At 41.0% G+C, this 72,089-nt stretch overlaps 2 protein-coding genes across 3 annotated transcripts in view; one reads left to right on the plus strand and one right to left on the minus strand.

Annotated features, from left to right (window-relative positions):
• The first annotated feature begins 1,865 nt into the window (after positions 1–1,865).
• Positions 1,866–46,613, plus strand: lama4 (laminin, alpha 4). 2 transcript variants are annotated; one of them, XM_083906141.1, is made up of 40 exons: positions 1,866–2,095; positions 8,818–8,919; positions 9,661–9,788; positions 9,881–9,961; positions 11,146–11,360; positions 16,662–16,762; positions 17,581–17,761; positions 18,207–18,290; positions 18,398–18,549; positions 18,650–18,760; positions 21,015–21,126; positions 23,488–23,652; positions 24,639–24,832; positions 26,509–26,625; positions 26,839–26,987; positions 28,847–28,988; positions 29,078–29,171; positions 29,267–29,383; positions 32,015–32,200; positions 32,327–32,466; positions 33,147–33,311; positions 34,983–35,128; positions 35,312–35,474; positions 35,585–35,718; positions 35,985–36,156; positions 36,259–36,390; positions 36,478–36,620; positions 37,432–37,561; positions 38,173–38,310; positions 38,631–38,764; positions 39,368–39,532; positions 40,171–40,303; positions 40,389–40,582; positions 41,461–41,650; positions 41,757–41,912; positions 42,660–42,819; positions 43,074–43,201; positions 43,305–43,398; positions 44,719–44,835; positions 44,968–46,613. In XM_083906141.1, the coding sequence occupies exons 1-40, from the start codon at positions 1,988–1,990 to the stop codon at positions 45,111–45,113; spliced, it is 5,619 nt and encodes a 1,872-aa protein (XP_083762267.1). In that variant the 5' UTR covers positions 1,866–1,987; the 3' UTR covers positions 45,114–46,613. The 2 variants fall into 2 exon arrangements, with proteins under 2 accessions (XP_083762267.1, XP_083762268.1); XM_083906142.1 differs by lacking the exons at positions 42,660–42,819; positions 43,074–43,201; positions 43,305–43,398; positions 44,719–44,835; positions 44,968–46,613 and having other exon boundaries at positions 41,728–41,820.
• Positions 46,614–69,142: 22,529 nt separating this feature from the next.
• Positions 69,143–72,089, minus strand: part of ccn6 (cellular communication network factor 6) — a gene marked incomplete at both ends in the record, with an annotated part of 10,785 nt that continues 7,838 nt past the window's right edge. The window contains 3 exons of the mRNA XM_083905519.1: positions 69,143–69,424; positions 70,321–70,514; positions 70,923–71,162. Of these exons, the coding sequence (XP_083761645.1) occupies positions 69,143–69,424; positions 70,321–70,514; positions 70,923–71,162 (716 nt within the window). The remainder of the gene's footprint in view (positions 69,425–70,320; positions 70,515–70,922; positions 71,163–72,089) is intronic.

Consider the following 72,089-nt stretch of genomic DNA (forward strand, 5'->3'; position numbering starts at 1 on the left):
GCGAAGTGTTCTATTCTTGTCTGCACAGTTCAGCACAGAGTTCTACACACACTTACAGCCTCAGAGGATTTACGTGTCCAGTGGATACCTTTTATATATGACAGCAATGTGCCGGCTAGAGTCTACAAATAATCGCTTTTCCAAATGCTAACTGCTGTTAGCTGTCAGAGCCTCAGTGACACTGACGTAGTTTCCTGTGTCTCATTTGTATTTAAAGAGACAGGCACTCAAAACTGACTGTTCTGAACAGGGCTGTTTTGCCAGGGTGGTTGAACCACATGTTCATTAGGACACCAGGGAACTAGTTTAATGTGTGTAAATCATAATGTGAGTAAAAATAATAAAACGTGAGTATCATATGTCTACTTTAAAGGTGTTCATTTGTGATTTGTAACTTCAGTGTGTGAAATTCTTGATTAAAATGAAAATTAGTGCTGGGCACTAGGTTAACAGCTGTTAATGCATGTCACGTTTCCATGACGACAGACGTTAGCTGCATTAGCTCCTTTAGCACCGTTAGCGCGCCTACAGTTGAACTGGAGCAGTCTGTTTATTAAACGAAAAGAGCAGCGCTACAAATAACCAGTGTACCTGTGTACTGCGTATGTGTGCCTCTGTTTTTAAAGTATAGCGTTACTTTAGAGACTAATTTTAACAATCCGGAGTCAACATAGACATGACATCACGCACGTCTTTTTCCGGTCAGTCATCATAGAAACGCGTCATGCGTTAACGTTGGCGCTGTTAACCACCACTATTACATTAACGCGCCCAGCACTAATTAAAATGTATCTAAGTGACAAACTTACCAAATCATAGCCCCTTTTCCACTAAGTGGTACAGTTCAGTTTAGTACAGTACAGTACCACTTTGCGACAGCCTTTTATTGGATTAATAGACACACTGAAGTCCACTGATTTGTCAAAAGGATAATCGCCACTTAGGAAAAAATATAAAATGTGTACATTTTAAATGCATTGCAACACAGTGTATGTCCTCCATTGTTGCCCTTAGTTTATTGTGTTGCATTGCTCATTTAATTAATTTATTAATTAATTATAAATCCACAGTAGTTACAGAACTGGTGCAGTTATGAACATCTGGCCTACACACCCCATTGAAAAAACTCAATATGGAACATGGTTTACTGAATTGCATTGTACCATTTGGTTGAAATGCACCTTATGAGTAGGCTCATTGATCCAAACTTCACCAAAAAAATGTATCTTTCACATTAAGGAACTACTGTTTTAAAACTCTGACAATACTGAAGTGTGACACTTGGGCTTTCTTTTGAGAGTCTCCCTAAATAGTCATAAATTTAGCAGCTTTTGATGGAGTGACCTTGGAAAAACAACAAAGCCCACATCTGAGGCTAGGAAGTGGAGCTGGGGCTAGAGCTGGGTCAGGATATCAGAGCAGCTGTTTCTTCTCTGCCTGCTGAGCACAGAGTGAGCCCACCAAGGCCTTACATAGGGGGGAGGGTTGTAGTTGCCTGTCGAGCCCAAGGTGAAAGGGTGACACAGACCTGCAAATGGAGACGAGGACCTAACACTCGCTCTGACTCTGCCAGGAGAGAGGGGGGAGGTGGGAGCATGCACAGAAGACCTCTGTTGCTCCTTTGCACTCTCTTGTCATTCTTTCTCGCTTCCCTCTCTTTCACTCTTTCTCTCAGGTTCCAGCCTTCCCATCTGTTAGTGATTTAAGCACTGCAGGCTCAGTGGAGCGAAGGGAGATGAGTCAGAGCAGGGAGTGAGAGAGAGTGTGTGTGAGAGAGAGGGAGGAAGTCCATACAAGTTTGTTTTACTGGACTCAACTCAGTGCTGGGTCTTAGCGCAGTGGAGGTCGGAGCTGCAGACGAAGCCAAACGGGTGCAGCCGAGGAAGAGGAGCTGCCCAGAGGCTTTTCTACAGCCAGGACACACGATCGAGACAGACAGAGATAGTAGACAGGGGGGATCAGTGCTCCACTGGGTCAACAAACAAATATGGCTGCTAAATTTCTGCCCAGCATTTGCCTTCTCTGCATCCTCTCAGTGATTGCCTACCCAACTTCTGCTGCCAGGCTTGGGGAACAGCAACAGACAATATTGAAAGTAAGACCGCTTTGATTTAATCTTCACTTGTGTGGTACACCGTGTTTGCCAGTACAGCCATGTTTAGCTTTTAACCTACAGTACTAAAACAGTTGCTGAGTAACAAGGCAGCTGATCCTGTACATTAATGGTCAGGTATAAAGTGTAATGGATGCTGTTTTTGGAGGGATTCATTTTGGCAGTGTTGAGATCTTATGTCCATGACTTGGTGTGACTTGACACTGTCAGAACGTCATGCTTTGCAACTATATGTGTTTGTGTCATTAGAGGAAAGTTTTCTCCAGTACTGCTGTGCCCCTCCCTGACAGTTCCCTAATGGAAAGCAACTGCCAAAATAGCAACACCCCAGAGAAAGAGAAAGACAAGGACAGAGGACAATATAAGCTAATATAGGCTATGAGTGAATTATTTGCATCCAGGAAGGTGTTACCTTGGGTCACTATTAGCTCAAATGGTTATAGGTTCATAGGCCACACTTTGAGTATTTGAGTCATGAGGTCTTTACTAATATTTTGCGATTTTCAAATCCATTTCAGCTCATAATCATGGCAGGATGTTTTTCAACAAGTCACAAAAATCGCAATTTGCTTTATTTCCAACTAACACACAAGGAATTTTGTTGTTGTTCTGGTTCATATTAAACACTATAACAAGACTAAAGTACACACACAAACCTTCGCTAAAGATGCTCAAAGGCCACAGTCGCAATGTACTCAACAGCACAACCAAAATCAACCAAAGTCCTCCTTCGGTTATGACTCATCCCTAGAAAATCACACACAATTGCTTTATGAGTTATGCTGCTCACAAACACAATGTGTTCAAAAAAATTATCAACCTCGAGTTGAGTTGCCTCACTCACCATTGTGCATACCAAACACACCCTTATGATCTGCAACACGTCCATCCATTTCTCCCTGCTTGTCATTTCATTTCTGGGGGAGAGATGAGATTGGTTCTTGGCATTACTTGGTTGAACTAAAGTGTTTGTTTTTTAGGTCACTGTTGAGTTACTGTTTGTATCATCAAAGACACTGAATGCCCTTCCTGATGCAACACCCATTTATCCAAGCTTAGGACCAGCATTCGGAATATACTGGATGTCAATGGAGAGCCGTGTGGAATGGGTACCTTGCGCAGTACTCCAGACCTTTACCTGTTGTGATTTGAACTGGCAACTTTCTAGTTACATGCTTTCAACGAGGCCATGGCTGCCTCTTTCTAATCAAGCAATGTACAGTCAAAATAATGACAAGGGAAAAACAAGAGTGTGTCTCTGAAACTTGTTTTATCTCTGTGGGGGTCCTATTCTTCAAAAAATAATATCCTCTGGTGTATTGTAGATGTGCTAGCTGCCTCTTGCTTCAAATAAATACAACAAGATGTCAAGCCGCAGAGTTGCAGATTTCCTTCACAGAAATGTTCTTTCAAATGTTGTAACTGTCATTATGTGGATATTGTGGATGCGTTTATGGTTGAATTGCATCTACTGGGCCCATACAACTGCACTGAAGAGCCACAACTCTTGTAAGTGGCTGCATTATGTGGTTTCTCTGAAGTAATCAGAAAAAATAAATCCTGGGAAAGGGGCTGTAGGTCAAAAATGTATACAAAAGCACGCTATACAATCCCCATACTTGGCAATGAAAAGTCTGAGGTATTATTTGTCTGACAAACTATTATTTCTTCATGCCTGATCTTTTTGTCTCCTGAGAGCAAGCCTCACCCCTGCAGTCAGACTGTCTGTGAACTTATTGAGTTAGGATGAGGTTCTCATGACCCAGGATCTGTCTGAGGGTATTTGGAGGAGTTAGCGTGTCTAAATCCAGTGGCTTAGCCCCTCTTCAATGTCAGTGTAAGTACAGAAGTAGAGAAACAATGCAGAAATGACATTCACCCTTCAAGCTTTCAATCGTCTTAATACTTCCACTCTTGGAAAGTTATTTCCAGAGTTTACCAATTACCAATTACACAGGATGTCTTAACAAACAACAGTCTAAGCTGAATGAGGACGGCTGCACAGTTCTGAAGCTACGTGACAACAGAGTTTGCTTGTATTTACACATCGTTCATCTGCACAGACAAATCCTGTTTTTGTGTTTGAAACAAGCTCTGTTGGTTCAGCTCTGCTTGAGACAGCTCGGGGCTAAAGTTCTACAGTATAAGCAAGAAATACTGTCCTCTGATAAATACTGTGAGAGCAGAGCATAGACCAGCTTGCTGATGGAAGCAGCTTCACATGATAACTGTGAGCGACTACATAACTCACTGAATGTCAGCTTTGTTCTCTACTGTCGTGGGTACAGTGCGAGGGCCACAGAAATAGTTCAGGTTGCTGGACATGCACACGGTCGGCTGAAGGCTGCCGATGTTCATTTTCATTTCACAAGTTGAACGTGTGAGGTAAATAGGGAGAATGGAAATAAATGGTTGTGTAAAGCAGCTTTGAGTGTCCACCAAAAACTAGGAAAGCACTTCATAAATACAGACCATTTCATTACTTTTATGTATTAAAAATACATATATATAGACATAACATAGTGAACACATAAGAACTCATGTGGTTCCTTTGCATATCACAAAACAACACCAGAATACTAACGTAATGCAAGGAAAGAAGATATGGAATTTGCTAACAAGGCTAAGTGTTGGCAACATAACAGAAAAGTAATATCATTAAAGTGTATTTTTTTAAAGGGTGGAAGCAAAAATCATCACATCGGTCACAATGCTAACAACTTACTGCTATGTAGTGAATAATATTATTTCAGTAATACAATGTATTACTTGATGTACAGTACATGCAAATTCAGCTGCAATCTCCACCACAGTCCTTTATTCAACAAGATTTACCCTGACTCCCTTGCACAATAATGGAAACTGAAGATAGTGACATTCCTAAATTCTTTACAATCTTTTGCAGAGAGAAAAAAAATGCTTAACTCTCTTTCACATAGTTTTGCACAAAATAGTGAGAAACTCCTACTTGGAAATTACAAATGGGTTTGCTATCAAAAATAGTGAAAATCATTCCGTTGTATTTTGCTTTTAAAGGCGCCATCTGTAACAATGTGGCCAAAAACAGTTACTACACTCAAAACCAAAACAGTGTGGTGAGTCGTACCTGCCTCCCACTCCCCCCCTCCCCTCCAGAGTTGAGGTTGCCAGAGCAGCATGTCGTGGCGAGTGTTTTATCATAAATGAGTCTCTAAGACACACAATTCTGTTCTCTCAGTAAAGATCAAGATGTATTATAATGTATGGTAATGTTAGCTGTTGACTAGGGAATAACGTTATGCATGATATTTGACAGAATTGTCCTTCATTTTTGCCTCCCCTTTTATAACGTTATATAATTTATGGCGATATACATGCAAAGACTTAAATAGGACTCACATTTGGCTAAGTCTCCCTCAGTTCCCTCAGATTTCTAAACTGTTCCCTCAGTTTTGGAAATCCGTTGTGGCAGTGAAGGCAGCAGCTGCTGGAGGAGAGACTCAGCCGGTGATCAGAATCAGGTAATCAGTCGGCGACATAAGCACGTTCGTAACCTGGTTCTGGTTGCTTGCTGTAGGCTGGGTCCAGACACAGTTCGTTTGGGAAGAACGGAGAGACGGTGTTGTTTGTGTAAATAGTTCGTTTATTGTCAGCAATACGGAAAACAAATGAAAACAGCTGTTCGTGCTGTGTCTGCGCTCTGCTATCTCTCACTGCCCGATGCGCGAGGCGGCGTCCTGTACAAACATCACCGCTGTTCTCCCCGCTCTGGGCGAGTGTGCTCTTACCAGTGTTCAGATGACAAAAACCCGCGTGTGGATTGTGTTGGGGCAGCGCGGGGGGCAGCGCGGCGGCTGCAGCGGTGTTACTCCGTCCCAGACAAACAGTCCCAGCATTCCCAGCATCCGTTTTCAAATTCCTCTCCGCTTTCAACACTCTCCACCTTTCAAATGCAGCTCCTATACAAACCCTCGCTCTGCCTCGAACTTTATCTTGAGATTTCTGTGATTCATACCGAGATCTCTTCTGTTTCGTTGCCTCCGCCATTGTAGCTCAGACGTAACTGGCAACCCGGGTTTGCTCGGCACCTCAGGCTCTACTGACTTCAATGATTGGTAGACGGCGGTAGGAGGCACCTCATGCCAAAACATAATTTCAAAACATAAACAAACTTTCCGGTGCTGAAAATATTTTTTTTAACGCAAATTACTAGTTTTGTTAGTGAGATTCAGTTTTTTATGGCCAGTTGCTTTAGATTAATTACAAAATGGACCTTTAAATAAAGACTCATGTGGGTCAACAAATGACAGATTCAAGCCTTAAACTGTATTTTAGTGTAAAATGGATTTTACCCCATAAATTGTCCTTTAAAGAAACACAATTTAACCTAATTGATGACTAATTTTCAAGGCTCCTATAAGCTCGTCTTTTTAGGTCTGAACCTTAACATCTAAATGGTTGATCCTCGGGCTGCTGGGTAGTATACTTGATATGCATTCCTCTCATTTTAAAGGAGTGTAAGCTGCACATTCTTCTTCCTTCTACACCATCTGCTAAATCTCTCTCCAAACCCAAACTGCCTGCCCTCTACGACTATGTGTATACACAGTGCAGCTGTTTGACCTATCACCAACTGTCACACTGCAGAACTACTTTAAGTGGCTTTACAAATGGTAAATAACTCTGAATCACTGTGGTTTTCCCATGATCATGTGCTTTATTACTACTTATGGCTTAAACTAGCATTTGGAGAAAAAAAACTATCTGCATCATTAGCTGGAATTTTAGGATGCGTTGGATGGTAAAAAGACACTGATGGTTAGGTCATGTATGTGAACTGGGGGTCAGAGAAAACCACAGGAAACAGGGTCTGCAGGAAAACTCAAAGCAGCGTACTGTTCACAGGATGTCTCACAACATGCAGCAACAGAAGCAAGCCATTGTGTCACAACCGTCTGTGAATAAATCAAAGGAAATTATGAATTGTGTCTATGTAGGGAATGTTCCATCCTCTGGCTGAAAACACCATTTGTCCATTTTACTGAGTGGAACAAGGAGACCAAAGTATGGATCTCAAACAGAAAGCTTCCATTGTTCAATTATGGTATGCCTCATTGAAAGATGATCCTTCAATCTGTTTGTGTACTTGTATTTGTCACTATTTTGGACCTTTTCTGGCATATTCACTGACCTTGTCAGTACCTGCTGTCCTCATGTGGACAAAAACCTGGTCCGACTGAGGCAAAACAATGTTTATGGTACTGGTTAAGTCTAGGGCTAAGGTTTGAACTGTGGTTAGGTTAGGGATTAACTGTTATGGATATGGTTAGGGATAACTTCTTTGTTTTGGCAGTCCAAATGAATGGAAGTCAACACAACCCAATGTGTACTAAGAAAGATATCTGTGCAAACCTGTGCGTGAGTTTTGGACAGTCCTTTTTTTTTGGTCATTTGTTTGTAGTAGTTGAGTATAATTATCAGGGAATAAAACGTGAAGTGGTAGCTAGAATCTTTTGAATGAGCTCAGCTGAATATCTTTCTATATGAATTGTTGAAATTGACTGATAATGTATGTATTTTAGGAGATTGATGACCAAACAACTCGGTAGGAAAGGAAATGACTCAGCATTCCCAACCCATTCACTTAATTCAAACTGTGTTCCCATCACTTTACTGACAATTCACTCCACTTGTGTGTACCCATCAAGTTTTTTTTTAAAGTGTGTTGGGTGAGTGGGTGGTAGTGGACACGTCTGTAACCTCTGATATTACACTGAGGAACTCTGGTGAACAACAGACAGGATGTAGGTTTTAAAGGGGTAGTCTGTAAATAAGAAGGGAGCTGGCACAATTTGCACATTTCCTCCTTACTGTGTTCAGTTTTTTACTTTGTCTATGCAGTGAAATTATAAAATATACTCAATTGATTATATTTTACATTACATTATGGATAGATCGATATATTGTTCTGTATTTATAACAAGATTTCTCTATCAGTTCCTGACCACACCAAGTACATTACATTTAAGATGTTGACTGACATCTATTATGCTGTCAAACACATAAAACAGTTATTTATTTTCGTAAAATACATTATAATTTACTTAGTTTAGCCTCTATGTACTATAAAAAGAAAACAACCATCATCAACCAACTTAATCTGGTTGTGTAATAATATCTCTTTTCAGCTGAGATTTGCAACTCCGGGGGCTGAAGAATAAGTGGATTCTGAAAAAAAAAAACTGCACATGCTTGACTCAGTTTATATGAGAAGTATTGCAAAAGTAACTTTGAGTAGATTTTGTGATCTCTAACAAGGTTCCCACTATTTTCTTCTATTTTCTTGTGATGAGGAGTTTGTTTTAGGATTATGTCATGTCATAGCTGGTGATGTTGGTCAGTGAGTGAGTCTTTCATCATTATGACACTTTGAGACCTTTTGCACATTAGAACTGTTATCTTCAAATGACATTATTATTATATTGAGTTTATATGGAGACTCGCCAGAGGTTGAACTCTTTGACACTTACACAACAACAATAATAATAATAATAATAATATTGTTATTATTATCATGTATGACCTATGAATGTCGCTAATGCATTACGTTTTTAAAGTTTTTAATTACTAATGGTTTTAACATAATGCAGTTGTTTTTTGTATATCGTTTCCATTGGACTCAGTCAAGTAACTGTATCCTGTATTTGTCTGTGTTTCTGCTGCAGGTGTGCCAAAAGGGACTATTCCTCAGTGAGCAAAATGTGTGCTTACCATGTAACTGTAAAGGCCGCGCTGACTCATGTGAAGACATCACAGGCATATGTATTGTAAGTGTTCCACATCATGCTTTTAATTGATCAACTGCTTCATTTTAGTGGGATAGTGACACTCACTCTCACTGAAAACATGGCTGCAAGCAGGACACAAGAAAAACAGATTTTAGTTTTATGACGAAAGACTGCTTGTTTGGTTTTGTGAACTTAACTTAGGTTAAACCAAATGAAGCACCTTAAACACTAAGTTACACAATAACATATTTGAATTTAAAGGTGCCATATGTAAGAATGTGGCCAAAAACAGTTACTACATTCAAATTTAGTTTTTCTGACATAACTGGCAACCCGTGGTTGCTCGGCAGCTGAGACTCTACTGACTGCAATGATTGGTAGACGGTGGTAGGTGGCGCCACATGCAAATATTTTGTCTGTACTGTTGTTGTTGGTGTTCAGTTTGTTATATGAACATTATTCCTGAGTCTCTGTGACATATTAGGAGGATTTTATGGCCAGTTGCTTTAGATTTATTACATAATGGACCTTTAACAATGAATGCAGTACTGCATCAACAACTCCTTAATGCTGTGATCTAAAATTGTTGATTTTCTTTACGGATTTTTGTGCGAGAAGATACTGTAGACTTAAGAAGCTTTCTTCCTTGTGTCCCTTCTTGCAGCCATGATTTCATGGAAAGCAGGCCCATGCGTCTCAGGCTGGGGGAAACCACACTTCTTAAAACTTTACATTTTGAATCTCTTTAATGTGCCATAATTTTTAATGTTTCCTTTTCAGAACTGCAGAAATCACAGCATGGGTAGTTTTTGTGAAATGTGTGAGGATGGCTACATACTGTCTTCTGGTATGGAAGGAGGCTCCAACTGCCAACCATGTGCCTGCCCCCTCTCTGTCCCCTCCAACAAGTAAGTCAGCCCCTTCTTGTTGGTTGGTTGTTGCTGGTTGTTGGTAAGCAGTGTGTAACGTCTTGCATGTTTTCCCCTGTGCATCTGGCCAGCTTCGCAGTGCGCTGTCACAAAGGAGCTTCCACTCTGCAGTGCAAGTGCCAAGAGGGCTACGCTGGATATTTCTGTGAGAGGTCAGTGCGGACAAGACCTCCAACAACCAAATGTGAAGTAATTTAAAGGCAGTGAAAGCATTATGGATAACATAATGAATGCTTGGTCAAAGTGGACTCCAACTTGCTTTTTGGTTTCAACCAAGTCTACAAACTGCATTTCCATAAGTTGTAATAAGGGGTTTAATTATGATGCATGTTCCTGACTGAAATAAATGACAACACACTTGCATCAATTGCATCTGTAATTTCCAGTCACTGGCAATATCCACAGTACATGACACAATGTTTTCACTGCAGTTAGAATAGACTCTGATCCCAAAATGTCACCATGAAACTACACATATATTTGTGTCAGTCTCAAAGCACAAGTCAGAATCTATTTTATATTTATATTTAATGCAGTCATCATATCTGCTCAGGTCTGTGACCAAATGCAATATTGTCTTAGGATTTTGTCTCAACACTTTGTCTTAGCACACAGTTGAATGGTTCATCAGGAGAGTGGTTTTTTTTCATAGAGTGACATGAAAACCAGAATGTGCTCCTAATTATCTGATTAGGAGGACATTCTGGTCTTCCTAAATTTCAAGCAATGGCTATACCTACTGTATGTCACTATAGGTGATATGTCAAAAACAAATATAATTAGAGAGAATGTATTTCGTATTATCTGTAATTAAGACTGCAGTTTAGTTGTGTGAAATGTGAATTTTGAGAGACTGGGTTGCCAAATGAAATCTATTGCCTACTTATGTCACTATTATCACTTCCGACTACAGATGAGCCAATACGATACTAAAGTATTAAACCCCTATTTGCCAAAATCACTTAATCTGATATTGGAAAAATAAAATAAGTCCAATACAATCTGTAAAGATGTGTATTGTATCCTAAAGGTGAAGTAAATGCTTCACAAAACATGGCAACATGCTGTAACCATAGATGCCTGCCATCATTTTCATGAGACAAGGATGTCTGCCAAACCGAGCATTATGTTATTGAAAAGGCTGGTTGTAGTTAGTAAATACAACAGCATTAAGTACTAAGTTGTTGAAAGGGGGAAAATAATATATCAAACATACTTTGATATCATCAAGCACTCAAGATTGTGATATAGGTAGCGTGCCAGATAAAGAAAAACTTGCATCTGGCCTGCATACTTCCTATGATGTTATCAGTCAACTGTCGATCTCCCCATCCAGGTGTGCTCCAGCTTACTATGGCAACCCCATGGTGATTGGCAATTCCTGTAAGAGGTGTGAATGCAACGGCAACTCTGACCCCAACCTGATCTTCAATGAGTGCCACAATGTGACAGGCCACTGCCAGCACTGCTGGGGAGACACCACTGGTGCCAACTGTGAGAGGTGTGCCCCTGGTTTCTATGGTGACGCTATCAATGCCAAGAACTGCAGAGGTGGGTCAAAGAGCAAGCCCAGAATTTTTTCATTAATATTAATGCGATGTGGTATGATAAGAGTGACCGTGTATGAAACTCTAACAATTAAGACCAGAACAAACACCTTTGTGATCATGTGGCGTGTCACATTATGTAGGCATCAATTTACTTGCATGTCCAGGAAGAAAAAAGCTTTCCTTGGAAGAAACAACATAGGGTTGCTATCAGCTGGACTCTGAACTACTTTCTCCCGAATTACCTGTTAGTTGCTATCTGCTGTGACTTCAGCAGGTCTCTGGAAGTCTACCTTTTGCTGCTGATGGCACCCCTGCTTGTATGGGTTAGGGTTAGGTAAGGACTGTTATCCTGCTGAACCTGCAGCACTCCCTCTGTCCTCCTTGATCAGTATGAAATTGTGTAACTACTACTGTGCTGCAAAACATTTATGCTGATCACTTTTATGGTTGTTTTTGGCTTCACTCACACCTAACTACGACTTGGTGCTGGAGGGGTGGGTGCATGTGTGTTTGCTTTCTCTTTCTTTCCATTTTGCTAAAAGCTAAAACTGTGCACAACTGCACTTTTCCCTGTCACCTGTGGTTGCGGAGTTGGCTAGTCATCCTCTAATGTGTGCTTGATACGATGGTGTGCTTCTTGCGATGGAGTTTCTACAACAGCCCTCCCTGCTGGAGACATCAGCCACTTTATTAGACATACGCGACACATAATTAAGTGGCAGGAGTGGCACTCAATATAGTCTTTTAATGCTGTTCGAAGTGGTTATTTGAGTTGCCATTCTCCTCTGACCTCTGGCATCAACAAGACATTTTTGTTCACAACAAGCAGCTGTACAGAAAAAAGTGGCCTTGAGTGGACAGTATTTATATGGGTAATATTTGTTACCTTTTTCATTTTTATTTTATTTGTGTATCCTTTATTTAGCCAGGAAGGTCTCATTGAGATACAGGATCTCTTCTTCCAGGGAGTCCTGGGGCCCGTTGCACAAAAGTAGGATTCAGATATCCAGGATGTTTTGAAAGGAGCTGATTTACTTGCTTTGATTTATCCTTATTCAATAAAGCAACATCATGTTAGTCTTTGATGTATTTTTATATTTCTATCATGTGTATAAATATAAAATGGTTATTCGTATTTTTTGATTAATTAATTAATTAATTAATTAATTAATTAATTATTGTAATCAATGATTACAAATGTTTAGATAATGACAGTGGGTATAGTTGAATGTGAAAACATAGTGTAGTGGGCAGTGGAATAACTTTTAGTTTCCATTTGTGTTGACTGCTGCTGAGATGAGGGATGAGATTTAATAAATGCTGGAACTTAGCCTGCTCCAGACCAGGCTAACGCCACAGGATAAATCTCCATGGTAACTTATGTCATAACATATCCTGCTTTCCCCTATCCTGCTTTTGAACAACCGGATCACAAATAAATTAAACCTGGATAACCAACATAGCCCGGGTTAATCCCTTATCCTAGTTTTGTGCAACTGGCCTCTGGTCAGGATAGAAGCACAAACACTGAAGACAAAAAAGTTCAGATATAAACCTCACAACAGTATATAAGCAAATATTGGGTATTATGTTTATGTTGATAGCTGTTTTCAGTGGTGTAGCAAAGTAGTCAAATATCACTGTGTTTGATTTATTTAACAGAAATGTCTTCCAAAAAACCAATGATTTATAAAGGAAAATCAGGAAAATTTACAGGGGTGCCCAAACTTGTGCATACCACTGTATATATACCAACAGTTGTGCTCATAAGTTGATAACATGCACACAACTTGACACAAATGGCTTGAATGGCTATTAAAGGTAACCATCTTCAGGAAAGGGATGTAAGAAAATATCAAAGGAATTGAGAATGCCAATCAGGAATGTTCAAATTTGCCAATGACCAACTAAAATTTCAGCCATAACTGCCAGAATGCAAAGAAAAACCCACAAATAACTTCAGGTGAAATACAGGACTACAGGAAAAATGTGGTGTGGCTGTTTCAAGATGCACAATAAGGAGGCACTTGAACAAAGATGGGCTTCATGGCGAGTTTCCAGAAGAAAGTCATTACTGCGTAAATGTCACAAAGTATCCCGCTTACAATACGCCAAACAGCACAGAGACACGCCTCAAACCTTCTGGCACAGAGTCATTTTAGTTATCCTAAAGATGAAGTAAATGCTTCAAAAAACATGGCAACATGCTGTAACCATAGATGCCTGCCATCATTTTTATGAGACAAGAATGTCTGCCAAACCGAGCATTATGTTATTGAAAAGGCTGGTTGTAGTTAGTGAATAAACAACATTACGCACTAAGGGCCTGATTTACTAAAGCTTTGCGCTTGCAAAAACGTGTGCAAACTGGATTGCACACGCAGATTAGCGTTGATGCTGATCTACTAACAAGGCGCAACGAGGAGTGCGTCCCTCAGATGGGCAAAATAGCACTTGCAACCCATTTAGCGTTCTTGCCTTAATGCATATGCAATATTGGGCGTTTACCTGCTCTTTTGCGTGTGATGGGAGGAGAAAATGTAAATTTGTTATTTTAGCACGTGCAAAGTGATTTATCAAACCTGAAACTGATTGCGGTGCTTATTTCTGCGTCTATATTTAGCACGTTTGAAAGGCAGGTCTTAACTGGCACAGCGGTGCGCACACATGGCTGCGGTTATTTATAGCGATAATTGTAAATCAGGAAATTACGCTTTTCCAGAGCATGTTCAACTACGCGTTCACAGATGACGCACATTCATTTCTTATTTGGTATATCTGAAAAAATCTGAAAAAAATAGCAGAATGCCACCTGTGCTTTCTGTTCAGTGGCTTCAAATTTCATTCTGCGCTTCCGTTGAGTCTGCTCTTTCTCCATGTGGACAACTCTTGACTAGCGCAAAATCCTCATTTAAATAGGGCTGTCTTAACCACTTCTGCGCCTGTTAGTCAATTGCGGTCGCAATCTTAGTAGTCCACCCGCAAAACGTAATCCAGTAGCGGGCGCAGTCTTTCTGCTCGCGCAAGCTCTTTATTGGGAATCTTAGTAAATCAGGCCCTAAGTTGTTTAAAGGGGTAAAATAATATATAAAATGGACTTTGGTATCATCAAGTACTCAAGATTGTGATATAGGTAGCGTGCCAGACAAAGAAAAACTTGGATCAGGCCTGCGTACTTCCTATGGTGTTATCTGTCATCTGTCGATCTCATTTGGAGTGATGAAACCAAAATTAACTTTTTGGCCACAACCATGAACACAACACTTGGAGAGGAGTCAACAAGACCTATGATGAAAGGTACACCATTGCTCCTGTGAAACACGATGGTGGATCGCTGATGTTTTGGGGATGTGTGAGCTACAAAGGCACAGGAAATTTGGTCAGAATTGATGGCAAGATGAATGCAGTAAATTATCAAAAAATACTGGAGAAAGATTTGCACTCATCAGCCCGGAAGCTGCGTATGGGACGTACTTGGACATCCCAACATGACAATGATCCAAAACACAAGGATAAGTCGGCCTGTCATTGGCTACAGCAGAACAAAGTGAAGGTTCTGGAGTGACCATTTCAGTCTCCTGACCTCAAAATCATTGATCCACTCTGGGGAGACCTCAAACATGCAGTTCATGCAAGACAGCCCAAGAATTTACAGCAACTGGAGGCTTTTTGCAAGGAAGAATGGGCAGCTTTACCATCTGAGAAGATAAAGAGCCTCATCCACAACTACCACAAAAGACTAGCTGAAGAAAAGCTGTCAATGATTTTAAAGGGGGCAATACACGGTAATAAGAACTGGGCTATCTAAATTTGATTAGGGTCATTTGGGTAGTTTGTGTTGTGATTATGATTCAAAAAGATTAAACACAGTTGTTTGACAATAAATGGCTTCAGCCAACCACTAACCCTGAGTGAAAGAAAAGTTTTTGTTATCATTTATATTCTCTGAAAAATGGTTAAGAAATGGTAAATCCTGTCAAAAAAAAAAGTTCCCACATCTTTCTGTGTGCCCTTATGTTTGGTGTTGCGTTGCTTTGTTGGACACAATTCAAACAGTGTTTGCTTTGACGATTCAATCCACGGAGGACAAATTGTTTGCGGCCAACAAGACAATTTCATCGTGTGGCAGAGTTCTCATTTTAACCGAGATAAAGTGAAGAAACTCATCTTCCACTATCACTTTACCACTGATTGTTTCATAAACTTCAGGTTTCTCACGAATGCCAGTGTCACAGCTGGCTCTAGGCCATGACAAACAAATGGAGACGCAACCTTAAAGGAATAACAAAACATATTTATTTAGATCAATAATGAAGATAAATCAGGAAATAATAACATGAGGTGTGAAAGTCAGTAAAATCAGTCATGTAAGGTGTGCATGCATGGTTAATATGGTGTGTGTGGATGTTGTTTGATGCATAAAAAGAAATCAAAAGAACTGAGGCTTAAGGCTGCCGCGTCACCCGGGAAGACAGGTGTCTGTCTGCAAGGGAAAAAAGAGAGAGAAACACAATGAGTGAGAATCTGCTTATATGGCAAATCCGATCATGGCCAAGGTGTCCCCAGTTACCAGATTGCCAAACTGGCCCAACCCCCTGCCATTCAGCAACCTACTCCAGACTACCCTGTCAGACACCAAAAGGGGTCGCCACACCATTAACACTGGCAGCAGCAGTTGCTACCGTTATAGCCCCGTATCTTCCAAAAACGTATATATATATATATATATATATATATGTATATACATACATAGCAGAGGCGAAGGATAGTGAGAACAGTCACAGTCAACCCACAGACCAGCTCCAAAGACCTACAACATCATCTTGCTGCAGATGGTGTCACTGTGCATCGTTCAACTATTAGTGCACTTTACACAAGGAGATGCTGTATGGAAGAGTAATGCAGAAAAAGCTTTTTCTCTACCCCCGCCACAAACAGAGTCGCTTGAGGTATGCTAAAGCACATTTAGACAAGCCAGCTTCATTTTGGAATAAGGTGCTGTGGACTGATGCAACTAAAATAGAGTTATTTGGGCAAAACAATGGGTGTTATGCTTGGCGGAAAAAGAACACAGCATTCCATTAAAAAAGCACTTGCTACCTACAGTAAAATTTGCTGGCGGTTCCACCATGCTTTTAATGTCTTTTAAAGCAAGACAAGGTCACAATTCAGGACCTAGGACGACCATATGCCTTAGGAGGCGGCCCAGCGAATTTAAAAATAACTATGCTTGTGACATCTACATGTACTTCTTACATCCTCTTACATTCTCGTCTCTGCTTTTGTCTCGTGTCTGTCGCAGAGTGCGCATGCAATAAATGTGGCACCTCATCATGTGACGACCGGACAGGAGTGTGTCACTGCAAACCAGGTGTGACTGGACGTCTCTGTGACCAGTGTGAGGTGAGATCTGTTCAATCTAACTGCAGTGTTGTGACAGAAACAAGATTTCATCCATATCATTCTATGTTAATTGTAAAAATGTGGGAAATACAGACTCACTCCTAAATACATAAAAAGACAAAAACCCTTATTAAAAGTCAGGGTAAAAAAAATTGATAAAAAAGTACTTAGTAGAAAAATCTTATTCCTTTAATTATTTTCTTATTTTAGCAATGTAATAATTTAACCACCTAATAATTTCTCCAGTAGCTCAAGTCATCCTGAGTATGTTAACCATTAGGTAACCTGGTCTGACTGGAAAATCTGAATAGAAAATCTGTGATTTTACACCACAGCACACACTAGCTGTTGATCCACAGCTGCCTCCATAAGTAAATCCAAAATTTGATGCATGGCTGTCAGTGTTTGAAATCATTTGTTCGGATTTACCCGGGTAACAAACTGAGCAAAGGGTTAGTGTGGTCCATGGGGTGAAGTAACAACAGATTTATTTGACGTTAAAAAATCCACACAATGGAAGACAATAGCCACGGCTCCACATAATTTTGGGACAGAAACAGGCACAGATTTCGTCCATTTTGTTTATTTTGTTTAGACTAATTGAAGACTAAACTCGACAATGACAATATGGACACACAACAGATCAGATCTGATCAATATATATAATATATAATGTGAACAGTTGGTCAAGAGACGATCAGATTCTATTTGCTGCAGTCTAAACGAGGCCTTAGTTAGTACCTACAAGCACACTTGTACTATCCCTTTAAATAGGCAGATGCTGGGATCTAACAGAGTTTTTCATTCATGTAATCTAGGAGGGCTACTCTGGTTTCTCTAGCTGCCACGGCTGTCGGAGGTGTGAATGTGGGCCAGCTTCCCTTCGTCCCACCTGTCATCCTCTCACCCACAGCTGCCCATGCCGCACAGGGGCCGGAGGCCGTTACTGCGAGCGCTGCCTCCCAGGTTACTGGGACTACAGCCCATCCGGCTGCCAGAGTAAGACTTCTGTTCATCATACAACATATCTATTACTCTTTTGTTATGAACACCCCCGGAACATTTGTCGAAACATTCAATGCAGATAAAGCTTCCCAGAGAAAAATAAAAAAAAGCTTCACTGAGGGCTCACATTCACAGTTACTACCGCAGTAGTGCACATGACGTCAGAGACGCATCTGCTGACTTTACCATAGAACCTCAAATCCACAGTACATACACAAACAGCTGCTCAAATCATCAGTCCCACACAAGAGAAGCCACAAAACAGATGTGCAGGCCCGAAGCCAAGACACTGTCTGTGGTTCCAACAGTAATATATATATTTGTTGACCCTAAACCTAACTGCACTGACCCTTTTCCAACTGCTCAGAGAATTTGAAGCAGAACTTTTTTTGTCCCACATCGTATGATGAAATTCCTCTGCATCTGTTTTTTTCTATAGAGTGTAACTGTGAGAGTGGCCACTGTGACACGCACACAGGAGAGTGTCTCTTAGAGGCTGCAACAGTCAACTTGTGCAACATCAGTAAGTGGAGATCATGACCAAAGCAGACATATGACAAAACAAAAGACTGTTTCTCTTGTTTGTTTGAAACATGTCTTTACTTGTATTGTATTCATCCATGGCTACAGGTTGTGATCAGTGCATTTGGAGTTTGATTGGGGACTTGAAACAATCCAATAAGACACTAGACCAGCTGAAAGTTGGAGTGCTGAACATCTCCACTGGAGCTGCTGCTAATGACAGGCTCAAGTACTACAACTACACAGCACATCGACTGCAGGTACATGCAGCTTTAAGTATTTGTGCTACTTTGAGCTTTATCTCATTGTGAATACACTCTAATGTGATCTGAGGCATTACTAGATTTGCTTTGTTTCCAGACTCAGTTTCAAGGCTGGAGAAACACGTCATCTGCAATGAAGGCACAGACCGGGGAGCTGGAGGAGGCCACACACACTGTGGTAATCGACATCAAACAGCTGGGAGAATCGGTCAGTAGAGTCCATTCTTTCCATGACACACACACACTGACCGTGTAAAAAGTCCCTGCAATGCTTTAGAAGTTGAGGCCAAAGGATTTCGGTGTAACTGTTCCCACCATTGTTTATTACAGTAAGAGTAAAAACTACTTCACAATAGAGCTGTGAGATATAGAAAAAAATCTAATCGTAACATTTTATCATTTCGAGCACCGAGAGTACATAGAATCCTATTGAAACTGAAGAAATTATTAGGGTTCGATTTTTGGGAATAACTCAAAGTTGGATTTTTCACCACCGGCGTGGCAGGGTCAGGTCTAGGGGGGCGGGAGCTTGTTTTTAATGTTGTCCAAAAGTCTGTGGTAAAAAGCATCAGTCAGGGAGGAGTCGTTCCAGTTGCTTTCCGCTGCTAATGTCCGAAACTCAATCGAGTAGTCCGTTACACCTTCCACTGCCCCGCACAGAAAGCAGCCACTGAAGCACAGAGTGCCGACTGCTTCTCCCACTCGGCTGTGCCCCAATCCAGAGCTTGACCAGTGAGCTGGGTGATCATAAAGGCCACTCTGGACCTCTCAGTGGGATAGGTGAGAGGTTGGAGTTCGAAAGTCAGTGAGCATAATATCAGAAAAGAGTGGCAGGTACCTGGAGCTCCAGATAATCTTTCCGGAGCTCTTAAACGTGGTTCGAAACCAACGCCGGAGGGAACAGACGGTCCCGCAGGTTGGGAAACCGCTGGTGTTTGCCGGGCCTGGACGAGCTCCTAAAGCTGACCGCTCATGGTCTTCCAATTGGCGCTCTGAAGAATGCTGGAGTGCTGCAGCCATTGCTTGGAGTTGTCACTCCTGGTGCTGTATGGCGGCAGCTTGTGCTACAACCTCCTCTCTGTGTCATCTGGGTTCATTGTTGGCCAGATTGTACTGTCAGGCTTACAGAAAATGGCAGAGGACAACCCAAAAGCACGACACACAAGACAGAGCAGCTGAGATGTAACAGGCAGTGTTTATTTCAAAGGCAGAGTTCAAACCAGGAAGTCCACGTGGCAAACAAATCCGACAAGGGGCAGGCAAAACGGGAAGGTCCACAGGTCAGAAGCAGGTTCAGGCAATATTAGAATCAGAGCGAACACAACGCTGGATAACTAGGTTTGACTCTAGACAATCTGGCAGAGAACATGGGGAAATGAGCTGGTATATATGTGAGCAGAGTGATTAGCTGATGAGGAACAGGCGTGTGACAGGGGTGGAGCAGATCAGGTGACTGGGAGTGACAGGAGGAGTGAGTGACAGGGTCTGAAATGACATGAGAGTTAGTGATCAGGATAAAACAGACGAGATGATGAGATGAGATTATGATGAGGTTCAAACTACTATGATGATGTATGATGTTCAAACTACTTTTGCTGGCAGAGCAGCTGAAAGAAATATTCACTGCATGAAAAGTGGGTGTAAATCCCACTTTTCATGCGGGGGGGGGGTTACCTTACATGTCAAACCTTACATGTCAAAGTAAGGTTTGACATGTGAAAACTTTACTTTGTTTAAGGTTTTCACATGTAAATGACCATGCTGTGATCCGTACAAATTCAAATCAGGAGTGTGTGTCTCCACGGAAAAGATACACAAGTCTCAGGGAGCGATTGATTTCTACCACCCTAGCCGGGGTTCACGGGCGGGCGGCACCCTGCACCGCCCTCCCTCCCCCGTTCGTTTGCGACAATTATCGGGCACTGGCGGACTACGCGGTGAACGGCTGATAACTGCAGAGAATCATGGGCGTTTGCGGCAATTATCAGGCGTTCACGGCGCCGATAATCTGAGTTTTCATGCAATGATTAGTACTAAGAATTTTTGGAATTGGTTAGGAGAAAAATTTATCGTTCTCCTCCTCGTTGGAAAGGCATCGCCCGAATCGTCCCTATACACTGTCCACCCATGCTCTCACATAAAATATCTACTGTTTATAATCTATATTACTACTCTTAAAATATTATAGGTAATAGTAGTTATTACCTTTTATTACAAATAATACATGGTTTATTTATTTGGCTTTTTAATTTCAATGAGTGATATAACGTGTGTAAGAGGCAATTCAACTAATTATTATTATTATATCCATGTTCCATACAGAAGAGTAATGAACTCTTTATATATGTTAAGGAATTGACAATATAAATACGTGGATGTGATTTTCTCACACTGTGGCAATAAAATGAGCCACTGGCCAATACTAACTTAGGTAACTGATTAGTTTGTGTGGTGGTTTTCAGGAGATGCTGGTGACAACTTTGGGGGACAGTCTGGACAACGACACGCTGGAGACCTTATCCCTGGCTGAGCAGCTCAGCACAAACCTCACTGATCTTAACATTCGCATCGAAGGTACCAAACGCTTCTTTTGTCACTTACAATGACAACATTGTGGGCACCCCCTGAAATTCTATGATCCCCTATGTAGAGGGGACCCTCCCTTAATGAGGCACAATAGCACTAGGTTGCTGCAAAAAGTTAGTGATGAAGCAGGAACCATAAACTGTACTTTGGCAAATGGGAAAGAGCAAAAGAAAAAACAAGGCATTTAATTTTTTTGCCAAACATATAGAAGCAGAAAAATCAGTTCAGTAAAAATGAAATGCTAACAAAAGCATGTCCATCAGTAAACAATCTTCTGTCTTAACTAGGCTATCACTTTCAGTTTGAGGTTTTGAACATAGATTGTATACAAAACGTGGAGCTCGTTCTCTATTTCCGGCGCCATGTCACACTGATGTCAACTCATGTGTGCCATGTTTTACCTTACATTTTCCCTCTAAATACTTTATTGCAAACTATTGAGAATATTGCTTATTTCCGGTGGCCCTGAGGTGCAAATCACAAAACACAAATCAAAAACACAAACACAAATCACAAACACAAACGCAAATCAAAAAAAACAAAAACATTAACTCAAAACGGAAACGCAAATCACACAACGCAAACACAAAAGCACAAAGTACATGAATATTAATTCACTTTAGCTTACTTAGTAGAGCTGCAGTCTCATGTAGAAGTACACACTACAGATAGCCCTAGTTCAGATCCTGTCTCAAGAAAAAAACACAACACTAAAGCAGACAACACAACAACATTTTCTCATAATGCAAACACTAAAGCGGACAACATAAAAACATTATCTCACAACGGGAACACAAATCAAAAACGCAAACACAAAAGCAGACAACACAACGAAAATGCATGTTGAAACGGAAACGCAAATCAAAAACCACAAAAATAAAAGCACAAAACATAAAAAAGTGTGTTTTTAACATCCATAGGTGTATGCTTGATGAATGTTGTTTACATTCATACATAACGTGTTGTAGTACTTCCGGTTCAGGGTCACTGTTGAATATGGGGCTGTTTTCGGTCAAGGAGCTACTGAAGATGACGATGTAGTAACCGTCACATATGCAGACTGACATCTAAAACTCCTGGAACCAAAATGGATAAGAGGTTTAAGCTACACGCTTCATCATACTTGTGCGACATAACCACAGTGAAATCAGTTTCAGGTTGGATATTCAGCAGACATTCTCCAGATCCAGCAGCACCCTCCTGCAATCTCTCCCCAGAGGTGCACGATCACAGCTTGTTCAAATTCCGACCCATCGCTCTCGACTACTGCGGTCTCATTTACGGACCATCAACAAATTACCGTTTAAATGCCAATTGATGGTCCGCAAATGAGACTGCGGTAGTCGAGAGCGATGGGTCGGACTTTGAACAAGCTGTGATCGTGCACCTATCTCTGGGGAGAGGCGGAGGAGGGTGCCGCTGGAAACTGATTTCACTGCAGTTGTTGCCGCATATGTATGAGGAAGTGTATAGCTTAAATCTCTTATCCATTTTGATGTCAAGAATTTTAGATGTCAGCCTGTGTATGTGAAGGTCATCCTCAGAAGCTCCTTGACCGAGAACAGCCCATGTATAATATGAAGTGGATAGAGCACTGCCTGCTCTGCCTTGAAGACTGTCTATCCAGTTCATAATATACATCCATAGTCCATAATCAACAGTGATCCTGAACCAGAAGTACTACAACACGTTACGTACGAATGTAAATAACATTCATCAAGCATACACCTATGGATGCTAAAAACACAGACTGTGCGTCCGTGCAAACGAAACCAAATTTTTTTGTTTTGTGCTTTTAGATTTGCGTTTCCATTTCGACATGCATTTCCATTGTGTTGTCTGCGCGGTTTTGATTTGTGTTTCCGTTGTGAGATAATGTTTTTGTGTTGTCTGCTTTAATGCTGAGCTTTTTGGTTGAGGTGTGATTCGAACAGGGCTATCTGTAGTGTGCACTTCTACGTGGGACGGCAGCTCTACTAAGCGAGCTAAAATTAGTTATTGTTTATGTGCGTTGTGCTTTTGTGTTTGCGTTTCCGTTTTGAGTTAATGTTTTTTTTATTTGCGTTTGTGTTTTTTGATTTGCATTTGTGATTTGTGTTTTTGATTTGTGTTGCGTTTTGTGATTTGCGTTTGTGTTTAGCACCTCAGGGCCACCGTACTTATTACTGATTACTGCTACACAAGTCCTACTTCAATAGGTCTCATTTTTCAAACTTTGTACATGCAGTCTTGGGTCCCCAGGTCCCTTTTGCCTTTCCCCTTGAAACGTATCTGTGTTTAATGCATGCTGCCTGTCTGAGTCTATGTGCATATATTAATGTTCTGCATGATGTTTGTGTATGTACACAGAAATGATCCATGACTGGGAGCTGTACAGTGTTCAACAGGATGTGGACCCAGAAGTGGTCCGACGCAATGCAGAGATGGCAGAGGACATGGTGACCTTGATGAGGAAACTGGACCTTTCCCCAAGACAGCCTGTCGCCATTGATGAGTCAACTGAGGCCCATGACCGTAAGTGCATACACTATAATTTTGACCAAATTAGCAGACATGTTTTTAATGTCATCGCATCAGAGCGATTGGGGCGTGAGCAGAACCTCGCAATGACCAAAGAGAGCAAGTTGACAGGGAAACAGATGTTGCATACTTTCGTTTCGAACCATCTAGATCCGTCTTCTCAACCATGACTTCATCCACAGTTTTTTGGCTTACTCAGCACAAAACATTGCACAAATACACACACACAGGTATTAACTGACAGCACTGACAGTCCACCTCCATGTCTGTTTATATTCTGAAGTCACATTCAATCACGCAAGTTCCCAAATCCCTCTCCATCAGATAGTTTGATTAAACGCCAAGTGTGTGGTCCTGCATCTTGACTGGATCATCTTGTCTGTGCATTCTCAGGATAGTCTAGTTTATTACTTAGGCAGCAGAGTTTTAGGCAGCACTATCGCCTCCATAGCTGCCCTTGCAGATACAACCCACACAAGACAATGAAAACAGGGCTGCCAATGTGGACACAAGGAAAAGTTTAAGTTTTCAAAGAAAAGTTGAAAAGTGACGTTTTCATTGCGTAAACCACTCCCATCAACAAATCATTCCTTATCAAACAAAGAGGCAGTTGAAACATAACACCAGTGTCCCCTCGCGACAAAATTGTTGATTTTCTCTATGGAGTTTGGTTCACCAGAGTGAGTAGTTTACAAAAAGACACATAATGTCAGGGGAGGTTTTGTCAAAAGGCTGCCTTATATTAAAATATTATTAAATAGACTTAAGCTGGCATATATGATGATGTGATGAGCCTTGTGATCGATGTCTAAAGTATGTTCTTCCTCTTTGTTCGCTGGCAGCCATTTTTTCATGTCTGTTTCGATTTTCACAGAGCATCAGTGTAACAGTGATAACCATGGTTTAAAGTAATGGTCCCAAGACACTCACATGTGATGATGATGAATTATATTGTTTTGTATCTTTGATCATGCTTCTAGTGCTTAGGCGAATTCGTCAGTTGGAGAAGAAGTTGATTGGCACAAGCGGCCGACTCCCACCCATCAGCGAGATTCTGTCCCGCTTCTCTGCAAAACTGTCAGAAGCTCAGAATTTTCTCCAGAAAGCAGCCAGTACAGTTCAGGAGATGGAGGACATGAACAGAGCCAGCGTCCTCAAATTCCAGAGGACTGAGGTAATTTCCCATGACCCCCTGTTGCTCTCACTGAGTACTACTTCCTCCTCTCGTCTTTTCCCACAGCATTGCCTTCTCACTCTGTTTGGAGTACTCCAGTTTCATGAGGATATAGTCCTGTTAAAACCCACATTCTTTTCTCCTTGCTCTGAGGGAATGTGCTGGTATGGAGGTTCTCCTCCAAATTTTGACTGATTAATCTCTTCTCACTAAATTGTTATTAGCAGCCACTTGTATATATATGGTTATATTATATAAATCTCACGATAAGACAGCTTTTATTTAGAAGAAAACAACATGTATGTCATTTTAAACTGCTCCCTTCCCACACCAAAGTCCATAGTGAAAATCTTCGGGGGCTGTCTTTTCCCTAAGTAACACAAAATTACCACAACTTGCACCATCCATGTCTCCCCAAGTTAAAACTTTTCTCAAAGTTATAAATGGACATTAGTAAGAGAGTTTGAGTTTAGTTTCCAGTTTTAAATAGGTTTTTATAATTGTGAGAAAACATGGTAAATATTCTTAAGATATTGTAGACACAAACATGGTTTTAATTAGAATAATTTTACGATGATATTTCAGTACCAAGAGCAGAAATACTAAATCATGTGTGGGAGTGTTGGACTGTTACATGAGGAGGAGGCCCTCATTGGGGAAATAAGCTATGCTGCAATGCAAATGTTTTTATTCCCATGATAGCATCTACAACCACCACACAGATGCATGGCTTTATTTTCCCACGATGCAGTGTGTAGTCATAACTTCTCGTGTAAGAGGAGATTCAATAAGATGAGCAAGTTGTCCACAAACTATGTAGATGGTTGATAGTTCCATCCCTTACTCCACATGTTAAAGTGTCAACACATAGAGGTGGTGTTGGCAAAACTATACTGGATAGTGCTTTTACTTGCTGTCAGGACCAGAAAAGCACTATATAAATACAGATCATATAAACTTCCTCCTACAAACACTAGAACCTTGGTGAGTGTATTTGTAATTTGTTGGTCTTATTCATTATTTTGAGTCATTCTGCACAATTGCAACATACGGCCATGGGGCTGGGTCTGTGGTCTTAAAGTGAGTTGTGATGCGCCACTGTGCTATTAACCAAAAACACCTGGTCTAGAGTTTTGTTTATTTAAATATGCCACAATGCTGGAAATGGGTTAAGGTGAATACAAATACTTTTTTCCATCCGCACGGAGAGGGCATTTTAGGGGACCTGAAATGGTATTATTTGAAAACGCCTCTCAGACTGGGAACATTTCCTGGCTTGGTTTCTCTGTTTCTGTTATTATATCTAATGTGTACAACATCTTCTCCTGTTTTTTTGGTGTAAAGTTACAGCTTTTACAAACTTTGCCCATATTGTTTATAACATACAGTATTAATGCAAGTGTCCATACACTGTTGTGACTGTCTCTCCCAATGTTTCTTTACAAAGCACAGACAATAAACACAGCAAATCAAGTCCACCCATTATTATTATTCATAATAACTATTCAATCCCCCACACATTAAAGATGGAAGTATAATCTTCATCATCAGTTTAAGTTTACCTGAAGATCAGCATTTTGTCTCTTACCCATCTCAACTGTATCATAATAATGAAAAGCTGTACAACAATAAAGGCTTGAAATGTGTCTTAAGTGTTATTTCTCTTTGTCCCTCAGGCAAAGCAGCAGAGGCTGACAGACGACTACACTGGTGTCAATGACCCACTGGAAGAAGCCAAAATCTTCCTCTCAGACACAGAAATGACTGTGGCTGAAGTAGATGCCATGGTGCAAGTGAGTGAGGTCCATCTTACCACATTTTTCAGACTAAAGAAGTATTTGTGTTTATATTTTAATGTAGTAATGGTTATATTCACAGTTATGATAGGTCTTTAGGACATTAATGCTGTGTGCACTGAGGAATCATGATGTTGAAGATTGCAGTTAATTGATGAAATGTAATGATGTATCATAATGTAATGAAATCATATGCATCTGTTTGTATAGAATGTGACAGAGTACCATGCTGCGATTGATGGCGCCAGCCAAAAGCTGACGGAGAAGATGGAGCGTCTGTCACTGGCTGACAGGGATCTAGTTCAGAGGGCTGACGAGCACGCTGAGGAACTGGAGAGACAGGCCAACCATCTGGAGGAGTGAGATATATACTTTCTGCAAAAATCTGCAAAAGCAACAACGCAACACACAGTCTTAATGGATTTGTGAATTTGTTGCAGATGATTTTCAGCATCATTTGGTGAAATAGTGTTTATTTAAGTTCAGATTAATGTATTTTTGGTATTTTTACAATTTATGTGTTATGTCCTTTATTTTGTTAAGTCTCAAACAGCCAACAGACAACATTAGACTTTAACTATACATTTATTCCCAGAGTACTACTAATAAAGTAATAATAATAATAATAATAACAACCAAGCAAATATTTCTGGAAATGAAACATATAATGATTAATTAATAAACATAAACATCCTGTCCAAGTATAAAGAAAATCTAATCAAAACTCAGGAAAACACTCATGGAATGCAAACCTCTATCGCTCAGTTTTCAATAAACCCAATTTGTGTTTGTCAGAGTAACTGGACAGGGTAAAATACAACAACTCCAAAAATAAAAATTAAAAGTTACTAAAGGGAGGAATATCTGTAATATGAAGCAATGAAACACAGAAAGCAGGGAGATTAAATACGCAAGGGAAGAGTTGGGACAATAAACACAGGTGAATCACATCAGGGCAGAAGATTACGAAAGCATAAAACTCGGACAGGAAGTAAACCATAACAAGATACAATAGACAAGGAAAATTACTCGTAGAAACAGGACGTGAAACCAGACAAGACACACAAGGACAGGAACTACAAAAGACAACCAAGGAAGAAACAAAACAGATATAAATCTAAACTGAATGTGACAATTTTTAAATTGTATTTAATTACTTGCAATTACTACCTCATGAAAATGTATCCTTTGTGCCATATCTATGGAACCCTTTTCACGAAGCAAGCAATACTTTTTAAGAAGCAAATTATCGATTTTATGATTCAAAAAAAAAATATTTTATTATTTGAAAATACACTTCTTTGTTCTTTGCGCTCCCTGATTTGTTCTTTGTTTGCGATTCTGACCTTGGGCGGGCCTTAGGAAGCTGCCTGCCTGGTCACGGGCTTGGAGTCGCTGTCCGTCTGGAACAAAATAGTATCTAACGTTTTTAATCTGACCAACGTTAGATAATTACAATGATTTTGTCAGATGTCAACGGTTAAAACTTGGGGAAAGAGGCAAAGAGTGCAAAGAAGAAGTGTATTTTCAAACAATAAAATAAAAATGTCTTTGCCAAAAAGCATTGTCGGTCCGTTGTTTTGCTTTTCTTGCATTACATGCAAATGTCGGACTTTCCAAGTGTCGGCCATTCAAAACATGTTTTGCATTTAGTTCAAACACCGCAAGAATCAGACAGAGCTCTAGGACAAAGTTGTTTTCCCTGTTACAGATGTTTTTTGTTGGACAAAGCACTAATAACTACGGCAGACATGGCAAAAAAATCGCAATCACGTTATCAACATTAGCAAGTTTCCTAGCCATGACAGTCACTGCTTTGCTAACCTCTGTTAGCTACCTCCAGAGCAAGTACCAAAAAAAGCACCTGGTACCTTGTGCTTTCACTAAAAAAATGAGAACAGTCCGGTCGAGCTGAGTAACACCAGAGCTGTATAATGGAAAAGTGCCAAAGGAGATGTCACATCAACATCCAGGCATCTGGGGAATAAAAAAAAACCCTAATAACATTCTTTCTATTGTGCTGTAGCTATGCTAAATAAAAGATGCTTTAGCAATCCTCAACTCTGAATTCTGACTTCTATCATTATAGAATGATAGTGTAGGATTTCATGGTTTTAAATATGAATTAGTACATTTTTAATTACACACATCATCAACCATATCATGCAATATTAAAGTACTTCAACTTGTAACTTTTTTATCATCCTGTCTCCACCAGGGATCTGAGAGAGAGTGATGCCAATGGATTTGTGCAGAGAGCCATAAGTGCTGCCAACGTCTACAACAACATCGTGAAATACGTCGATGATGCACACATCACTTCTCTCACAACTTTAAACTTATCCCAGAGAGCTGAAGACGTACATTAACATCCTAGTTCTATACACCATGCACTTTAATTTAGTACCAATATAACACTAGAGGTTAACCTTGTGTTTTCTGTTTTTAGGCCATAACTGGAATCAACACACAACTCGGACACCTGGTAAATCAGAGCGACAATGTTTTCAAGGAATCTGTTTCATTACACTCAGAACAAAACGGTATGAAAACGTATTCTGTTCACAGACATAAATGCAACTGACAGTCATTTAGTCCTAGTGTGTAAACAGTCAATGACTATATTTTTCTGTTACAGAGGTTGAAAGTGAGGTGGCAGACAAGCTAAAATACATCGAGGAGACCAAAGAGACCATGGAAAAAAACATGAAAAAACTTGCAGAAATAGTTCAGGATATCAGTGAAATTCATGCAGGTAAGATTACGTTGGGTTGGTTTTAAAAAACAGGGTTACCACCAGGCCTAGGGGATGATCACATCATGACTGAGAGACGACTCACTCTTCTTAATTTGCAAGGAACACATTGAACAAACCATATTTTTATTAAAAAGTGTTTTTTGTCATACTCATAACAATAACAATCCGAGCCATTTATTGGTGAAAACAAGCACTTTTTTATGGATATAACTCAGAATGGCACTGTTGCCACATAAGATTATACTGCAGCATTGCTGTGTGTCTGGGCTGCAGCCCGAGGCAATCTACTGGCCGAGTTATGAAACTTTTGTTCATAATATGTAGCCAGTCATGGCAAAACCGGTCACAAGTCTACAGAGGGACATTTTGATTTATTTACACATTCTCAAAGTGTGATTTCCAACAGTGTCTAGTACATGTAAATCGGATAATATTTGAAGAAGATATGGCCATTTGAATGTAGGCACTCCTCAAACGGCTTTAGGGAGAATTTTAGCCTCAAAGATTTAAACATTCTGAGAGCCAAGAGACAGAATCATCACATTTACATAGAACAACACCCTCCTGGTCTAAGCTGTCAGTGAAACCACACCTCTCTGCATGAGCTCAGATACCAGCACAGTCCCTGAAAAAAGTGTTGACACTTATCCATTTTGTAGAAACAACAGTTTATAACCTGACTTTTAATTAATCCATTGGTTTTATAAATGGCTCCTATGAAAGCTAAAACGCTCCCATATTAAAATTAAATCAAAAAGTTATGTTGGAATTGGATCTAAAAGGCAGGTTGTTACTTTTACTTGGGAGAAAACTCGACCAAGTGTATCAGCATCAACCAGGGCAAAACTGTCCAGTGTTTTCTCAGGTAAAAGCAAGCCTTCTGGTGTAGTAAAAATCAGTATTTTGATTAGATAAAATAGAAGATCTTATCGTATCAGTTTTACCCCTGAAGTGGTCTGCAAACTCTTCATAAAGGGAGTCTTAAGGAGTGTTAAGATATCTGTTAAAATCAGGGTTGACTAAAAGATCAATAGTATTAAAAAGTATTTTTGGATTACTTTTGTTAGGTGTAAATTATTTTGTGATTGTTTGTAAAATATATTTTCCTTGCATTCCTGATAGCAGTATTGTAAATGTGTAATTGCTCATGGTATGTTTGGTGGTGTATTGTCAATTTGTTTTTTCTCGATTTCCGTTACGATATCTTGCAAGTTTTTTGATTTCCTCATTTCTCCATGGCACTTAGGGAGTACCCTTTTGGTGGTCAGTGGAGCTACGAGGTCGAGTGTTGATTTGAGTCTATTGATAAAATGTTCTACGATAAAATCACTGGATGCAGGTACAGTGGTTAGGGATTGCTCACCCAAGATTTCAATACAATTTGCAGCCACTTCAAGGGTAATGTAACATTTCCTGATAGTTCGCACCAAGGTTAAAAAGCACACAGTAATGGTCTGACGCAGCCAAGTCGACAACAGAGGACACCCTAACTGACATGGCCATAGCTGAGGACTAAATCCAGGGTGTGTCCTCTGTTGTGAGTCGGCTGTGTTGCATTTTCTATAAAATCCAAACAACTAAGTAAATTTAAAAACTCTTTTGCCATCAAATCAGATGGATTGTCATTGTGCAGATTACAATCACCAGATATATTGATAAAATTATAAGTGCCATGGATTATTGATAACAATTCAGAAATTTCACTGATAAAAGCAACATCATGCTTTGGTGGTCTGTAGACAGTGACAAGAAGAATTGTCTGAACTATGCAGAACTTCTGCATGATGCTCAAAGGTGGTGTACTGATCAAGTGGGATTTCTTTATTTTTTAGTGAATGATTTGTTATTGATGCAGTACCACCACCTTTCCTGCCACTTCTTGTGGAGAATGTGGAGTTAAAATTTGGTGGGGAGGCCTCAGTGAGAATAACTGGTGCACCTGTACCCAGCCATGTTTCCATTAAAAATAAACAGTCATTAATGATAAAAGATTTGCTCAAAAGGGAGCCAACATTTAAAAGTGCCATGTTGGTAGACAGGTGAACTACAGTACAGGTGGATAGTTGTTGTTTCAGTCTGTGGATTTGGGGTGGCGAGAGGAGAGTGTGTTGTGTGTGTGCTGCACGTAGTATGCCAGATTGGGGGGTGCAACACGGGGGTGCCGGCTCTGTTAAGGTGAATGCCATCTGAGCCAAAAAGGTGTCTCCTCTCCCAGAAAACATCAAAATTGTCAATGAAGCCAGCTTTGTGGTAGCTGCAGGCAGAGGAGAGCCAGGTGCTCAGGCATGCAAAGGTTTTTTTTTTTTTTTACAAATCATTTTGTTGATCCTAGCCTAGGGGCTACATGGAAGTGTAGTGGCTAGCGATGTTGCTTCACAGCAAGAAGGTCCGGGTTTCGCAAACCTGGTCTGACCACAATCCAAAAACTTGTAGAGGTTAATTGGACTCTCTCGATTGACCCGTAGGTGTGAATGTGACAGTGAATTGTTCATCTCTATGTTTGCCCTGTGTTGGACCAGACAGGTTGACCAAAAAAAAAGATTGACACCCTCTATCAACTTTTCACCATCAGCTACAGACAGACTGTCCATGCTCTGTCTCAATCTCCTCCTCTGCATCTGTTTCCAGACAGAACACCAAACCGTCTAGTGGACACCCTGAAGCTGGCTGAAGGGAATCTCAACCGTTCAGCTGAGGTCCTTCATACTGTCACACCCATCAGCACCAAGGTGGAGGAATGGGCCACAAACATGAGAAACAATGAGTACTCCACAGATGCTTATGAAATGGCTATTTCCTCTGCAGGAGAAGCAGGTATCAGATTCAGAGCAATGCAGATGTACTCACTCTTTTTTTCAGTGCACTTATGGCCATGCAGTAAAACTTCTAGTGTTATTATATGAATTAAGTATGAAATATTGAATTATGTTTTTGTTGCAGTGGAGAACCTGAATGTGCTTGTACCCGTACTGCTGGACAAGCTGAAGGTGGTAGAGGAGAAAAAGCCTATCAACAATGTGACCACCAACATTATGAGGATCAGAGAACTCATTGCCCAGGCTAGGAGTGTGGCCAAGAAAGTGAGTTAACTACATGAAACATAGAGAGACTTTTTGGTCGATTCATGAGAGACTAAAATAATCGGCTTTATTATACAAAAGCAAAATCCTTCCTATTGCAAACATTGTTTAAGTAATTCTCATGTTTCCGAAACTTTTTTAAACATTATTTTTTTACATTATTGGCATCTTCAGCTAGATGCATGGAATTCCAGTTAGAGTGTTGCCATATCCACAAGGAAATATGAAGAAATGTAAACAATCCTCTTCTTTGTTCTTTTGAAAAAAGTTCCCATAAACACATCAACCCCCCCAAACTTACTCAAAAAGCTGTAGTACATATGCCAGTCCTGTAAGAGGCACTGTAACACTACACCAGAACAGAGAAGAAGACATTATACACATTACAGTTATAATGACAGAAAGAAAGACATAATGAACCAAATCATGGTAAAGAAATAGAAATAAAAGAATTGAACTGCTATTGTGCTTCATCCTTATGATATTTTGACTAAAGCATGACACAGACATGTTCATTAGGGCATCAGGAACTAGTTTAACTTGGGGTAATAGGGTATAATATGTGCTCTTTAATGATGAACAGGGGTGTCCCCCTCTTGCTTTTCTGGTTAATTTCTCAAATATTTCAAAGTAAAAACAACTCTTGATTAGTAAGCTCTTCATTCTGGTTTACTTTTCAGGTCCAAGTGTCTATGAAGTTCAACGGCCAATCCTCAGTGGAGGTCCAACCTCACAGTAACATGGAAGAACTGAAGACAGTGACTTCCATCAGCTTGTTCATGAGAGTGGACCCTGACAAGGACCCCATTGAGGACCGCCTCATCCTTTACCTGGGAGACAGAAACGTGAGGAGACGAATGGCTGCTCGTTATTTTACCCCGCAAAAAGAAAAAAGCCTATCAAGAAGAATGTTAAACAGAAGCACAATCTGGAGACCAGAGCAAAAACTCATATGTTGTATAAATATATATATATATATATATATATATATATATATATATATATATATATATATATATATTCGGCATGCATCACGTTTTTTGGGCCACAGTAACGGTATGGTTTCAATTTCTCAATATAAAACTACTCTGACGAGCAAAGGCAAAATTGCATTTTAAAAATAATTACAAGCACAGATATAATCACATCAAAAACTTTATTTAAACAGTAGTGCACTATCAGATCAAATGAAACAGCAAACATGAAACCACACAAATTAAAAATAAATAAAGTTAAGTGCTATCCAAAAAAAATAAACAACATTTTAATCCACTCACAGAAACTACAACTACAAATACACCATGCTGCTCCACGTGAAAGAGACGGGTGATGACGCTTGCTCTGGGTGGCGCTGTAGAGCGAGTGTCTGTCCAATATCCAACTACAAACCAACTTCACTGCGCTGCATAACAGATGCTTGCACTCCGTGGTTTGTTTGTTGACATTGATTTTCTCATTCTCATCATAGTCTACGCTGAATCCTAAATGATCTCATACAGCGGATTTAAGGTGGATTTCCACTGGACGCATTACAGCCGCGGCACGTCAGCGGCGCGGTCGCCGTTGCAAATAGCTTCCATTCTAATCAATGAGAGCATTTTGTCTGGGTTATTTTGTTTATATTGTTGTTATTATTAACAACTAGAGAAATAACACAAACAAAAAAAAACATGAATAATAACATAAGAATAACTTTTTTTATTTTGTCCAAAAATAAACATACAAAATAAAGCAACAAAATACAGTTTGACATGTCCGAAATGTGTACCTGTTCGGAATACCGTTGCATCCCTTATATATATGTATATATATATACATATATATATATATATATATACATAAATATATATATATATATATAAAGTTAAAATATTAATATAAAAATATTTTGCCATTAGACAGACTTTTCTGAGTTTCCAGTATCAAAGTCGAAAGTGAAAAACAGCTTGTTGCAGCTGCCCTGCTGTCACAAAGTAATATCATTTAACTTACTAATGGAAACAGCACCTCTGTGCTGAGAAATACAATTGCTGAATTTCTCTATGGACTACGGTGCAGGTAATGAATGTTTACAAACGACACAAAATTCAAGTCTTTCTGATAGTGTATTAAGTGGCGTATAAGATAGAGTTAAACTGGCATAGATTATATAATATGAGCAGCCGTACTTCGAAAAACCTGTACTATCACTTTAATGTTCCACAACTAATTTATTTACAGATATTTGTAACTTTTATTCAGAAATTATTTATAGGTTAGGGTTGAATGAAAGACAGTAAAAGCTTCAGAGCAGGAGTTCACTTTACAGGTAATAAAATTCAGTTTAACAATAACAACAAAGAGATAGCGCAGCTCCACAATGTGAGGCCTCTCTGTTCTCCTTTTAAAACATTTTACCTCAGTGATTTCACTGCCACTGTAATATACTGCATGCTATATTGTTTGTGGAAACTGTTACAAAGTGACAAAACAAGGACTGAGGCAACAATGACGCTTCCTGATGTTCAAACCCTCAGGGCAGGAAAGACTACATGGGTCTGGCCATCAAGAACGACAACCTGGTGTACGTGTACAACCTCGGGGGTGAAGATGTTGAGATCCCGCTGAGTTCAAAGCCTGTCAGCCAATGGCCTGCAGTCTTCAACTACATTAAAGTGGAGAGGTACCTACTCTCAATGAGCTATAGAAACACTGGCTTCATGCAAGAAATACTTGAATGTATTGTATAATGTATTTGTATAGCCCGCCCACTTAAAGTATAGTCGTTTACCCATTCACATGCACATTCTTAACGTGCATCTGCATGCAGTGCTTTTTATATTACACATCCTTTACACCTATTCAGGCTGGGCAGACATGGAAAAGTCTTCCTGACCATCCCAAGTCAGAGCTCTACAGATGAGCAGAAGTTCATCCAGAAGGGTGTGGCTCCAGGCACTGACTCACTGTTTGACATTGACCCTAAGGACATGGTGTTCTTTGTAGGTGGTGTTCCACCAAATGTCAAGGTAATTCATTTGAACTAAAGATGAATCTTTATTTAGGATTCATTTTTATTTATAACAAATCTTGTTATGAATAATTACATGTGACTGTGTTTTAATTGTTACGATTCTAGCTTCCGCCCCCTCTGAGTCTCGCTCCATTTGTGGGCTGCATCGAGTTGGCCTCACTGAACAACGATGTCATCAGTCTGTACAATTTCAAGGCAACTCATAAAATGGATGTGATCACATCACCACCGTGCCCCAGGTAACCATTTGCATTTTCATCTACAAATAATCAGTCCGGTGCACACAGCAGACTGAAGACTCAGTGGCTCAAAATCACTTTTAAGTTGATATACCAAATAAACTGACAGGTCAGTTTATACAGTATGTTCCATCAGCACAATTAAAACCAATTCTGCTTGTACAACTGAATTACAAGCAAAATTAGCTAATAATTCTGGATCCAGTTTATTTGCTTTTGAATGTTTTGTGGATTATTCACTCACATCCCTTCTGTTTTCCTCTTAGGTACAAGTTAGCATTCTCACAGAGTCGCGTGGCCAGCTATCTGTTTGATGGAACAGGCTATGCACTCATAAATAATATTCAAAGGAGGGGCAAATTTGGAGTGGTCACAAGATTTGATATTGCAGTACGAACAGTGGCAAACAATGGCATCCTTTTCCTCATGGTCAATGGGGTAGGAATGAAAACTATTTTCCATACATCCATCATCTTGAAATGTGCTTTTAGATATAAACTGACTGCACAAATGTCTGTGTATTTTATTTCTTCTTTACAGGAGAACTACTTCCTTTTAGATTTAAAGAACGGCTTCCTACGCTTGATGTATGACTTTGGCTTTAGCAGCGGGCCCAGACTTTTGGAGAATAACTCACCAAAACTGCAAATAAATGACGCGCGATACCACGAGGTACGTTTCACATGTAACATTTTATTGTGCTGGCAAATTAATTTCAAACATATTTGATTTGTATGTGTTGATGGGATTTTTGTACAGGTTTCAGTCATCTACCATCAATCAAAGAAGGTGATCCTGCTCGTGGACAAGAGCCACGTAAAATCTTTGGAGAATCCAAAGACCACACTGCCCTTCTCAGACATCTACATAGGCGGGGCTCCATCGAGCATCCTCAAATCCAGGTAAATTCAATAAAATGGAAATGAAAATATCTTTTGTTTGAATTGTGTAGTTGCCATTATTAAAAAACAAAAACAAAAAAAAAAAACATACATACAAACTTGAGTTGGACTGAGGCTGGTTGTAATACTACCTTCATCCTGTTGAATACTGCCCTCGAGCGGCCAAACTATGAACTAAACAAATTGAAACAATAATTCAATAAACAATGATTAAATAATCAAATAAAACTCTGATTATAAATTGTGTTTCTGTGAAACTACATCCACATAAAGACTTACTTCTATACGTCTACGACTGTTATGCCAGTCATCCACACTACACCAAGTTTTGTTGAACCCAAAATAGGGTCTGAAAACACTGCCGATTCCATTTTGGTTTTACGAACTTCAGAAAGGGAGACATTCGGAATCGGCTGACATGGTTACGCAGTTGCCTCCTGATTTCCCTGCTTCGATATTCACCCTCATGCTCACTGCGCCTGAATTAGGTTTAAGACTTGTGTTTTCAAGTGTGGACACTTCTAGTATGGAGCTGAAACTCTTGTCTGGATGAAGATTGCAATTGTTTTTTAATTGTTGTTTGGGTAGATACAGCGAAGAAAGACAATCACTAAAAAAGACTTTTCTGCTAAAGACCAAAGGTCCAAAGTCAACTCTTAAGTGACATCATATTTTTCTGATAAGATAAGATACCTCCATTGTCACTGTAGTTTTACATGTGTATTCAGTGGAGATTATGACCATATTGTGTGCAGCTTGACAGCTTGACAGAGATGTACTGTATCTTTATACTATCTCCATAACAACACAGGCCGGAGTTGTCTGATGTGATGGGCCTGAAAGGCTGCGTGAAAGGTTTCCAGTTCCAGAAGAAAGACTTCAACTTGCTCGAGGAGCCTGGCACCATCGGTATCAGCAGTGGCTGCCCTGAGGAGCACTTTGTAAGTTCTCGCCCTTACGGTCGTGGTCGTATGTATGAGCTCTGTCTGAGCCTGTTATAATATGATATTAATGCCCCTCCTGATTGATCCAATAATGGGCGGGTCTAAGCTGTCAATTCATCGTGAATGCATCTTCAGAATTGGCCACAAAAACTACATTTGTAGATGTCTTGATTATCACATGATTTCTTTTTCTAATGGTTGAAGATTATTTCTTTAACTTAATGTTACACCATAGTGAGCTTTGATTCAGGGGCTAGCACAAGGTTTGAATCCCAGTTTGACTGAGGGCCTTTCTCTGTGGAGTTTGCATGTTCTCCCTCACTCTGACATCACCATTAAAGTAAGACTTATTTAAAAAAAATTTTTTTTACTCACGAACGGTGATGACATCTGCGTGTTTTAATGCATGGCAGAGGAAGCCAGATCTGACCTATGTGGTAGCAGGAGACACATGTTATTGTGTGAATAGTAAGTAGTATAATACTAAGTGTGACTAGTCATGAAGAACGGATGTTTATACCTTGTCTGAATACCTCTCTCTCTCTATTACAGTTATAGACTGATAGACTGAGTTATGTCAGTGATATGTGTTTTATTGTGTGTTACAGATGTCCCACAAAGCCTATTTCTCCGGAGAGAGCTACCTAGGATCCACGGCAAAGTTTTCACCCTTCGACAACTTTGAGGGAGGACTCAACTTCAGAACAGTGCAGCCCAGCGGACTTCTGTTCTACCACAGTGAAGGGGTATACGCACACACACGCACGCACACACATGCACGCACGCACACACACACACACAAATCTGTTTGTAGTTGTGACAATTACTTTTTTTAGCACCTAATATGCATTGCTATATTAATCAAAAATGAGAGATATTCTATTGTGTGATTGTGTAACATGGCGTTCACTGTGTGTATTTAAATGCATAGACACACATATGTATTCCTTCAGATCTCATCAGTAAAACTTTACAAAACAAAGCTTACCATTTCTTAGAATTAGAATTAATTCTGATGACATTTATAATTAACTACAATTATCTAATAAAACATTTTCTCATTCAGTCTGATGAGTTCAGCGTTTCACTGGAGAATGGAGCAGTGGTGCTGAACACCAGAGGCACCAGAGTCAAATCGCACAAGAAACAATACAGCGATGGAAGGACACACTTCCTAGTGGCTACAGTGAACAGTCAGAAGTACGTGTTTGACTGAGCAGCTGACTAAAGTCTGACCGCAGAGACTACTATAACTGCCACTTTATTCTCCTGTTTCCTGACCAGGCTCTTACTGTCCTCTTTTTCATTCGTTGTCTCCTTGATTTTTGTCTCCCATATTGTCCTGTCAATGTCTTTTCATTTGCCTTGCAATAAAAAAAGGCACTGAGAATGAACAGTTTATTAAAATTAAGTGGTGTGTTGGAATTAGTGGCATTTTGGTGCTAAGTTTCCTCACACTCCCCATCCAGGTGAATATGAGAAAGCATAGAAGTCTTCAGGTAGCATAAAACATTGAAAGGCCTGCATAGAGACACGGATTTTTATATTCTGAGCTACAATGCAAACTCAAGGATCACGCAATTATGTCAAAGTTCAAAGATGAGTGTGTGCCCACTCATTGTTATCATGCAACATGGTTGAGAAAGCAGGCAGTTGCCTGGAAACCTAACATTTTATAGCCAGCTTTGTTCAGGAGAGTAACAACTACACTTTGGTCTCTGTGTCTGAGGCTCCTTTAGCCTGAAGCCCCCAAAGTATTTTGAAACATGTTCAATTAGTAACTGGTTGACCTGTTTACTTCAGGTATTCTCTGCTGGTGGATGACAAAGACAAACAGGAGAAGAAACGTCCATCCTCAGCTACAAGATCGACATCAGGCTCTGTGATGGGCACCTTCTATTACGGAGGCTCGCCAAGCAGCAGCTTCAAGAACTTCACAGGTTGCATCGGCCACGCCTACATCAACAGGTACATTGGAACTGAACGGTTCATCAATAAACTTAAGGGGAAAAATAAGGGAAATCGACTTAGTACTTAAAGGACATGTTATGCAAAATTAACAAATTATTTTAATACTCTGGAGACCCTATGAGTAGGCAAATTGTATCAAACTCTTTTGATACTCTTATGAAAGAATTAGTCCACTCTGAAATAAGCTTTGAACCTCCGTTGATTTAAATTCTCTTAATTTTCTTCATGTTTAATGGATAGAATGTACCCAAACCGGCACCAGTGTTATCCAAAATGTTAAAAAATAATAATAATAATACCTTTTACTTTAAGACATGCTTACTGTTCAGGACACATTCAATTGTAAACAGGTTTGCTGTTTCACAAACCATGAATACTGTAACTTCTTTGGCAACTTTGGTCACATGGCTGCCATGTAAATAAATAAATGACAGTGTCATCAACATATACTTGGATGACGTCGCAGCAAACTGATGGAGGAACACTGGACTAAATACTTGAATTGAATTTTATTTGAATAGCGCCAAATCACAACATACATAATTCAAGGTACTGTACATAGACAAATGTATCTAATGAATCTTTGCTTTGACTTTGTAAACTATGTAATGTCATTGCACTCTGTGTTTTTGTAGACAAGATCGGGACATTGAACCTGAAGACTTTCAGCGGTACACAGAGAATGTGCAGACATCCCTGCAGGACTGTCCGGTTCAGCGCCCCCCTGCTGCTCTGCTGTCACCACACAAAACCAAACATAGCCACAAGGTAAGCATGCCCTCCATGAACATATGCTGTTTTTATGGATGTATGTTTTGTGTTTCGGGCATTCTGACATATGACACTCTGAAAGGTTACCAGGGACAAGCCCAGCCTCCCCCTAGGCCTCATGGAACTGAGGAGCGATGAGGAGCAGCCACCTGAGCCAAGCATTGAATCGTGCTACCTTTCCTCCAGTCCTAAAGCATTTCACCAAGCCTTCCATTACGGTGGCATCGCCAATAGCAGACAGCACTACACTGATCTCCCAGACTCCTTCTCTGAGCGGTATGTCTAAAACTGGCTTCAGACTCCAGGGGCCTCACATACAAAGGTTGAGTACGCATAAAAACGTGGCGTACGTCCTTTTCCACGCAAGTTGGAAATGTCAGCCGCGGCGCACGTCTGCATTCATTAATAGTGAGACATTTTTTTATAAAAATTAAACATGAGTCAAAGTGTTTAATATCCTGCCATCTTTACGCACGAGCAATGTGTGAGCAGCTGATTGTTTGACCTGTTGTGGTCACTTTGCTTCAGCGGTGAGCAGAAACCTCTGCTCACTGTGTGTGCGCTGCTCGGATTTGCTGCATTTACAGACTCACACACACGCTCCCATTCACGTCTTTTTTTTGTCATATTTATGTTGACAGTGTACCAAACAAAATCTCCCTGCGCGTTTTCATTCATTTACTAGAATCTCTTGCTCAGTTTGTGTGAAATTCCTTTACTTTCCTTTGTTCAGTGCATTATTTGATCAAAGAGGTGAATTTCAGGGCCTATATAAATTGATTTGTATATATGTAAATAGGGCGTGGACAGGGAGGAGTTTTGCACCTCTGCATGTGCGCTCAATTCCACGTTGATTTGGGATGTACAAAGGAAACGTGCCGAAGAGATGCAAACTTACCAAACAAGGGAGCTTCATTCCAGCAGCTCCTGTGTCCGAGCAAGCTAAAAATACTGAATGTTTCCTGTGGACTTTTGAGAGGGAGAGGATACAGTTTACAAACTTCCTTTACCTGTTGAATGTCTGTAAATCACAATAAAAAAAAATTATCTGTCACTTTAACAGAAAATAGAGCATAACCTTATTGTCTAAAAGTTATCTTTAAGTTTTTTCTTTGTGTCTGCACAAATTACTTAATGCTCTTTTCACCTCCCAGGTCCCACTTCTCTCTGTCCCTAAAGAGCTACTCGTCCTTTGGTCTCATCTTTTATGTCGCTGATGCCCAAGAGGACAATTTTATGGCTCTCTTCCTCGCCCACGGGAAGCTAGTGTACACCTTCAACACAGAAGATCAGAAAGTCAAAATTAAGACTGATGAGAAATACAACGATGGTGCATGGCACAATGTAAGTTGTGAACTCATTCTATCGCTCAGTAATGACTGTACACACAGACAAGTTTTTAGATTCAGCAACATGTGCAGTGACAACCCTCTGTCTTTTCCTGCTGAAGGTTATTGTTGTCCGTAATGGAAGTAAAGGCCAGTTAATAATAGATGGACTCAAGGTGCTGGAGGACAGAGTTCAGGAAGGCAACACCTCCTGGAATGTCAGCAGCCCTGTCTATGTCGGAGGAGTTCCTCCAGGGAAAGCGGAGAAGAATATTCAGGTAAGATCAGAATGTTTATGTGGAGATAAAATGTGACTTGATGTTTAAACATAGAAACATACACAATAGAAATAAAACATCGACCAATAATAAAAATACATGAAAGTGAAGGCTGGATTGGGAAGGTGTTCATGAATTAATACAAAACATGGAAGTTAGTTAAGAAGTTAAGAACAAACAGGGTTAAATCATAAATCAATACAAATATTTTATAAAATGTAATAATGTTAATTTAATATAGTGATATTCATGTGTTTTTCGATGCAATAGTTATTACCCAAATACATAGTCTCTATTAATGCTTAACCAAAGGCCAGACTATGGAAGTCGGTTTTCAGTTTACTTTTGCAAAAGTCTACAACACTTGGTTTCCTGATATAGATGGATTTTATTATTAAATGTTTGCAAGCTGTGTTGAGGTTTATATTAAATTTAGAGTAAAGTGTCTGGAGAAACAATATTTGAACAGCTGAACAAACACATCCCTCCCACCAGATGATCTGACTCCACAACTGAAGAAATCCACTGAGCCAGCAAACCTGTGTTTGAAATGCATACAATTGAGAATAAGTTAGGGATGCACTTTATTCCCTTCTGATCCAATCCGATACCTGAATTTGGATATCCGCCTATACCGATACAATTCCGATAAATACGATAATTTGTTTCGTTTTCTACACACTCAGCTCCTCTCTAATCTACTCCTTCTCTCGATTGTCTCGTACGCCTGATGTTTTTTCCCTGTAGAGAAACTCTGCATACAGCTTCACCGGCTGTTTGAAGAACCTTCAGCTGGATGGACAACGGCTGTCGTCAGTGTCAAAGACCTACGCTGTCACTCCCTGCTTTGATGGACTTCCTGAGGCAGGGACATACTTCTCTCAGGAAGGAGGATACGTTGTGCTTGGTAATTTAGGAAAAGGTCACAGTAGCAGAAGACACACATAAGACACACTGTCTGAACCACAGCTTCACTAACACTGACTATATTATGTCTGACTCTCCCGTAAGAAAACACTGTGAGAGATGCTATAACTTGCAACGTTGCATAGTTTATTTAAGTGTATTGTTTATGAATGTGTGAGATACTGAATTCTGTTTATCTGTCTGTCTGTCTGTCTGTCTTTCTCAATGTCAACTGGCTGTGTCTGCCTCCCTCAGATGATTCCTTAAACCTTGGTCTGAAGTTTGAGCTGGTGATGGAAGTCCGCCCCCGTGTGACATCTGGGGTGCTAATGCATGTGCGCACAGCAAGAGGCTTTGCAATCATGTTCCTTCATGAAGGAGCAGTAAGTTGTGTGCATTTATTTTAAAAAGAAATAAACAATATACACTCCCATTGACAGGTTTCGCTAATTTAAAAGCATGAACACTTTTGTCATGCGTTTCCAGGTGGTGTTTCTCGTAAATGATGGAACCAATGAGTTCTTCACAAAGGTGACTCCACGGCAGGGTCTGTGTGGAGGCAACTGGCATAGAATCTCTGGTGAGGATTTTACCATACATACAAACATTTAAATATTTACTCAAATTTGTTTCTCATTTTGTCTGTCTCTAAGATGCTATGTTTAGCTCTTTCATTTAGTGACCTCATGTATCAACAGGGACGATGACAGCCCGTCCTTATTATAAAGAAAGTCAATGTGTTTCACACTGAAGACTCTTAGAAATAAAAGTGCAAGCATATAAGGTTCTTCGGCTTGTCCTCATAGGAGAACCCTTTTTGGTTCCAGGTAGAATCTTTTATGAAGGTTCCACCGGGAACCCTTAGTGTTACCAAGGACCCTTTTATAACCCTTAATCCTGGAAAGGCTCTTTCAAAGGGTTCTCTGGATCCAAATGGTTCTTACTGGGACCATTAGTGTCACCAAGAACCCTTGAAAAAACAAATGGTTCCAGGTAGAACCTCAGCCCTTGTGGAGGAACACGTTTGTAACCCTTATTTCTAAGAGTGTATATGCATAAACAGAGGTGGAAAGTAACGAAATACATTAACTCAAGTTACTATAATAATAATAATACTTTTTTTGTGTATTTTGTATTTTTTAAGTACAATTTAAAATCAGGATTTCGTTTTTTACTTGAGTACGTATTGACTCAAGTATTGTACGTAGTTACCTTATAAATCCTATCCGTTACTGAGTAAAAATAAAAATTCAGCACAATGAAGACCTACAGAGGGAAAATATACAGCAGAACCAGACCAATGATGAAGTGATTAACACCAGCACCCCACGCAAAGTAACTAAGTAACTTTTACTTAAAGTACATTTCAAATGAACTACTTTTTACTTCTACTTGAGTACATTTTCAGATGACTACTTTTACTTCTACTTGAGTAATATTTCAGTATTTTTCAAGTATTGGTACTTGAGTACAATATTTTAGTACTTTTTCCACCTCTGTGCATAAAACAGAACAACACACAGTGGCATAGTAATAATAATGATATCATACATAATCACACTGACAGTGTCATTGTTTGCCAGCTCAGAACAGAATAACTACTAACTACTACTGTTGAAAATGTGAGGTCGGATGTGAGGAAGAGTTAGTGAGGTGGTTGGAACCATTTAGTGCTTTGCAATGGTTATAGTCTTCAAAAAGAATCATCTTCAAATGTAGTTGTGTCAGCCGGCTCACTTTCAAAATACACTTGCCACTTAAAAAAACAAAGAATTTGATTTCATTATTTAAAACATAAAACTCAACAGCAACAACTGTAGTAATATGAACTAAAATGGTCTTCAGAGATTCTGAGAAGCTTTTTTTCTAAACTAATGCACTTTCTCTTGTGTGACCTCAGTGATTCGACATGCCAACGTTGTCCAACTGGATGTGGACTCTGAGGTCAACCACGTGGTGGGACCTGTGGATGCCAATGCCATAGATAGTGCATATCCAGTGTTCATTGGCGCTCCAGGTGAGCCAGCGTCTCACGCTTTTTCTCCAGCCGTACAAAGTCATAAGATAAGATTATCCTTTATTTGTCCCGCAGTGGGGAATGAATTGAATTGAATTGATGGAGGCCTGCTGACACTTCTTCTCCTTTCAGATCCTTCTCTGCCAGAGAACACTCTAACCACAAACTCCTACATTGGCTGCATGAGAAACATGTCCGTTAATAACAGGGCAGCAAGATTGAGCAAAGCCTACCTCGTCGTTGGAGCCGTCAGCATCGGATCATGCCCAGCAGCATAACATTTCAGTCACAAGCACCATTAACCCCAGTATAGCACTGACCAATCACATTAAAAACTCTCTTTCTGATCATATAACCATGAAGACAAGTATTGCTGTTTGTTTTCACTTTGTCTGTTTGTTTTAAATAGTATTTTTACAGCCCACCCCATGATCACCTCTTCCTTAAACCATGAGTTAAAAAGACTGGAGATGATCAGAATAATTCTAGTGATTGTTAAAATTCTGACTGTAGTTTGTTAACAGCTCCCTCACCCACACCTACTATAAGTCCATAGAAAATAATCAACAACTTAACATCAACTCAAATAGTTTATTGATCCACCATCAATTCAATTCAATTCAATTCAATTTTATTTGTATAGCGCCAAATCGCAACATCATCTCACGGCACTGTACATAGACAACATCTTACAGAGCAGAGAAACCCAGCAATTCACACAATGAGAAAGCAGTAGGCATCGGTGGAGAGAAAAAAAACCTCCCTTTTAACAGGAAGACCTTTTTAACAGCCTCAGCTGGACAGAAAGGTGGGGGACAGAGGAGATGTGGGGGGAAGAAAGGACAAGAGGGAAAGGAGGTAGAGACAGAAGAACAAGAGCAGATACAACAGTGATCAGGACAGTTCTGAGTCAGTGGTGACATGTTTGTCATTTATATAAGCAGCAGCAGAAATTGTTGATAAAATTTTACTGATATTGACTTTTAATTATAGCATAATAATAATGGTGAGGACATGTGTGATAATAATAATAATCATAGTAGTAGCCTCGAGACTGGATTTGGATCCTGAAACCTGCAAGATGAGGACACACAGAGAGAGGGGAAAGGAATGAAAGATGCAAACTAGTAATTCAGTAATTTCAGATGTGCTATTTTGAGACTTTAGTGTTTGAAATCCTATCCATGGACTCAGTGACACAAACATACCTGAAGAGGCAGCAGTAGACCAGCAGCTCCTGTGTCCTCACCAGCTAAAAACGCTGATTCATTTCAATGGATAAATCAATGTTTTTACTGAGGGCAAGCCTGTGTGTTCTCTGTCAGCACCTCAAACAACCACAAACCAATCACTTTAATTCATTTACAGTATAAAAGAAGTGTTCATTTCAAGGCCCAAAAACTAAATTGATACCTTAGATCCACATGTTGGCTTTGTCCCTGCATATTTCACAGGATTAAATGTTTGTTTGAAGTGTCAGAAAAATTGAAAGAAAATCACAACATGTTTGTTTTGCTTGGGTAACCCTCAAACTAATGTATTCAGCAGTTAAAAGCAGTTATGGTGTGTGTCCATGTTCATTCATTTATCACTCAATAACTGTCATAAAATAACAAAGTCAAGACTTTTTATTATATCTGATAGCCTTCTCAAACAATTCATCAGTAAACAAATTATTAAATCACTTTTTCATTATTGATTTTTGCATTTCATTTTCATTTTCAACCTTTTCACACACACACATAAGAAGTGGAACTGTGTGCAAAATTCAGAAGTTCATGAAACGCTGGGGTCGTGTCTGCGGGAGGAGCTGAACACATTGTCATGTGAACACGCTTTAGTCCGGAACAACTGTGTTTCACAGAAGTAAATGCACCAGTATCTTACCTCCTCTTCAACAAACACATAGAGAAGTGAAGTTCACCTGCTTTGGTCACTAAAGAGTATGTAAATGTACATCGGTGTGTAATGGAAGAGATCTGTCCTCTTTTTTTATGCCCGGCACCACACATTGTCATGTGTTTCGCTTTAGTGAGGACCAATGCAGGTGAAGATTGCTGTTCATCAGTGTACAGAATATAAACCTAATGCTCTAGGATCAAGGCACTTGTTTAACAAACATGCTGAGAAGCAACATTTTGGCTACAGATTTATCTGGGGCTGTCAAAGTTGATTAATGCATTAATCATTGTGATTAATACAGCCAAGGTTAATGCAAGTTTGTTTAATTCTGGTGTGTGCTGACCTCTGACATATCCACGAGAAATATTGACTTGCCTGCAGTCAGTCAGATAATGTAGGAGAGACTGAAATAGTAGCTGAAGATGGACAGAGGTGAAGGATTATTAGATACAAGCCACATTTACATGATCTTTTTAAAGCAAAATTATTTTTCTTTTTATTCAGTATTAAAACTCTCATCTGTCTCATCTGGACCTTTGCCTGATGAACTCATACGATGATTGTTGTTTCGTTAAAATGCTGACACATTTCCCTTTTTGTCCTGTTTTGTTGCATACTTCTAGTCTAGCCTTGATTAATATTGATCACCACTGTTAGAATGACAGTAGAATGAGGTTGTGCACATTGTATAATATGTCTGTGTAAATCTCACTTTGTTGTTGTTCTGACTGAGCTCTTGCAGCATCAAACGTCAGAGCAGACCAGCGCTTTGGGGTGAGGTAGCTTAGGCTTGACCTCAACAGGATTGTTTGGCAGAAGGTTTCATTTTAAGAAGCTGAGTGACTGAACCATCGATAAAACAAAAGTTACAAAAGATTTGTGTCTTTATTATTCAATCAAAAAAAAGTTTGCTTCAATCAACAACCAAAACATTTCAATTAAAAAATCACTTCAATCAAAAAGAAATGTTTCAATCATAGAAACAAAGTTTTTGAATGCAGTGAAAAAAGGTTTGAAGTCTTAGCAATTTAGCAATTTTTGATTGAATAATAAAGACACAAATCTACCTCCAGTTAACATTTGCATGTTTCCACATGTGCACATTCGGAGAACATGCAAACTCCATACATGGACCCAGAACCAGAAGCATAGAGCCAATACAGGCAAAGCAGACCTGCTCAGGCTCTGACAGAGGAGACATTCACGCTGATGTTTTTTGATGTACCAGCAAGAGACAGAGAAGGGATTGAGACGAAACAGCTGTGAAAGCTTTATCAGTCAGAGTCATCAGGCCAAAGATTCAAGAAGCTTTATATATCCTGAGGGAAATTGCTGTGCAACAGTTGCAATACAAAGGTGAAGTAATAAAACTGAGAGTAACATAAAATAAAATAAGTAACTAAATGCAAAAAAAGTATATAGGTATACATACTATGCAATTAGCAGCGTAAATTTAAAAAAAATACAGACTAAATAAAACGATAAAGTGAAAATGGATGAAGTGGATAAGAGGCTCATGACACAGTGTCTCCACTGTGCCTTCCGTGACCAAAGGTTAGATGAATTAAACAGTCTGATGGATGATGAAGAAAGAAGTTCCTCTGGCATTCTGTGTTACACCTGTAGCTGAGGGTGCTTATGTGCAATGTTAGGACTATGGTGGTGTTGAGATGCAGATGGTTAGTCTCACACCACTCAACGAAGGAGTCCACTCCTCCTCCGCCTCAGTGATACAGCCAATTGCAGAGTCGTCTGCAACTTCTGCACTTCACCAGGTGGGACGTCAGCGCCAGACTACCTGGGCGAAGGTAATGCTGTAGTGCGAAAATCCAACATGGCGGCGCGCAGCTAATACAAACATTTCCTCTGCACATCGCCAACTAATCCGAGGCCAAATAGCAATAAAAGACGTAATAAAAAACAGTAAGACAAAACAGAAGACTGGATAACCTAGAGGAATACATCGACGAGTGTTTTGTGAAAGCAAACCGCGTCAGATGACGCAAAACGCGTCATTTGACGAGGTGTGTCACGTGTGAGGGGGCTCATTAGTTTCAGTGTTGAAACTACAACTCTAGTTCTGCACTTTTTTGACTCACCCACAGGGGGACGAGACTTCCCAGAATGGACGAGACTTCATTCCCAGAATGTAAACACAGTGTCTATCTTTGCTAAAAAGCTACCACCGGCTCTCGCTCTCTTTAATTTGGCCTTGTAAACTGAGAAGATAATGACAGAATGTAGTTTTCAAACTGATGTGGCTGCGAGGGAAAATGCCTGCTTTTTCACGGTACCGAGTACCTGGCGAACGTTTTGTGCCGCCGCGGGCTCTGGCTAGCAACTCTGGCCGAGTGTAGCCAGAGCCAGGTCGCAGCGGAGCCGAGCTGCATGCACTTCGGCCTGGCACTGGCCGGATCTGGAACATCTCGGACGGACGGGCAACGGGGGTAGCGGGCGCCGGCCCGGTGGATGAAGGAAACGGGGTAAACAGCCGCCTCCGTATAAAGTGAGTATTTTGTTTCATATTTATTTTTACCACCATATTTATCCATGTTTATATGTAACGCCAGCTGAGCTAATGTTAGCATATTTACAGTTCATTTACATTTACATTTACAAGAACAGCTACTTCGATTCGATATCGCTATAATTATTGTTTTACAGACAGTCATATCACCGAACACCTTACCATCACTTCATGAAGTGGATCCACAGACTGGGGAAAGACAATCGTCTTGTTTTACCTGCCTGTGTTGTTCAGAAGAACATACGCAGCTCATGAAAACAGTACTGTGTCTATGAAGACTGTTGATAATAAGTCTGTCTTTTTATGACTATTATTATTAAAAATGTAAATTCATATATGTTGTGGTTTATTGATAAACACTTCAGAATCAGAGTTACTTTGTTTACTGATGACAACTACATCATTTTTATTGCGTAAATCTAGCTTGTCTAGTATAATAATATAACAAAATCAGTAAATATTCAGCTTCCTTCCACAAGTCTTTACTTTACACAGGTGTACAAATGCATGCAGGGTGTGCAAAATAACTGTATTATTCACAAAGGAAAATGTTTTACCATCATATTCAAGAGTACAAATTAAAATAAAAAAAGGGCCAAATCTAAAAGCATGTCTAACACAATATGCAAACAAAAAATAAATAATGAAACATGTAGAGCGGTGTCAGAATCTGATGTGGGACAGCTGGAGTCACAGTGGTGAAGAGGAGCAGAGCTGGATGCTGTGAAGATCAAAGTCACATACAGACGCACATAGGGACGCTGTCTTTTAATAATCCACTGTGCGTTTCATAACGCCGTTTGGCTACATTGTTATTAGCTGTGCCTGCTTAGCTCGCTAGCTCGGTCCTGTATTATGACAATGAAATGATGCGCACATCGAAACTTTTGTTCCGTCAGATGAGCGTATTATAAGTCGTAAGGGGAGCATGTCACGGCCCTCTTTGAGATTTTGTACACCCGCAGGTTCAGTTTGATAATTCAAATGCTTTGAGACGAAACTCCCGTGTTCGAAACCTAACATTGCATTGAATGATGTGTGAATGCCACACCTTTGCATGCATGAATCATACATGATTAACACAATGTGTGATGAACGTGTTAATTACACGTGCAATTCATGCACATAAAGGTGTGGCATTCACACATAATTCAAGCAATACTAATGATCAATCTATGCTGATTCAGTGATAAAGTGCCTGTTAACATGAACCATGATCTGAAACAAGTATTTTTTTTATTTTATTTCAGAATCCTGGGCATAAGGATTGGCATGTGAAGTTGCTGCCAACCCATGTGTCCAAGGCCTCAGTGTGGCGTCAATACATGAGGTCGGCTAAGGCTCTTGGTATGTGTATAAATTGATTTCTATACAATAGCCAAATGCTTATATAGACTGCAATATGTAATGTGTAAAATGTGATTTTTTTGGGGGAAAAGTAAAATAATTATTTTCATTGTGGTTCTTGCTGTCAACAGGTAGTGGAACACAGCTCTCCTGAAAGTCGCCTCAATATTCCGCAGCTTGTTGGAACGGCAGATGGCAGAGTGATAGTAAAGACCATCGACTGGCAGACACATCTGAGTCCCTACTTTCGAAAGCTCCCACAGATCAAGAGTTATCAGCACTTAAGGTATTTATATTCAAAATTCTGCATTTTATGAATAAAAAAATCACGAATGTACATGATAGTGTTCCATGTGAACAGTGAGCCATGTTTTAAATATCCTGTTGTGTGCTTCTATTCTGTCACAGCTTTGATGCCAACAGACCAGGTGTGGTGCTTGCTCAAACTCACAGTGATGCAGAGCCTATCGAGTTTCAGCTACTGTGCAACCCAGGAGTTCTGCCCCCTGTTGACAGTCTTCCCGTCCTGGCCCCACCTGGACTGACCATTGACAGGCAGACATATCTTTTTGAAAAAATCAGGCCTTTCTGTTCTGATGAGGCAAAATACTTCACATGCCCAGCACCAAAGGTTACAGCACAGAAGAGTAAGCAGAAGACGGTGCGCTTGTGATGTCATCATTTAGCCGCATCTCAACTGTGATGGACAGAGTGGGTACAGCCACATTGTGGGGGAGGAACTTGTATTGAAGATGATAATATAGTCCATGGTCTGGAAAATATTTAACTCTCCTTCACACACTTGGATATATTTTATTTGATATTTGAAGTATGTATCTATCTTTCACCTTTCTTGTTTTTCATTTTTATTCAAGTGTTTTTTGTTACAGAAGAATTTCCCTCTGGGGATCAATAAAGTAAATTCTGATTCTTATCAGTCCACTGAAGTACTTACAGCAAATAACACTACATTGACATGAACTACATTCATTCCTTTGATGTCAAACTGCTACACTGTTTCTGTCCTGTGGGCTAAGATGTCACTGACAGCTAGACTGGGTGGGGGGTTGTGACCATGTTAATGTGATGCAAATGAGCAGCTATTGGCCTGGCTCCTCAAGAAGGTCGAAATCTTTCAGGCTGAATTTCTCCCTAAAGCAGTTTGAGGAGTGCCTACATTCAATGGCCACATCCTCTTCACCCTTTTGCCATGGCTGGACACATATATGGACCAAATGTTGATGATCCTTCCTTCTTTCACTCCTTCTTCTCCTCACTATCCACTCACCTGGACACAACAGTCATATTGGGAGGGGACTTCAACATGACACTCAACCCAGAATTAGACAGGCTCAGTATGACAGAAACAACACGAAACTGGCAGTCGACGGGGACTCTTAAAAAATATATGGAGGATTGTTGTCTCTGTGATGCTTGGCGCTCCCGGAACCCAGCTACGAAAGAATACACCTTCTTTTCACCGGTACACAACTCCTACTCACGACTTGACTTCTTCCTGACCAGCAGCTCAATTCTAGCAAATATTGCAGACACTTATATCCACCCTATCACTATCAGTGACCATGCACCGGTCTCACTAAACATAACTATAAAGGCAGTTACCCCACCAAACAGAAACTGGAGACTTAATACATCCTTGCTAAATGACCCAAACAAATACATCGAGGACGAGTGGGCAACCTTTCTGGAGTTCAATAACCTACCAGGAACTTCGCAATGTGTTCTCTGGGAAATTGCTAAAGCAGTAATGAGGGGTAGAATAATCTCCTTCTCCTCATTTAAAAAGAAGAAAAACAATTTACTAGAAATAGAATTAGAACAGAAAATTAAAACACTGGAGACTGCTTACATCGCCTCACAAGACAAACACCTTTTGAACAATATACGACAATTAAAACTTGAATTAAATTAAATAATTGAAAGGAAAACACAGTTCCAACTGGAAAGGCTACGCTTGGAAAACTTCGAACATAGTAACAAATCCAGCAGTTTTTTAGCTAATCAACTTAAAATAAATAAGGAAAAAACAACTATCCATTCCATAAAAGGTCCTGACGGGAAATTAACCCACACACCGGAGGAAATAAATAACGTCTTTAGAGACTTCTACAAAAACTTATACTCTTCCAATAAAACCTCATCTAGTACAGAGATAAACATTTTTAAACTCTATAAATCTGCCACTTAACAACGAACAGATCAGCACCATAGAATCTCCCATCTCAAACTGTAGAACTCTATGATGCTCTATGATGGAAATTAAGGAACGTGGCACTCTCCCCCCACACATAAACACAGCACATATCTGTCTCCACCTTAAACCAGATAAAGACCCCTCACTCCCATCCAGCTACCGGCCAATCTCACTCATAAATGCAGATCTTAAAATCATCTGCAAAGCCTTAGCGAGGAGACTGGAAAAAATCAACCCCTTCAATATTCACCCAGACCAGACAGGATTTATTAAGGGCAGACACTCAACAAATAATACGCGCAGGCTAATTAATATAGTAGACTATATTATATTATTATAGTAGCACAATCAATAAACTTGAATCAGCAATTATGTCACTAGATGCAGAAAAAGTATTTGATAGAGTAAACTGGAAATTCCTCCTTGCGACAATGGATATATTTGGATTCAAACAAAACTTTGTCTCCTGGATCAAAATTCTTTATAGTTCACCCAGTGCCTCGGTCAGGACAAACGCTCAAACATCTCCAAGCTTCAAGCTCCAGAGGGGCACCAGACAAGGTTGTCCACTCTCCCCTTCACTGTTTGCCATATTTATAGAACCGCTTGCAGCCGCAATTCGAGAAAATGGAAATATCAAAGGTATTCAAACAGAAAATCTGCACCACAAGATAAGCCTATATGCAGATGATGTATTACTCTTCCTTCAAAACTCACAAAACACTCTCTCTGGTACTATCTCACTCATCAATAAATTCTCAGCAGTTTCAGATTGCTCAATTATTGGACAAAATCAACTATTCTACCGATCAACTCTGACTTCAAAACATCTTTACCGACTCCCTTGAAATCAGGCAACATTAAATACCTGGGAATTAGTTTATCCTCTAGGATCTCAGACCTGACTCAACTAAAGTATACACCTCTACTTAAAACAATTGAAAATGACCTCCAACGATGGACCTCTCTACCCATATCACTTATGGGTAGAGTCGCCACTATAAAAATGATGATCTTACCAAAAATTAATTACCTCTTCTCTATGATCCCCACCAAACCCTCACCAACCTGGTTTAAATCATTAGATTCAGCTACCACAAAATTCCTGTGGAAAAATAAACCAGCACGCATCAGTCTAAAAACCCTTCAAAAGGTAAAAACCTGTGGAGGATTAGAACTTCCAAACTTTCATAATTACTTCCTGGCTAATAAACTACAGTATGTCCAAAAATGGATAAAACCTGACCCACTGGACAATCAATGGTTAGACATAGAAAAAACATTCTACAAATATATCAGAATCTGTGATCTAACTTTCATCAGTACAACCATTAAACAGCACCAATGTTTTAAAAGCATAACTATAAGAACCTCCCTCTCAGCCTGGTGGGAATTTATTAAAATCACTAAGTCCTCACATATACCCTGTAAACTTACCCCAATCTGGAACAATCCTGACATCCTGCGAAATAAAGTAATGTTAAACTTCTCAACATGGCACGAAAAAGGAATAAGGCACCTGGAACAAATACTCGAACATAACACATTCATCCCATTCCAGAACCTGATGGAGCAATATAACATCCACAGTAGTAAGTTTCTTGAGTACCTGCAAATTAAATCTATAATTAGGACAAGGTTTAGAACTAGTAAATGGGAACTAGAACTACCTTTAATAATAAATCAATTTCTAAACCTCACATCTACCAGAATATTATCAAAAACGTATGCTCTACTGACAGAGAATAATCTCCTTACCAACTAAAAAATGGGAAACAGACCTAGGCATCAGCCCAGACGAAACTTTTTGGAAACAAATATCAGCTAACATGTTCAAAATGATTAAAGCCCCAGACTTACAACTCATACAATACAAAGTTCTACACAGAATACACTACACAGGACAAAGAATGTTCAGAATGGGCCTAGATCACACTATACCACCAACTCCTGCACTGTGTATACTGGGAGATTTAAGTCAAATAAATATAGAAACAGGGAAAAAACGCATGCTAATTACTAGCCTAAGCATCGGCAAGAAAACAATCCTCATAAACTGGAAAAACAAACAAAAAATAAGTACAAGCCAATATAGAAATCTTCTGCTTGACCACATCTCTATGGAGAGAATGTCTGCCTCAATTAAACAGTCCGCCGACTTCAATTCTACCTGGGCACCTTTAATTAACTATATTACTTACTTTGTCATAATATTTAAACAAATGTAAACGAAACCCCCTCATTGTCTTCATTTATTCACATTTCTCATAAAGTTTACATGTTGTACGGTTCCTTGACAGTAGCGCGGTTCCCGTGACGCTTGCTTTCACCCAAGTAAATTAAAACTAACAACAATTGCATTTTTTAATTCAATGTTCTGGAGGTCTTGCAAAATAAATACTTTTATTATTTTGTACGTCGTAATGTCGTAACATCGTACTACGTACTGAACGGAAAAACCAAGGCAATCATTTCTTCATGTGATTTGACATGTATGACAGACTGTAATTAAAGTTCTGGTATGGAATTTGTAGAACTAAATAAACATCGATATCCAAAATCAAGATCGCTGTGATTGTTTTCTGGCTTCAATTACGTCTATTAAATCTACTTCACTCGAAATGTACTATAATAGACAGATGAAGCCTGACCATCAAATTATTTATTTTATGTGTACTTCACATACTACTCTATAACCTCAGGGATTGTGAACAGCTTTCTTCTATTCTAGCCAAAGATATGGGGGGAAACACATTATTTCAGACTGTTTATCTGTCAGATAAAGCCTTGTGATCCCAGCAATTACTTATGCAAATTTGTTGAGGTCAAGAAGGTGTGAAGAGGAGTCAGTAAAGTACACAGTGGAAAAAAAAAAGCTTAAGCTGATAGATAATGGACAAGAAAGACTACACGCAGATTCTCAATTACAAACTTAAAAATGAGTACCAGGAGAATTTATCTAAGAAAGATAAATGTATTCTTAATCGTCTTTGTACGTGGTTGAAGGTAAGATAAGACAAGCAACAACAACACAAAGGAGATCCTGATTATTTACTGTTAATGTATAGCACCAACACTCGTATTTTTGGCCTTTCTTGGACCCAATTAATCCGCAAAATGTCAAATTTATGAACGTATGAAAACATGCTTTTTGACCTTTACATACACCCGACAAAGAAATCATTGACACTGCTCACAATGTCAATACAATATTGCATTTGAGACAGTATATTATGTTATAATAAACAGTGAGTTGTTAATTGTCAGACCGTTAAGTAAACGTGTCTGTAGCGACTTCCCTACCAATTAGCCAATCTGCAGGGTGGGTGATTCAAGATTCAAGATTCAAGATTCAAGATTTTTATTTGTCACGTGGATGTACAAGTACACCCCAGTGAAATGACATTGCAAAACAAGCCCCTCTGTGCAACTGTGAAGCACTAATAAAATAAAATCAAATAAGATAAAGTAAAGAAGAGTAAAAATATAATAAAAATAAAAATAAAAATAAAAATAAAAATGAAAATAAAAATGAAAATAAAAATAAAATACAATTTAAATTTAGAATAATTTCCAGATAAATATAAAAATATTTACAATACACAAGAATAAAAAATAAAAGCAGTAAGATGCAATAAAATACGGATCAAATGCACAATGTGTTACGTTTTCCCTTTAAAGGGAAAACCTAGATCTTAGGGAGATCCGACTCGATCACAGGTTTCAGGAGTGACACATGGAACGTCGGGTGAATCTTCAGGGATTGGGGTAACTTGAGGCGAACAGAGGTGGCGTTGATGACCTTGTCGACTGGGAAGGGGCCGATGAACTTCGGAGCCAGTTTTCGGGATTCTACCTGTAGAGGGAGGTCCTTTGAAGAGAGCCAAACCTTTTGGCCAGGTAAGTATTCAGGGGCGGGGATGCGATGGCGATTAGCTTGCTTCTGGGATTGGAGTGAAGCTTTTTCGAGGGATGCTCTGACCTCTACCCACACAGCCTGGCAGCGTTCCATGTTGGCCTGGACTGATGGAACCGCTACCTCCCTCTCCTGGAAGTCGAAGAGTGGAGGCTGGTAGCCCAGGGAAGCCATAAATGGGGAGACGCCAGTAGAAGCCGAGGTGAGAGAATTGTGTGCGTATTCTATCCATGGGAGGACACTGCTCCAGTCTTCAGGGTGGCGAGCGGCGACACAACGTAGCGCCACTTCCATGCTCTGATTTGCTCTTTCTGTTTGGCCGTTGGACTGTGGATAGTATCCGGATGAAAGACTGACGGACGCCCCCAGTGCCGTACAAAAAGCCTTCCAAACCTGGGAGGAGAATTGAGGCCCACGGTCTGAGACGATGTCCATAGGGAAACCATGGATCCGGAATACGTGTTGGACCAACGTCTCGGCTGTTTCCATGGCAGAGGGGAGGGCAGGGAGGGGGATATAATGAACCGACTTGGAGAAGCGGTCTACGACAGTGAGGACAGTCGTGTTGTTATTAGAGGGAGGGAGTCCAGTGACGAAATCAACGGCGATATGAGACCAGGGGCGATGGGGAATGGGAAGGGGATGCAGGAGTCCAGCAGGCGGACGGTTCGACGACTTGCCTCTAGAACAGATGGGACATGCTGAGACAAAGGTGGCGACATCCAGGGACATGGTGGGCCACCAGAAGCGTTGTTTCAGGAATTGGAGTGTGCGCGCAGAACCAGGATGACAAACCAGTCTAGAGGAGTGACCCCATTGGAGAACTTCCGAGCGGGTAGCCTCTGGGACGAAGAGGCGGTCAGGAGGTCCTCCTCCGGGATCAGGTTCGGTCAGCTGGGCCTCGCGGACTCTAGTTTCCACCGGCCATGTAGCAGCGCCCAGAATGCAAGACGGCGGCAGGATGGTCCCTGGTTCCAGCTCCGGAGGGTCTGGTGAGTAGAGTCGAGAAAGTGCATCAGGCTTCACATTCCGGGAACCAGGGCGGAAAGTCAATGAGAACTTGAAGCGGCCTAGGAACAGAGCCCAACGAGCTTGGCGAGAGTTCAGGCGACGGGCGTTCTGGAGGTAGGCCAAGTTCTTGTGGTCGGTCCATACTATGAAAGGTTGGGCGGTCCCCTCCAGCCAGTGTCGCCACTCTTGTAGTGCCAAGACCACGGCCAGGAGTTCCTTATTTCCGACATCGTAATTCTTCTCCGCAGGGGATAACCGGCGACTGAAGAAGGCGCAGGGGTGGAGTTTCTGGTCGTTGTGGTCTCGCTGGGAGAGGACCGCCCCTACCCCGGTGTCAGAAGCGTCGACCTCGACCACGAACTGGAGCTCAGGATCCGGGTGGGAGAGGATAGGGGCTGAGGTAAACATCTCCTTGAGGCGGATGAAAGCAGTCTCGGCATCATTGGACCACAGGAACGCCTGTTTGGGAGAGGTAAGTCTGGTAAGAGGTTCAGCAATACGACTGTAATTCTTAATGAATCTTCTGTAGAAATTAGAAAACCCCAAGAAGCGTTGTAGTTGCTTCCGGGTGGTGGGTGTCGGCCAGTCCTTGACTGCAGAGATCTTATTAGGATCTGGTGCAAGACTGCCTTGCTCAACAATAAATCCAAGAAATGGAACAGATCGTGTGTGAAACATGCACTTCTCGGCCTTCACAAACAGCTTGTTTTCTAAGAGTCTCTGTAAAACTAGTCGGACATGCTGGACGTGTTCCTCTTCAGTCTCAGAAAATATCAGGATGTCGTCCAGATATACGAAGAGGAATTTGTCCAGCATGTCGCGCAAAATGTCATTAGCCAGGTGTTGGAATACTGCAGGAGCGTTAGTGAGGCCAAAGGGCATGACTAGATATTCGAAATGTCCCATGGGAGTGTTAAACGCCGTTTTCCACTCGTCCCCCTCTCTGATGCGAACCAGGTGATAAGCATTTCGCAAGTCGAGCTTGGAGAATATTCTGGCCTTACTGAGGGGGTTAAAAGCAGCGTCTAGAAGAGGAAGGGCGTAACGATTCTTCACCGTTATATCATTTAACCCACGATAGTCAATGCATGGACGAAGGGATCCGTCCTTCTTCTCAACGAAGAAAAATCCTGCCCCTATAGGAGAAGATGAGGGGCGAATGAGACCGGTAGACAACGACTGGTTGATATAGTCATTCATGCTTTGATGTTCGGAGCGGGAGAGGTTGTAGAGTCTTCTGGAAGGAAGAGTGGCGCCAGGAAGGAGATCAATGGCGCAGTCGTATGGACGATGAGGGGGTAACGAGAGGGCCCGATCTTTGGAGAATGCCTCAGCCAGGTCGTGATAACTCTCTGGGACGCCGGAGAGGTCGGGAGGCACTGGTGGGACGTCGGCCGTTCTCTGTGGCGAAGGTTGAGCAGATCTGAGGCAGCGGGAATGGCACGGGATACTCCAGCTGGACAACCGACCCGAGGACCAGTCGAAGGAGGGGTTGTGAAGGGACAGCCACGGAAGACCCAGGATCACTGACGCGGAGGAAGCCGGAATGAGGAACAACTGGATCTCCTCGACGTGGTTCCCAGACAAGACCAAGGTGAGGGGAATGGTGCGAAGAGTCACTTCAGCCAGCCGATTTCCGTTGAGGTCCGAGATGATCTTGGGTTGCGGCAGGGAGATCGTAGGGATGCCAGCCTGTTCTGCCAGATGCGTGTCGATGAAGCTTTCGTCGGCTCCGGAATCCACCAGGCATGTGGTGGAAAAACAGTCCTGGTTCCAGCGAAGTTGAGCCTTCAGGGAGACCCGGGTAGGTGCAGGACAGGAGATGGTCCTGCTCACCAGCACTCCTGCGTGCGCTGGTGAGCTCAGGCTTTTGGGCGATGTGGACAGTACGACATGACGTGACCAGCCTGTCCGCAGTATAGGCAGGCTCCAGACTGTAACCGTCGTCTTCTCTCCGTGGGCGATAAACGTGTTCACCCCAGCTGCATGGGTTCAGGAAGGCTAACCACGTTAGCAGAAGGGAAAGGCAGAGAAGAAGAGACGGAAGAATGTGGGGTATCTGGGGTACGAACAGTAGAGTGACGTCGTCTATCCATTCGTCTTTCACGGAGCCTACAGTCAATGCGAATAGCTAGTTCGATTAACACTTCAAGATGGGGTGCTATATCGCGAGTAGCTAATTCGTCCCGTAGTTCGTCTGTAAGCCCACGTAAGAAAATGGCCCTTAAAGCCGCGTCATTCCACCCACTCTCAGATGCCAGTATGCGAAAACTGACGGCAAAATCAGCGGCAGATGAGTTACCTTGTTTCAATGAAAGTAGTTGGTTTGAAATGTCACTATTATGAAACGCTTGGTCGAAAACCCGGTTTAACTCCGTAGAAAACGTAGTATATGAGATGGAGCGGTGGTGATCATCTCTAAGGAAGGCCGTGGCCCACTGAGCGGCTCTACCAGTTAGCAGGTTTACTACAAACGCGATTCTAGCATGACTTGTAGGGTAAGTGCTAGGTTGTAGGTCAAAAACAAGTGAGCATTGAAACAGGAAACTCGCACATTTATTAAGTTCCCCCGAAAATCGTTCGGGGGTAGGAACAAATGGTTCGCGGGAAGCTAGCACGGGGGCTAACGTAGGGGTAACTGGTGGAGAAGGAGCAGGCAGTGGAACAGGTAACCCGGAAGTTAGCAGCGGCTGAATGCTAGCGGTTAGCTCACAAACGGCGTTGGCTACGTCTCTTAGCAGGCCCTCGTGTCTGCGTATGGCCTCGCCGTGAGAAGCTAACGCCTGGTGTATCAAGTCCCTGTCTGCCGGGTCCATAGTTGGTCAGTTCCAACTGTTACGTTTTCCCTTTAAAGGGAAAACCTAGATCTTAGGGAGTTGGACCCGAATGCAGAGCAGGACACAGGTGAGTATATATATATAATAATAATATTTATTAAAAACGAAAATCATAAATATATATATATATATATATAAACACAAATACACGCGCTAGAGAGGGTGTAGAATGTGACAGTATAAGAGAGAGTGAAACAGCAGCAGACCAGATCCTCAGCGACTCCTTCGTGGCAAACACAGTTCGTTTTCTCACGTTCCCACGGAACGGACTCACTCGAGGTGTACAGCGAGGAGGGTTTGGCGATCCATGAAGGTTGAGGAGAGGTGAAGCCGCGTCGTCGTGGTGGAAGAGACGAATGCGGTAGAGAAGAACAGGAGTAGGCGATTCCAGGAGTGGTAGGAAATCCGCGGAGACTCGGTGTTCTTCTCTCGGCAGGAGACGTGGAGACCTGAATACGGAGATTGAGGTGAGTACTGGAAACGTCAGGAATTCTAATAGCGTAGTAGGAAAGCATTTACCAGCTAAGCGAAAACGTGGAACTGACACCAGAGAGACGCGAAGTCCCGCCTTATATGCCCGTATGATTGCTGATCAGGCGCAGCTGGGCAGGAACTGCGCAGGTGGACGTCATCTCTGGCGTCATATGGGAACTGGGTCAACCACGCCCCCTGCAGGGTGAACACAGAGAGAAGAACAGAGAGCAGCAGGCAAAACAACAATAAAAACAGACGCCATGAAATGTGGATCGTGACACAATGTTCAATATGTTCAATATCCAATATAGCAGCGATGATGATTTGTGTGTTGTGTGTGTGTGCTGTATTCATGTGGGTGGTTGAGAGTTCAGCATCCTGATGGCCTGAGGTAAGAAGCTCGACCTCAGCCTCTCTGTTTTGGCCATGATGGGACTCATTTTTAACACTTTTTAAAACGATGGCTCCTACAATATTAATAACACGCTGTTAAACTACCCACTTCATTATAACTAAGTTCTTAAAGCATTTAGTGCTTTAATCTTGTAATAATGCAATGCAACTTATTGGATCATGATTATGTTGTATGTAAAATCTAAAACGTAACCAAGTTGTCGAATGGAAAGTACAAGTACCTAATTTTAGCTACTTAGTATATTCAATACTTCTCGCTGGTTCTATAATGTGTTGAGCCCAATTTATACTCCTGCGTTAAGTGCTCTACGTAGGTTACGCAGAGCCCTCTGCGTCTATGCAGAGCCTGTCGGAGAGCCCCTGCGTCGTCGACTGCACAAAATATTTTTTAATATTATATATTTTTTTTATATATTAATATTTTTTTTAAGTGTCCGTCACTCCGTCAAGGGACAACGGAGACGGCAAGGGCTGCGATTGGTCCTCAGGACAGGCCGAGCTAACGCTGCTCTGTGCCGGCTCACAGTGCGCGCCGAGCGTCCACAGAGGCTGATAACCGCCGACAACGTCGCTGCCAAACTATAAATACGTAATATCTTAATACACAAACCACATGTTAAGACTCTAATAATTTCTCATCACAAATTATCTTAAAACTGCGTTCCGTGACACAGAAAAGTGAGAAACAGCCAATGTTTCAACAACAACAGTCTTTCTCTCTCGGACGCCATTGCTCACTTTAGCTAAAAGCACAACAACCTTGCGTAGCGACCCCTACTGATAGGGCGGTAAATTGCAGTGCATAGCCGTCACCACGACGGAGAACTATGAAGGCTCGAGGGGTCTCCGTGGTTACGCAGTTGGATAATGCATTACGCAGTCGGAGAAGTATAATGTGGCCTTTAGAGAGCTGTGATAGTAGCATTATTATTTCAAGAAAAAATCTCTTGGTCTCAATGGTCTATAGATGTAATGTATATCATATCTTGAAAATCCAACTGTTTATTACTTCCATTTAGGAGGAGAGCTATACTACTGGCGATATAAAGGCACAACCAGAACCATCAAGACTAAAGTGGTCTGTGGTGCCGATGAAGCCAGTACTATATTCAAATATTTTCTTCACACACAGGCCAGACCAGAACCCGAGAGAGCATCTCTAAAAGGTTCTACTGGCCAGTAGAAAGTGGGTAAGTCCACAATATGTCCAAACCATATATAATTATTTTATGATGAGAAAAAAAATCTTTACCCTGGTATTTACATTACATGTGTTCATTGATAAGTTGCCTTTGACTTTTACACAACATGTCATCATCAGGTTTCACAATGTACATCATGCCTGGCTGGCGGGGTGTCCTTAAAAAAGCCTGCTGAATATATTCCTATAAAGGTTTGTTCATCCAAACTGCGAAAAATGTTTGCAAATGTTACAAGACTTGTGCTTGATTTTAAATAAAAGTTTTGAAAAAATGCACTGACTGAATTTGATTTTTGTATGTTTAATTTCCTTACCAGTTTTTCAGAGCATTTTTGTTAACCTTTTCATAGCAGTTTGTTTGCCTCCCCATGGAGTGATTTTTGTTTAAACTTTTCATAATCCCTGATCACACGATTTGCTTTTAGTTAATTTTCATAGTATCTTGCTTTATTGCTCTGATCAGGGGAACTTTGGCTATAAATAAAAGATTCTTATCAACTGAACCTTCTCTGCAGCTGAGTCCTGCTTCCAGTCCACAATTTCACAATTCAGAGGTGAATCCTTTGTTATAATACACAAAGATTTAATAGTTGTCATTTAATGCATTTGTTTATATGACTTTTAAAGTGTGCATTTCCACCTAAATCTTCCCCTTGGCAACATCATCCGCCACCATGGTCTTAACTTCCACTGTTATGCCGATGATGTCCAGCTCTACATCTCCACCAAATCCATCACCTCTGCCACTCACTCCACTCTCTCCAACTGCTTCACTGACATTAAATCCTGGATGCACACCAACTTCCTCAAACTGCTGTGACAAAACAGACATGATCATCATCGGTCCCAAATCCGTCACAAAAACCATTCCCAGCTTCTCCCTCACTGTCAACAACTCCACCCTGTCTCCATCCCCTCACAGTCGCAACCTCAGAGTCATCTTTGACAATAACCTCTCCTTCGAACACCACATAAAACAAATCACCAGAACTGCCTTTTTTCACCTCAAAAACATCGCCCGACTCCGCCCATCACTCTCTTTCTCTGCTGCTGAAACCCTCATCCACGCCTTCATCACCTCCAGACTTGATTACTGCAACAGCATCCTCTATGGCACACCATCCAAAACCTTAAATAAACTCCAGTACATCCAGAACTCTGCTGCTTGTCTGCTCACCCACACCCGCTCCCATGACCACATTACCCCTGTCCTCCAGAACCTCCATTGGCTCCCGGTCCCACAACGAATACAATTCAAAATCATCCTCCTCACATACAAAGCCCTCCATAACCAGGCCCCTTCCTACCTCACTAACCTGCCCCACCGCCACAACCCATCCCGTAGCCTCCGGTCATCTAACGCAAACCTCCTGTCTCCACCACCCAGGACCATGCCCCCTCCCTCTGGAACTCTCTCCCCGCACAAATCCGTGACTCCACCGACCTCTCAACTTTTAAATCAATGACAAAAACTCACCTTTTTAAAATTGCTTTTAATGTTTAGTTTAGTCTGTTTTTAGTGTTTTTCTTATTTGATGCTGTTTTTACTGCTTTTATCATGTATTGTAAAGTGTCTTTGAGATATTAGAAAACAATTCAAATACAATTTATTATTATTATTATTATTATTATTATTAATAATAATAATAATAATAATAAATGTCGTATGGAGTAATACCATTTGGAAATATGATTCTAATCACATGTATCAATATTTTGAAATGTCCTTTATTCTCAGAGCCCTGAGCAAAGTAGTTGGCGTGTATCCAGATAAGTGGGATGACTATCTAGATGCGGTGATGTTTGGTTTGAGAACCAAAAAGCAAATGACCACAAAATACTCTCCCTAGTTCATGATGTTTGGGAGAGAGGCCCGGTATCCAACACACCTGAACACTACGAGGTTTGTTTGTTGTCTATCAAGACGTAGTAATAATACGGAGATTTATGTAAGTGTTTAAAACAAACAGCAAATGTGTTTGTTCAAAGCTTGGCAGCACTGTGGACAGGAAGAGAGAGAGAATTTTTTTCCCCAAGCAGTACTAACATTTCTTTCAGTCGTCTCTCTGCCAGCAAAGGTAGTTATTATCAGTGTTCTAGACATAATTATCTGTCATTATCCAATCAGAATCGTCAGATTCGAGTCATGTTTTATGGGTCCGCCTCTTTTGATTGACGTGGACAGTCGCCCGAAAATTCTGCCCTTGACTCTCATGTTAAAGTTTTTTTTCGAAAAACATACCCTCCAATGCATTTTCTATGAGGATTTATGTGCATGCACTAATGTGCTTGTGTCATACGTAAACTGAGCAAAGAGAGGAGGGGATATCTTCTCTTCTCTTCTCTTCTCTTCTCTTCTCTTCTCTTCTCTTCTCTTCTCTTCTCTTCTCTTCATGTCTCCCGATAAGTTGTTCGTTTCTCTGATAGCGCCGCTCTGAGCGAAGCTCACTGTTTTAAAAATACACAGAGGATTGTGCTGGTTTGTTCGGTCCCAGCACGAACTGATAAGTACACGTAGTTTTACCAGTGCCACGGAGTTCACGTTTTCATACGTGTTAGCTGTTTATGGCTCGTAGCAGCGGACAGCAGTCATTTGAAGTGACGATCGTTAGCTTGTTTGCTAACATAGTTGATGTTTATATCACTCAGGGTTTAACTGCAGGCTAAACTTAGGCAAATCAGACAATAAGACTGTTTTGTGTAAGAGAGTATTGTAAGATGCCTTTAGTAACATATCTCAAGATCAAATGATCTGCACTTTCCTTTACACTTAATGAATAATTTGACTGCACTATCTTGTCTGTATGTATCTGGTAAAGGTTGTGAAAGCTCTGAACCTTGGTCAGTTAATAAATACTTGACTTAATATGCTGGCCCTGTCTTTATGTGGTTGCTGGACACATCTTGTGTCCTGTTTAGATATTTTACATCATACATTAAATTCATGTAAATAATATTTGTTTATCAAGTTGCCATCTAGTGGACACAAGTAGGACTGTTATTCATCTAACAACAAATTGATACTGTCTTGCTTTATGCACCTATTGAATGGGTCACCTTGAACATTATCAGAAAAAATTGCCCCCCCTGAAATTTTCTTCAGGAGCCGCCACTGACTGTGGAGGATGTGATGGCTCAGGGAGGACCTGTCACAGGACATCAAGAGACAGGAAGAGGTCCTGGAACTTGATGATGCAGAGCGACTGCCCTGCAGGAATATTTAAAGAGGGCTTGGAATAAACAAACAAACACAACTGTGATTGTCAATAATTAATTAATTAATTTATTCATTCATTCATTCATTCATTCATTCATTCATTCATTCATTCATTCTAGTGGAAAAACACGTGTCTTTAAAGTCGGGGACAAAGTTTGGAGACAAATTATTAGGAGCCAACAGAGGAAAGGGGGGAAGTTGGATGCCAATTTTTTGGGACCATACCAAATTGTGGCAATCCAGGGGAAAAGTGTTGATCTTGTGGATGACAAAGGGGCAGTCTTCCCCAAAATTAACTGTGATGATATGAAGCTCTACATAGCTTACACACTACAACTGCCACACTGGGAGGGTAAAAAGCAGGTAAAAGCTTCAGTGGTTGCTCCATCATCCCCATCAGCTGCAGCCTCATCCCCTGCAGCCCCATCACCTGCTGCACCACCATCAGCTGCAGCCTCATCCCCTGCCGCACCCCCGTCAGCCGCAGCCCCATCCTCTGCAGCACCCCCGTCAGCCTCAGACCCATCCTCTGCAGTACCCCCGTTAGCCTCAGCCCCATCCTCTGCCACCCCACCGTCAGCTGCAGACCCATCCCCTGCAGCACCCCGTCAGCTGCAGCCCCATCACCTGCTGCACCACCATCAGCTGCAGCCTCATCCCCTGCAGCCTTATCCCCTGCCGCACCCCCATCAGCCGCAGCCCCATCCTCTGCCGGACACCACCGTCAGCCTCAGCCCCATCCCCTGCCGAACCACCGCCAGCCTCAGCCCCATCCCCTGCCGCACCCCCGTCAGCTGCAGCCCCATCCCCTGCCGCAGCCCCATCCCCTGCCGCACCCCCGTCAGCTGCAGCCCCATCCCCTGCCGCAGCCCCATCCCCTGCCGCACCCCCGTCAGCTGCAGCCCCATCCCCTGCCGCACCACCGTCAGCGGCAGCCCCAACCCCTGCATTATTGACCATCTCGGTGACAGAGTCTCTCCTCCAAGCATGCAGTAAAGACATGATTTACTCAACACTGATAACTCAAGAATTTCTTTCACACTTGTCATCACAGAGACAAGCGACCCAGCTACATCGTCCACCAGAGGTTCTGGTGGCCTTCTCTGCACCACGACGTGAAGGAGTATGTGGCAGTAGCAATAAGACCTCTACCTGACCCCAGCAGGGACTCCTACAGCCCCTTCCAGTGCCCAGCCGACCATGGAGTGACATCCAGCTAGACTTCGTCACCGGCCCGCACGTCTCCAGGGGCAACACCACGGTCCTCATGCTTGTCGACCGATTCTCCAAAATGGTCCACTTGGTTCCTCTGACGAAACTACCATCGGTCAATGAGACAGCCAAGCTGGTGGTCCAGCTTCGTGGTTTCTCCCGGGACGTAGTCTGCGACCGGGGGCCACAGTTCACATCAAGTGGAAAGAGTCTGGAAAGAGTTCTGTGACCTGCTGGAGGCCACTGCCAGTCTCACTTTGGGCTACCACCCCCATTCCAACAGGCAGACAGAGAGGCTAAGCCAGGATCTTGAGCCCATCCTGCGGTGCCTGGTGTCACAGAACCCCACGATCTGGAGTGAGCATTTAATTTGAGTATTGATATGTACACAATTCTTTACCGACCTCTGCCTCTGTCTCCTACTCAGTGCGCTTACGTTTATGGTCCCTGAAACTGAGAAGGAGGTTATGGTGCCGTCCGCTCATGCCATGGTGAGACGCTGCTGCCGGGTCTGGTCAGCTGCTCGGCAGGTTCATCTTTGAGGGTTGGCTCTAATGAAGGTGGCGGTTTCATCTGTCTTGACACACCTCCCCTAATTCCCTCATGCACTTCACCTAGTGATCGTCAGTAACAGTAGTGCCCTTGATTTCCTCTTCCTCTATATAGTGTTCTCAGTCTCTCAGTCATCTCTCAGTGCGTCGTTTATGCTATCAGAGAAAACCTTGGCCGTTTCTCAATATCCAATATGTGCGTACTTGTCCGTACTTGCGTACTCCCGTACTTGTGAAAACGTCTTCAGCCTCAGTCCAAGTTCTGTTCCAATTCTCAAGAACGCGAGCAGCGAGTACGGTTCTCATACCCGGAAGTGTTCTCGCTCCGCCCATTTTACCAAGTATGCATCGGGTGGTGACTTGAGCGTACTTGGTAAAGCCATATATTACTCTACACTGCTCTAATGTATCTATTTTCCACATGGTACTGTATATTTTAATAAAAATGAATTAATACATTAAGTTAATATTTAAAATGTGAAAATAACAATATATATGCATTTATTAAAATAATTTTATATGTTCATTCATCAACACTGTAGGTGGCGTTAATGAGGCTTAAGTGCTTCGCGCCACCCGCCATTCAAACAGTAGAACAAGGAAGTACACTGCTGTTCCAATTGAAGAGATCATGATCATGTACTTCTGTACTTGGCAAGTATGTACTCCATTCGTACTTCTCAAGTATGTACTTCCCCAATACAAGTAGTTAGCCCAAGTGCTAAGTTTTGTTTTATTTTCTACTTTGAAGACAAAGTGTTTGTGATATTTTGTCTGTTTTTTCAAGAGGAACAATAAACAACTATTGAACATTTCATCTTGCCTCTGGTCTCTTGCATTTGGGTCCGAGCAGTGTAATCGCCTTCTTAACATAGGGTTAGGGAAAGGGACAGGGTTAGGGGTTAAACTGCATCGTCACATGACCACAGCTCCGTGGCGAAAATTACGTGCGAAAGCATATGAAAACACTGTGCATGAATTTTCGTAGCTTTCAATATGAATCTTTGATGCAAATAGGCTCAACATGCATGTGTATGAGACCCCTTTAAAACCTCATTCGTCATCTCTGTTGTAAATATGCCGTGTCTTTTTCAAAAATGACTTCACACAACCAGGTCTTTTGTGAACACCTTTATAAGTTATAAATCCTAATTGTCTATTTCTTGGACTGATTAAATATTTTTCTGAAAAAAAGTCAAACTCATATTAGGGTCCCGGCAATTGCATCATGAGGTTATGAGTTAGAACTGCTGTCACAGCTACTCCACTGGCCATAGTGCATTTTATTATTGCACATACAGTATGCACGTATGAAGACAGGGGTCATAAAAATCATATCATAAAAAAAACAAAGATCTTTCATAATGAAATGTAAAAGTTCATAGTTTCAGTTTCAGCCTTCAGTCTTTTTGGGAAGAACTTAATGACCGAAGACGTTGTATTTTCCAGTTCTTAGTCCACCCACTGTCTCTGGGCTTCTCCATTAGAGTAACTGCAGGTCAGAGAACATGTCCTCTGGATTGTTGCACTTCCTCTGACACACACAGGATGTCACCCATTGCATCTTCCACTGTGTTTTGGTGCCTCCCTTGCAAGTGAATTCAACTTTGATCATGTGTGATTTGTTGGGAACACAGCAGCGCTTGTCTGTACACACTCCGCAGTATGTGGGCTTAAACTTTTTGGTACTTGTGCAGCCAGAGAGAGTCAGCTTCTCTGCTTTTTTTGCTTGGAACTTCGGCCGGCATGTCTTTCCCTTTGGCATCTAGAGGTAAATAGACAGTTCTTAGCACCTTGTAAAACGTACACAAAAACATGCTTACCCTGAAAGCTGCAATCAGTGAAATCCTTTAGTTCAAGCTGGAATAGATACATTTTTGGCTTAAACTTCATCATGATCTTACAACTGATTGCACAATGCAATTGTGATAGAAAAATGATCATCCTTGTTTACATTGATCCATATATGTCTTACTTTCATTGTGTTAGTTATTTATTCTCTTGCCCTTTGAAACAGGGATGTTCACTGAAAAAGAGTGATTAGCTGCTTCCGTCAACACACTGCACAGAATCTTCTGTGGCCATACAAAACCTTAAATTATATCATACTATATAATGTACATATATATTATTTCAACAGTCAGTTATTTTGAGTTAAGGCTCTGTATAGGTCAACTGTAATATATATATTTTTTTTACAGTTGTTTAGTTTACTGGAAATAAATATATAGGACCCATTGCCTTGGAAAGGAGTTAATTTTCAGATCAGCAAACTTTGTGTACATTGTTCCTTATAATCCATCCAAATGATTGTAATTAAAATGAATCATATATAATTTACAAATGTATTTTATTAAAAAATAAAAATGTAATAAATGTTTTGATTTGTATATTTTTGTGATCCCTGGTAGGCTTATACTAGAGGTGTGCTGCAGCCTGTAACACAGATAATCACTGTTCTAATGTGTTTGCTCAGTGACATGAGTCTCTTATAAACCCATTTCTACTGTTTATTGCTGAGAAAAATGCTCTGTCCCCTCACTTAACACAATGCTGAAGCAGGAGGTAGCTGAATGCAAACATTTGCAACAAACAAGAAGTAAACCATATGCAGACATCTCTAAACGCAGCTGTAAATAAATAATGAAATATACTTGTCACCTTATTGCCCTTGAGCACACTCTTCTCACATGGTCTCAACATGCACAGGCGACGGTCTTTCCTCATCTCGCATTTGCTGTTGTCGTTGTTGACGCGCACAGAGATTCCCAGGCCGCAGGACTTGGAGCAGGAAGACCACGGCGTAGTCTGCACCAGACAGTTCTTCTTCCAGGCTAAAGGAGGATTCCTGTAAGCTGTCAGTGTTACAGTTGAAGGGCAACGATTCAACACCCCACTCACACAAGCAGTCTGTTTGCTACCACACTGCCAAGCAGAGCATACACACACGCACACAACATCTCAATTAGTATCTGACCAAAATAATCATGGCTCACAATATTGTTTGCCATTATTGTATATATCAGCATAAATCATGACTGACTGACTGAATGACTAGCAAGATGTTGTCTTCCCCTTCAGGCACTTAAAAATAAATCATCAGGACTGTATGTTTGCAGGTAGGTTGCTTTTATCCAAAGGGGTGGAGTTTAACTTGTGACCATGATGTCTCCTGCACATGGGAGTACCGGTCTTAACCACTGAGCTACTCCACCCCAGGACCAGACAGACTGGCCCTTCTTCACACATTTACTAACACACACCTGACATGTAGATGGTGTCCTGCAGCTGCTTCTTCTTTGGGCTCTGTTTACTGCGGAGGCCAGCTGGCCTGCTGCCCATCAGTGGGGCGGATCCTAAGAGACCAGCAGGCTTCTGAATGAAAGCTGGGGTGCAGCCAATGGCACCGGCAATACATGTGCAATTATAGAGGGGGCTGGGCTGGAAAGCTTCTCCATTTTCATAGTGGACCCCATTCAGGTCACAGCCCACTGCCATCATGTCTGTGAAGAAGGAAGTTACTGTGACACACTGTGAAAAAAGAAACTTCAATTGATAGTTTAGGTGTTTAAAGAGGTAATGACATGTAGTCCGCTTTGACTGCAGTGTGAGTTCTCCATGCACTGAGAACCAGCCTAAGACACTTTTCTAGTTTTTACAGATGATTTTATATTCAGTGTTGGTAAACGTAATATACTATAATTAATGCCATACTAGGCCCTGATGCTGTCATTAGGACAAACAGTTGGGCTGAGGTGACCCTGAACAAGGTAACAAACTCCCATTGAGCATACTGTACATCCCAGGCAGATATGTATGGTGCACACTGCTCTGTGTGTGGTTTGTTTGTGTTCACTACTGTGTAATGTGTAATAAGAACGGTCCCTTCAGAGCTTTTTTAACAGATACAGATTACATACAAATGCTAAGTTTTATGATACGTTTATATTCATTAAATAAATATGAATAAATTAAGATCATAGGAGATGAATGCATGAATCTGTGTGCACTTCAAAGCACAACTCCTTAGCAGCTTGTTGTGATTTTCTGTCCCACTCCACCCCCAGCCATAAGTAATGCATTATAAAACCACAATGGTCTTCAGGAGTTTAGCATGAGCATGGCAGAGTTTAATTTAAATTCAATCTTAACATTAGGTCTTTACACATCAGTGTCATTTTTCATCACATTTCATCACCAATGTTTAAAAGAGATGTTGTTACAAAACTGTATGGATGAAAAATGACACTACTAGCATCAATAAGCTTCAGGTGTGATGAACTGTGGAGTAATGTAACTTTATAGTGACAACTAGCATAGTGGAACATTATTAATAAATTTGAGAGTCCTAGACAGTTTTTTTTTTGTTTTTGTTTTTTTTAAGAGACTTATCTGAAAACTTTTTTTCCTTCCAGATCTCTACAGAAAAT

The sequence above is a fragment of the Microchirus variegatus genome (assembly GCF_963457635.1).
Source record: "Microchirus variegatus genome assembly, chromosome: 19".
NCBI classification, from domain to species: domain Eukaryota; kingdom Metazoa; phylum Chordata; class Actinopteri; order Pleuronectiformes; family Soleidae; genus Microchirus; species Microchirus variegatus.

What these genes read in the sequence shown, in the direction of transcription:
- lama4 (XM_083906141.1), top strand. Translation starts at nt 1,988, where the DNA reads ATGGCTGCTAAATTTCTGCCCAGCATTTGCCTTCTCTGCATCCTCTCA. An exon ending in AGCAACAGACAATATTGAAA is followed by an intron (nt 2,096 to 8,817) that starts GTAAGACCGCTT and finishes TTTCTGCTGCAG; the next exon opens with GTGTGCCAAAAGGGACTATT. An exon ending in GTCTCTGTGACCAGTGTGAG is followed by an intron (nt 16,763 to 17,580) that starts GTGAGATCTGTT and finishes CATGTAATCTAG; the next exon opens with GAGGGCTACTCTGGTTTCTC.